At 45.9% G+C, this 72,089-nt stretch overlaps 2 protein-coding genes across 2 annotated transcripts; one reads left to right on the top strand and one right to left on the bottom strand.

Moving 5' to 3' along the window:
• Positions 1 to 34,586: 34,586 nt before the first annotated feature.
• Positions 34,587 to 43,894, top strand: msh6 (mutS homolog 6 (E. coli)). Its single transcript, XM_036547451.1, has 10 exons — positions 34,587 to 34,961; positions 36,208 to 36,410; positions 36,987 to 37,165; positions 38,067 to 40,635; positions 41,782 to 42,065; positions 42,397 to 42,514; positions 42,743 to 42,832; positions 43,031 to 43,185; positions 43,282 to 43,481; positions 43,761 to 43,894. The coding sequence occupies exons 1-10, from the start codon at positions 34,708 to 34,710 to the stop codon at positions 43,840 to 43,842; spliced, it is 4,134 nt and encodes a 1,377-aa protein (XP_036403344.1). The 5' UTR covers positions 34,587 to 34,707; the 3' UTR covers positions 43,843 to 43,894.
• An 872-nt stretch (positions 43,895 to 44,766) lies between these two features.
• On the bottom strand, positions 44,767 to 71,878 carry LOC118790018 (F-box only protein 11-like). Its single transcript, XM_036546810.1, has 22 exons — positions 71,588 to 71,878; positions 54,773 to 54,900; positions 53,755 to 53,836; positions 53,329 to 53,473; positions 52,963 to 53,092; positions 52,508 to 52,591; positions 52,148 to 52,280; positions 51,928 to 52,034; positions 51,652 to 51,763; positions 51,462 to 51,568; positions 50,981 to 51,118; positions 50,344 to 50,561; positions 49,074 to 49,254; positions 48,754 to 48,876; positions 48,515 to 48,600; positions 47,973 to 48,049; positions 47,687 to 47,830; positions 47,196 to 47,306; positions 46,833 to 46,940; positions 46,113 to 46,221; positions 45,912 to 46,010; positions 44,767 to 45,548 (listed from the first exon to the last, which is right to left on the bottom strand). Exons 1-22 carry the CDS (start codon positions 71,673 to 71,675, stop codon positions 45,419 to 45,421), a joined length of 2,640 nt encoding a protein of 879 aa, XP_036402703.1. The 5' UTR covers positions 71,676 to 71,878; the 3' UTR covers positions 44,767 to 45,418.
• Between the last annotated feature and the right edge of the window lie 211 nt (positions 71,879 to 72,089).

Genomic DNA, 72,089 nt, shown 5'->3' with positions numbered 1-72,089 from the left:
ATTGACAGCCAAGGCTATGAAGCCATGGCGGCTGCTGTCCAAGGTGCTGAACTTGGCAGTGCTGATAATTCCCTTCATTCTCAGTTGCTGTTTTTTCCAGTGCTCAAGTTTCACTTATCCTGTCAAGAACTGCGTTTAATACACATTTCACGCATACTAAGTCAGTTCTAGGGGTGTAATGCGTATGATGTGTTGACAATCATTCATTTCCATGAATAATTATTTATTGCTCATACACATCAGCTAAGTTAGAGATAACAAGGCAAAGAAAAGAATTTTTTTCCTCAGCATCAAGCAGCTAGTTTTTCACTACACTGTTTAAAGTTTAAACCTTGCCTCTCTGATGTCAGCAGGGATTATTGAGATGCATCTCAAAAGAGCAAACAGAGATGTTCCCGGTGTCTCGTCTTCGGGGAGAATTTGCATCTTAACTGACTGTGACAGCCGAACTCACCTAGGGGGACTGCAGCGATGCCCGTACACAAAATCAGGGGGAAATATCCGACGCTGAGACTAAAATCTGAATGTTGCCTCTTGCGGGGCCCTTCCTGCTACGTACGCTGCACAATAGAGCACAATGGAGCTTAATATGTGAAGGAGGGCGTCGCACAATGAAAGGTCATGTATTTCCACCACCTACTGCTCCGGTGTCCTTTTGCTGAGAGTGTCCTCTCTGACCCCGGAGCACTGGGATATCGATCCCAAGCTGTGTCGTGTCAAACTCTTTAATAATGGCACCCGTTGCCTCTCTGCTTCGCACTGCACAGCTGCCTATTAGTGTTGGACTACGGGTTATGGCGCTGGAATAGGCTGATTACCGTGTTCAAGGGATGTAGTTTTACATCAGTCACTCCACCTTAGAGAAACTAGGATGTGCTCTGGCCCTTAGAGCCGCCCAGCTTCAATTTTCGAACATCTAAGAGACTGATCCTACACAAAGTCCCATCAGGTCTGTCAAAGCCTTGTGTTTGCAGAAACTGATTGCTTCCCCTTGTTTTTGTCTGTCTGCTTTCATCTCTCTCTGAGGGATTTTCTCTCCAAGGATTCAATTAAATTCATAATCACTTTGCCTGTACAGTCATGAGAGGAACTTTGCAGAACTCTGATTACATTGTTTTAATAGAGAACGAAGGAGATATTGATGCATTTATTTATTTACTTGGACCTTGCTTAAACGCCAAGCGTGACATTGTGACCAAATTTTCTGACCAGGATCAATGCAGGGGTTTCCTTATTTATTCACTAGCAGAGAGATGAACAGGACAAGACTGTGTACTGTATGAACAGGAGTGGCAGTGTAGTGTAGTGGTATGGAGTACGACTCATAAACAAAAAGTTTCCCAATTAGATTCCTTGCTGGGGCACTGCTGTTGTACCCTTGGGCAAAGCACTTAACCCATAACTGCCTCATAAATGGGTAACTTGTAAAAAAAAACTGTAACCTATGAAAGTCACCAAGTGGGTTTCAAACTATGGTGTCACCTTGAAGATACTTGGAATAAGTTGCAATCCCCATGGGTAAACAAATAAAATGAAATGACAAGTAAAGTTATTTAAATGATTAAATCAGAGATCTTAACACTAAACGTGTGTGTAATCACCATGTGAATTACATAGTTGCATGGTTTCTGTAAAATGTGTATTTGTTTTTTAACAATTCAGCTTGATGAGCCTGGACACATTTGAGTGTTACAACTCTTAGATGCATTTACACCTGAAGAGACAGAACAATGTGCATGTATGCATCACCTGGAAAGCAAAAATGACTTTTTCATCAAGGAAAAATAGGCATTCTTCATTCATCCATTTTGCCCAATTTTAATTACAGATGTCTGCCAGTGTTAGAGTTACCTATGTTTCCAGTTTTCTCAGAGAGTTGCAAAAGGAAACAGACCTTTGAGAAGACAGGGAATGTGGTTCTCTCGCTTGCTCCTGTACCCCAGAACATGGCGTTTTTTCAAGAACGAAGTGATCAACACCTGGAGAGGGAGGAAACCGTACAGGGGTTTCGATCACTTCGGGTTTCTAGGAGCATGGTCACTAAGGTCATGCTGTCCTTGCTGTGTCCCCAAGGCGAGACACTGACAAATAAGGCCACTGTAAATTTTATGGCTGCCTTATTTCCAACAATAACACCAAATGGCCTCACAATCTCATAACATACGCAGAAGCCTGAGGGGAAAACAGAGCTGGTGGGTCGTTTATTTGATGGTCTACATCTTTACTGAAACCCTGATTTGTTTCATCGACATTCGGACAGCATTCATTAAGGAACATTAACAAATGAGCATACAGGTGAGTGCAGGTAAAATATAACTGTTCAATGCACAGTAATTGTGCTACTAACAAGGCTCTGCTACTAACAAGAGTGTATATTAGGATGGCAGGTGTGCTGTTTGCCAAAGTTACAGATTGGTGGGCCATATCCCATACTTCCACAGCACAGAGGCGTTTGGCGCTCACTCTTACAAAGCTGAAAATTGAATGAGCTGGCCTGCTTACTCACTTGCTACCTAGGTCTCAAATAATGTTAAAAATGGATACAGCTTTCTAGCTCAAAAGCTTATTGTCAGCTGGCCAGCTACATAATAAATTGTAAATCATATACTGCATCCTGCCCTGATACTCAAAGATCCACTATTTATAGAGACAATTGAGACACCATGACTAAACTGACACTGACAAACAAAAACGCCGTCATTCTATTCTGTTACATCAATTTATATGCGTTGCATCATTCTAACCCATAGGAATGATTTGCACCACCAACAGAAATATACACCTAAAACAAACACTTTTAGCATGCAAGGTACTCATATGTACAAGGCAGTTATTCTGTATAAGTTGTGAAAAAAGGGTTGCAAAAAAGTCCTGCCATTTCATGAGGCCAAGTTACACTAGACAAACTGAACAAGCACTATTCCGAAGCAATGCTGCCCAATGGTTCTTGTAACTTGACCTTCTGTTTCTTTCACCTTACGAATCAAAATATGCCTGCAATCTAATCAAGAGAGACGGTTGGAGGTGCAATGGGAAGAGAGGAAAGGAAAAGTACCAGTATTTACATTGCAAACTCATTGTTCTCCGTCACTTTGATTTGTGATGGGAGCTCCCAGGGGAGGTTTTCTCACAGCAGGTAGCAATTACAGTACATTACATTGTTTATTCGCTTGGCAGACTTCCTGCTTCAGGGCGACTTGGAGCGCTCCCTTTTCCACATTTGTATTATTCATTTATGCTTCAGAATAGCTCACCAAATCAATTCCCCACTCCAGGTTATAAGAAGTCAGACTCGCAACCTTCTGGCAAGCACAGCTCACGACCTCAGTCTTGAGCTCTGCAACTGACCGCCTTGATCTCTATGAGTGTTGTCTTAAATATTGGACCTGATCACTGCTCTGCACTGTAGCTTTGACCACAGCTCTGCACGGTAGCCCTGAACACTGCTCTATACAGCTGCCCTGCCTGTTGCTCCACATGGCTATCCCCTCCATTCTACTCCATGCTTTCACCCTAGCAGACTCCAGCTCTATTAGAAAAGACTGATTCTCCTGCCTCCTCTCCCAAACTACTATGCATGCAATTCCTTCATTTCAACTCTGCATGTCAAGGGGAAAGTACACTTCGGTTATAAAGTTGGAGCCGGCCTTGAGGTGGCAGCAATGACCTCGGCTACCTGACTGCCAAAGAGCGCCTCAGCCAGCCAACCTCATTCTCTGTCCCCCAGATAACCATCAGCTCAGACCGAGCTGGGACAGAGGGGAGAGACCGAAAAGGCCAACAGCTTCGCAACGAGTCCAAGTGACATACAGCAATAATAACACGAGCCAAAACAGTGGGCAGAAAGATCAGAGTTCACCCTGGGCATGCACAGATCACTCTGCTGGGTGGCTGCTGTGTGCGTATGTTCAGGGGCGTGTGGCAGAGAGATCATGTGAAGACATGAATGGGTGCGCACGCAGCTGAGATGGAACGTGTTTTTCGTGTGCATATGAGTGTGCTTTAGGCATGCATTCAGTTCAATCTTCTGGCACTCTAATCCTCTGGGAGCGAAGGACCAAGATGCTGGAATTATTTATTCAGCAGTTTTCCTGATAAGTCCAAAAGGAGTCATAATAAATCTGTCAGCAACAGGATAAATAAGCCCATTCATTTTGTTTTTTTTTTTTTTAAAAAAAAGGACCATTTCCCTCTAAATCACAGCAACACAAGGTCATTTCAAAGGCTTTTATTTTTTCCTCTGTGTTGGACTAACGGATTTGGCAGAATAAAAGGTAAGGGCGATAATAAAAATGGGAAACACTGAAAAATGACAGGCCGTGTAATATAGAGGGCCAAACATAATTACAGCGTAGCGCCTGGCTGAACAGTCTCACGTCCCCCCTGTGAAAAACCTGGCACGTTGCGTGTTCCTTAAGGCGTCAAATTTCATGGTTCATCGGTGAAATCTCGTAGTGCCAACGCCGAAATGAGTTCTCTCCCGTCAGTCCATGCGCATGTATCACAGTCTGACGTTACTGTAGCACTTAATCACTTCAGCCCCTCAGCTGAGACCTCGCACTCTGATTAAATATCTGCTGCAAAAGAGATGTTCCCTGGAAAATCATAAACCCAGGGAAAGTTTTTGGATGGATTTATAGTATTGAGGGTTTGTCGCTGGGCTACATGTCTGTTTGCATTGTGTGCATGCTAAAAATGTAGCATAGAGGGTGAGATCGTTTTCAGCATATATATACTCAGTGCTCAGGGATTTGTTTGGTTTCTGAAGCCTCACCCCCAAATGCCCCCTCTCCTTCTCTCCTGTTCTCCCCTGTCATCCCTTCTTTATCCACCTTTCTCCCTGAACTTTCTATGTTACCTCCCTTTTGGCTCTCCCACCCTCTAGCTACAGTACAGGAGAGACACTCCAATTTAGATGTAAGGCGGAGATAGCATCCAGTTAACATGAGCTCTGTTCTGTGACACAAGTTGTTCTGGGAGGAGCTGAGATTGCGAAAAAAGCCATGCGAGGTGCAGTTGTCACTTGACAAATGTCCTGTAAGAGAACTCCAATTAGAGGCAGACCAGTGCGATCTTGGCAACATTCCCCGGTCCTTACTGCCCATGTTGTAGAAAGGTTACCCGAGCAGCTGGCTGTGCAATGCATAGAGTCATGGTAAAGAATAATGATTTCAGATAGCCCCCTTGCAGGTCCAAATCCCAGATAGGACACCGCTGCTTTACCCTCCAGCATATTACTTCAGTTCACAACCTGCCGTGTGAAACAGAAATTATGGAAGTTGCTTTTTATAGGTAAAATAAATGATGTGATTTTGCTAAACATCAGCTTCAGGAGGGGAGGGGGAGGCAGTTTTTGTGCACCCCGAGCCCACAGGGCTGTGCTGCGTCACGGCAGGAGAGAACTAATAAACACGCAAATGAAAGAGGCAGAACGCAGCAGCTGGTCTATAAATAAAGCGCACCATTCTATGGGAACCTGAGCCGTAATCCTCACTCCTGATCAGTTTAACCAGATCCCGCCGCTTCCAAAACACTACGGCGTGACTGACACAGCAGCTCACTGTTCTCACACTGTGGGTGTTCAACAGACCAGTGCCAAAGAGAGGGAGGAGGAGGGAGAGAAAGAGGGGAGGAAATGGGGGGGGGGGGGGGGGGGGTGGAGGATGGAGAAAAGACAGAGAGAGCGGAGGGTGGGGGGAGAGAAGATGGAGGACAGAGAGACAGAGATAAAGAGGGAGATAAAAGAGGGTGGGAGGATGAAGGGAGAGGTATAGACAGAAAGAGAGAGAGAGAGATTGAGAGAGAGAGAGGGACTGAGAGAGAAAGAGGGGGATAGAGCATGGGAGGATAGAAGAAGAGAGAGGGGGAGAAAGAAAGATAGAGAAAGGGAGAAGGAGAGAGGTTGACAGAAGAGGGGGAGAGGAGTGCGAAAGGGGAAGATTGAAGGGAGAGGGGGAGAGATGGAAAAACAGAAACTGAAAAAGACTGAAAAAGAGGAGGGGAGTGAGAGGCAGAGGAGAAGGGTCATATACAAATATTATTACTTTTATATTACATTACTGCTGATCATTCCTTTGAAAATACCACACTGATTTTGACATCAACACATCTTTTGATTAGAATTTTAGAGAGCTATAGAGTGGCAAAAGAGATGGAAAACAGAGAAATAAAGGAGGAGAGGAAGAGAGAGAGGGAGACAGAGACAGAGAGAGGGAGAAAATGTATGTAGGCAATCTCTGCAGTGCACTGTGATCCGCAGTGTGGAGCAGCTCAACTCACTGCAATACATTTACAAGTCTGTCTCTGCGGTGAAAACACACACACACACACACACACACACACACGCGCCTACACTTACACACACACAAGCTCACACACCCACATGAACAATCACACACGCACACATACTCTCACCTGACATGCTTGGACAGATAAGCATGTGCTTATCTCACACATATATGCTTACACACACATACACACACACACACACAAAGACATACCATACATACTTACTGTTTGTACGGTACTATTAGAGCATGCACATGCACCTGTATACTGTGTGACGAACTGCGCCAGGCCTCCCAGCATCATGCCAGTAAGGCTTTATCTGCAGCAACAGTGAAAGGGACAATATAGCCCTTCACGATGTTACCGTAAGACCTGGGACGCATTGATATGATTAGCCGGTCATTGAGATAAGTGGCACAGTGAATGCAGTGAATGCCCTTATTTTTACCCACAAAAAAAATCAGTCCCGAGGCTCAGGGATGAGACCTGAAAGCACTGAATGTTGCCATGTCAGCACATCACCGGGGAGAGGGAGCCAGAGAAGACTGCCTCACAGAATGATCCGCTGTGAATGCTGCTCGGTCACGACAAGATTCACAGCGCAGGGGAAAGAGCCTCTCTCTCTCCCCCTCTGTTCCTCTCTCTCTCTCTCTCTCTCCCCCTCACTTCCATTCACTTTTCCTCCACTTTCTCTCTGTCTCTGCCTCACTCCCCCCTTTTCTCTCGTTCTCTCCCTGTCTGTCTCACTCTCCCCCAGAATTCAGTTCAATTCAATAATGCTTTGCTAGCAGGAAATATGTTAAGTAAATATTGCCAAGGTGTAGCAGACATTTACAATTAAACCAGTGGACATACACTCAGCAGCTCTCGCTCAGAAATTCTGTAATTCTAAAAATGGGAGCTGCAATACTCATGTTATGAACAATGTTTTAACAAAACTGGTGTAGTAACTCACTGTCCTTCAGGCTATGAACGGCTGAGATACACTGTTGCGCTGTTTTGCAGGTGTGGCTGTTGGCCATTCTCCTGACAGGACATGTAGTTTTTCATTTGTTTGTCTTCCAAATTTGAGTAAGTCTGTTTGAATGCTTTCCTTATCTTTGTGCAAGTGTTTCTTCTGTGCGTCAGTGACTACGCATAAAGTATATTCTTCTCTCTTCTGTTGCTCTCTTTTGCTCATCCCTCCCCTCTGTGTGCTTCTCCTCTGCCCTCTGTTTCTCCCGTCTCGACAAAACCGCACACAGCCTCCAGAAAACAAACTGGTTTTATCCTCCTCCTTCCTCTCGCGTAGACGTTGACCCAGACGGCCTCTCACAGCTGTTCGCACTGCAGAGAATAGTTAGACGGTAGTTTTCAGTAAACTATCCTCTTTCCTCCAGAGAAACATGAACAAGAGAAGCAACACAAACACTTTTTCTCAAGCCTCCCTCACTCTCTCAGTCTCTCTCAGTCTCTGGCCTTCTGCACTGAAAGATTCTCCTAGATTAATGACATTATTTAAGATGCAACACGCATACTTACACAAGCACAAGTGCACATGCACAAAAAGACACGCACACACACACAGCATGGCAGACACACAATCAGAGTGCACAGCCTGGAGCAAGTTAGTAATTTATGGAAGGTCTATAAGGTCCAGCATGCTCAAGGACAATGGCTTTGTAAATTATGCTATAACAACTTCATAAAAGGCCCTGTACTAGACAGACAAAGCAATGTGACATTGATTATAAAGGCCAGAGTTTATTACCTGTGCATGAATTCAGTGTTTCCTGCTTTCACAGGCAAAGCAAGCACTAATTAAGTGTAATTAATCTGCATTTGATTTAAAACACCTGCCTCGCACATCCACTTGTCTCCGGTATTAAATTATTATTAATGATCAGAGAGAAGCCAATGAGCTCCTCTGGGGGTTAACAGGCAGCAGACGGAAACAGACTCACTTTTGTGTGTGTGTGTGTGCTTGTTTGTGTGTACATACTGTGTGTGTGAATGTGTCTGTGTGTGTATACTACGCGTGTGTGCACAGATGTGCTTGCATGTGTCTTTTCCTCACTCATTTCCTCTCTTTCTTTCACACACACACACACACACACACACACACACACACACACACACACAGACAGCAAGAGGATGCTCTTCATTAGATTGCAGAGCAGTTTGTTTTCTGCCTGATCACAGCGCTGGAGAGCAATGTTAAGGGCCGCTGTTTAAGATGTTATCTGATTAGCAACCCTTTCTTCTCTAAAGTGTTTCTCTGTGACCGGATCAAAGTAATCTGCAATCCTCTCATTCACAAAGAAAAGAAGACTATTTAATTACATTCAGCAGGGCAATGAGCCATCGGCCAATCCATGCACATAATCCAACGTCCTACCAAAACGTACCTTCCACCAGTGTGTCTTCCCACGAGTGAGCTTTGGATTTACAAGTATTGAACAAAAGTGGTCCACCCTGTAGCAAAACATTGTCAGCTAAATCGATAGTGTCAATAATGGATACAAGTGAAACATGAGATATTATTATAAGGTTATCTGATATACATTTAACAGCTGTCACAGCAGATACTGCAGGGGGATGTTTCAAAAGAGATGACACATGCCTGAAATTCATGAAATGTAACATGTTTACATTTAAATCCCTAAGTGTAATCGGTATATCTGTAATATATGTCAAAACAAAGAACATACTGGAAAGATATCAATATATCAGATGCCTAAATGTATTTGTGTGCATTGTGTAATGAATGTACAAACATGTATAATGTGTGCATTCACATAAGTAAATAATAGTCTAAGGTAAAAGCATAATATTCCACACATGAAGGTGGTAATACATAAATAAAAGGGTTTTTTGCAGGCTTTGTTTAATCGTTTTTTTTTCCTTGTGTGTGCTCTGTTCTGGTTAAGTTTTTTTTTTTTTTTTGTCATTGCCTCATCCATGGTATCTTACCTGTATCTACATAACACAGGAACAGTGCAAAACAGAACAGAATTGTTCTCTGCAATCTGCGCACACAAAGCCAAAGTCAAAGCAGCTCTCGTTCGACACCGCGAAGACAGATGGTAATCCAGTCGCGGTGAGCTCTGCGGAGACGTCCTCGTACAGATTTCCAATAATGAAAGCGCGCAGGGAAAAAAACGACCCTGTCGTGCGGGAAAGTTATTCGCCCGGTACCCTCCTCCAGGTGATGAATCCTTATCAACCCGCACACTGGCCGCCTTTTAGCGTGCCAATCGAAAACCCAGGGTATAAAGCAAATAAATGATTACCATAAAACATTCCATCGATAGCGCGGCCGTTTTGCCTGAGCGACCAGGTTGGGTGGCGTTTTTTCTCGGGGGGTGTGTGTGTGTGGGGGGGGGGGGGGGATTGGTAGTTGATGCGGTGGTACAGTTGGCCTCGTTGAAAAGATAACTTTTATTCATACATCCCTCCACTGGCCACTGTCACTGCGAGGACAACAGGAATATATTGAAAACAGAAAAGAAGCAAAGCAGAAGAAATTGCTCTGGGTAAAGGCTGCAGCTGAGAGCCGTTTCTCACTAGAGGAGGTGCAGTGTCATTGATCCAGGCCTTGAGGAGGAAAGCTGCATAAGTGAGTCTCATTGGCCATTTGAGTAAGAATGGGGTCTATGGCATTACCTCCACCTCTGGGGACACTCCTCTGAGCTGGTATCCATTAAGAATAGCTTTTTCTTTCTCAGCCATGAGAATCAATGCACATGCATCATTATCCCTGTTGTTCTTTTGTTAATATTACATTTGTGGTGTAGTAGTTATATTGTATTTTACATTTTACCCATGATCTTTATGGGCATGGACTTTTTACTGGAACTAAAAAAAAGGATGAAAGACATGTGTTCAAGAGCCAGGATAGAGCCTACTCATACTGCTAGACAATCTGTAAATGTGCTGCAATTTATTGTATTCGGTTTTTAGTTGTTAGCAAACAGATAGTGATGAGGTAGTAGCAGGATATGGTACCGGGAGGCCTCTGTTGGATGTTCCTGCTGTCTTCAGAGCTGTGGAGACACCTCACCTACAGGCGCATACACAGTTAATGGGGTCTGTGACACAGTCCTTATGCTTTTCATTACCTTCATCAGGCCTGTTATTGCAGCACCAACTGCTGTGCCTCTCAGTAGATACCTATAAGAACACAACTATTGCATGGAGCTACTGCACCTGAAGTCTGCCCACAAATAGGAATGCTGGAAACCTGCCCTCCCAGAAAACAGAGAGAAACTATGGTGTTAACTGTAGCCAGTTTTTGCATATTTCTGTTGAGTACGGTACGCTTCTTTCCTGTTTTCACCTAACTGTGAAACAGGGAACGGTCAATTTAATGTATTTTTAATGGCTGCACCTAATCTAAACACCACTAGTATGGTTGCCAAAACACTTGAAATAGTTGTATATGTCCAAGTTTACGAACAGTTTGTACAATTATGTGGTTAGGTTATATAGTATACAATTTCGTATATACAATAATACAATTTAGTCACTTCTGATAAAGGTGGTATGCCAACAACCTGAGTGGAAATATTATTTCCTTTTTAGTATGTGTATACTTTCTATTAGGTGAATAAAGTAATAATTTATTAGTAACATATTTTAATGTCCTCTAAGTTTATAACAGGCCTGCACCAGTTAAGTATCAATTGTTTTTTAACAGATTACATATTTTAGATTACCAATGTCTGATACAGGACTTGAATGGATGACCTTGCTAACCTGAGCTCCTCCTTCAATAGTGCCCACAGTGTCTAAGGAGGTGACATGATACCCTTACCTCACCTTCCACGTGGGCTGGCAGGCACGCCAGTGTCCTTGGTGCCATTTTGAGGAACACAATCTCCATGACCTGACATACAGTATAATGCACTGGCACCACTGAATCCCAGACTCTCTGGCCGGGCACTGTCACTATAGTGACGGTAGGTGCGGGGACAGGATGAGCAGATGCGGACATCATGACCAACACGGGGAGCAGTCCAGAGCGCAGACCAGTTTCATCATGGTTTGACCCTCCCCTGCCATTAATCAAGCCCAGAATTAAAGAGACAGTCACAAGGCTGTGAAGGAATAATGACATTCTTAAAAGATCCACACTCAAGATTCAATCTTTTTTTTTAGAGATGAGGCTCAGAGAATCAAGTATTTCCGCAGACTGTGGGAACTGGTTTGATTCAGCTGGCAAACACGCACTTAATTCTACAACTCTAACAGTGTTGTGTATGTTAATTAGAGAGGACCTGCCTATCTGCAGAGGAATAGCTCTCTGTCTAGTATCGTGGTATGTCTTCAGCCCTTCTTCTCTGTTCATTCTCAGGGTTTGGTGACATGCATTCAGTTCCCTTACTCCACACACAGATGTTCTGACACCACCTCTATTCTGCATTGTGTTTCCTGGGCCCGTTCCCCTCCGCAATGCTATCTGTAATCAGGCAAAGCCTGTCCTCCTGTGTACTCCTGTCCTGCTGCTCCTCTCCTCCTCTCGTAAACATCCCAGCCGGAGAAGCTTCAGGGACCCAGCTGGCTCGCGTGCCGGAGAGCAGGCAGAGGAGCAGCTTGCGTACCGCGCGGGGGAGTTTCATGTTGTAACGGGGCTCGGGGCTCGGGGCTCAAACTGCACTCGAGAGGCAGAGCGGCGGATCCGTGCCCCCCCTCCCCCTTCCCCCCGTTTCTCGCTCCCCGTGCCCTTTCGCCACCCCGCTGGGGAGGGAATTTAATTGCTACAAGGTAAACGGCTTGACATACCAATCGCACAGGCTCGGCTTTGAATACAGATTCTCCGTATTGCTTTAAGCGCTGGTAGCCTCGGTGTCAGCAGAGGGGGAAGAGCTCCTTCGAGGGAATGAGCGGGCCACATGGTGCGAGCTGCCAAGGGAACCCTCTCCAGCTGTGATGCAAGACAGAGCTCAGCTATACGGGCAGTGACGTCAGCCTGTCAGCAGTGCAGCTTTATGCACATGAATTCTGTGTATACGTTGCGGTTTCTTCACTGTCTTTACCCCAAAAGAGATCAATCACATATAAGTTGAAACAGATTCAAACAAATAAAAAACGTAAACACATACAGATCAACATATTGGAGGAAAAAGGACCAGAACTAAAGAAAGGGTTTTTAAAAGACTAGTGCAGAAAGCTCCTGCTTAAATATGCAACCCTGGCAGTTCGCTGCAGCCCTGCAACTGTTCTCATTCCTCCCATCAGACAGACAATCACGCTGGGCTGTGACTCTGTGCAGCTCTCTTTAGGGTGGCAGGTGAGCTAATCTTCAGGGCAAGCCCGCACATAGCCCTACTCACTTGTCTCTTACCGTCGCCCTCTCGCCCCTCTCCTCTGCTTTCATTAGTCTGATCCTTCAGCACCGAATACCTCCGGCAGTCGACTTCACACTCACTGGGCAGGGGAGAAAACAGAGGCAGCGGGGCAGACTGAGATGTCAAGGCCCTGTGGCCATCAGAGCATGCGTGGGCAAGGCACACAAAGGCCCGTCCGTCTCATCCCTGTCTTCCGAGACAGAATCCAGGGGAAAAAAGGAGCTTCAGGCATCCACATCACTGGCCACGGGGAGACAGAAAGGAGGATCAATGGTTGCTAAACAGCAGGAGAGAGGCTTTTTTAGGCAGTGTGCGTGCTTTCCCATCATCCCTTGCAGTACCTGGGGCTTTATTGTCTTTCGGCAATAGTAGAAAAACAAACACATAGGGGGAATTGCAGAGACTTCTGCAGGGACTTCAGCCGCCACTTCAGATGATCAAACCACTGAACCCTATTAGAATTGAACCACTCTTCCTGTTCAAGAAAGGTTGCTGGAATTGGCCCTCTGCACATTTTTTAGTGTGTGTGTGTGTGTGTGTGTGTGTGTGTGTGTATTCGTCCCCTTGTCTGAGGTCTCTTACATGACCTCCCTTCATTATAAGGGAGTTAGAAATAGATATGACACTTCATTAATGTGTTTCACAAATCTGATACTGATTGATTGAAGAGGAAGATTTTGAGAGAGGGAAGAGAGAGAAATGGGTAGGTTTTGCATCACTGTCCACTCTCTCCTGACTACACCAGCTGGAGGAGGAAAAAAAATCCTTTGATTTTCGGCACCATTGACACTCTCTCATGTTCATAAGTGCTGCAGGATCACTGTCATTAGCTGTCATCAGCAGTAAATCATAAAGCTGGGCCAATTTATAACATCACGAAAGCAGCTCAGCTCAACATGCACATGAACAGAGTAAGGTACATAAAATACACACATAATGATACACTTAATGATACACATGCTAATGATAGACACACACACACCCACACACCCATGTATGCACATTACACTTATTTCAATCCAATATGATCCCCTTTAAACTTTTTTCCCTGAGATTTTATTTAAAGCTTGAGTTATTTTTCTCTTCGTGTACTCAGTTTGTGATTAATCAGTTTAGCTCAATATAGAATCACATATATTTCAGTTAAACTATATTTCTTGTGCACATCCTCTCTCTCTCTCTCTCTCTCTCTCTCTCTCTCTCTCTCTCTCACACACACACACACACACAGACACACTGTCAGAGGATGGTTCCAAGAGACCTTGTGTTTAGTGAAAACCAGTAGGGCTTAAGTAAAAACAATCGATCATGTACACAGAAAACTCACATTCTACAGAATACATGCACTTCAAGGACAAAAGAAATATTACAGTAAATTCAGAGTGTTTTATATGTTGTATTATACAGCTGTCTCATGTTTCAAAATTATGCCCACGCGTTCTACACAGTGGCGCTATCGTTTTTCATCTAAAAAGCTGTTGCAAATGCAGGGTTAAAAGAAATTGTTTCAACACTCAAAATAGATGGCAACTTAGCTGCTACCAGTTTTATGGGTTCCAAAATGCCAAGATAAAAGTTGCAAACAAGAGTACAGAAAGATATCACTGGATTGTCAAAATTATTTTTATAATCATGACTGGTTAATATTCATTCAAGTGATGTGATTCTCTGAAATGAAAATCTTGCATTTTTGACATTTTTTGTCAAAGTGTTTTGTTTTTCTCTGTCCTTCCAGGAGTATGATCTGAATTTTTCTCTTAGATATATTATAAAACATATACTTTGAGTGATATTTACCAATGGCGCCCTTCTCACACAAACCTTGATGTCATCTTTGGAAGAATCATAAACCAAAACTAGTGTTTCATACAGTATATTTAATTCAAAAGTGTTTTGAAACCCAGCCATAACTGACACCCTTTATCTGTGCTGAACGCTTTCATAACACATGCCTGATACATTGAGACATTCTTTTTTAAAAGTATACAGTGAACACAAAAAAAAATGTACAGTCTGATATGGGAAAAATAACTTATTGCTCCGAAGGGATGGAACTTTTGGAGAAAACTTTCATGTTGTACTGAAAAAAGACACCACCACATGTTTTTAATTAATCTTTTATCTCAATAGAAGAGTGAGCCTTTCACAGCACTCCTGTAGAGGCTTCCCAGAGGGAGCTGAAAGAAGACTCATTTCTTCCTCAGAAAGATATCATATTCTGGTCATATAAGAATGATGACCCTCACACGTGTGAACAACCCTTGGCATTTACAGAAAGAGAGATCCCCCCCCCCACAAAAAGAAATGAAAAAAAGTAAAATAATACAAAAAAAATAATCATGACAGTGATGAAAAGTGACAGGAATGTTTACATGAATTTTTATAATATTCGTGCAAGAAAACCAGGGGAGAGAGAGAGACAGAGACAGAGACAGACAGTAAGATACACATAAATATATGCGTGTGTATACAGGGGGTAAACAAAATAATGGGAATATCCAATTAAAAAAAAATACTCCTATTTTGAAGTAACTAAATGGCAATTGAAAAGTCTATAATAATAGACTGTAATCAAATCATCTATAATAAAATTGTCTGTAGCCTACAATAAAAATAGTCTATGATAACTCTACACATGTGTTTCATATAAATTAAGACAAATACTAATTACAAATATGTTTTTGGTGTAAAAAACATTTTAAAATTAACACATTAATATATGAGTTCCTAAATAAACGTGAGAGATGTAACAGATTTTGAGAGACATTCAATAGATGGTGGCCAAATGTGCTGGTGTGTCGGTCACAAAAATGGCAAAATGATTTACTGTGTCAAGGGGAACAGGGTCAAATCATGACAGCATATGCGAAACAAGGAAAACTGCATTAGGAAAGAGGAAAGTGGTCAAAAGTTGAAGCTCTCCAACAGGGATAGATAGACACAAAACAGAATAGTGAACAAAAACTACAAAACAATGGCCTCAAACATTACCACAGAAGTGAATCTATGTGATGGGAATTCTTAACAAAACTGTACATGACAAGCTTCATAAAGCTGATATGTATGGAAGGGCTACCATTCAGAAACCAGACTAATGTGCACAAAACTTGGACTGCTGAGCAGTGAAAGGACTGCTATTAAAGAACAGTCCCAGATCCCTCTAAAAACAATACTTGTATAACAGCATTCTTAGAAGGACTGAGACTATTCTGAAGGCAAAGGGCTGAACAGCTCCTTAGTAGTTAATAAATATTCATATATTGTTTTATGGCATTTCCATTATTTTCAATTCCATAATATTTAATTCTATCCAACATATATGAACAATTTTTAGAACATTTTAAAATGCTGTCCTGATTTATGAACACCAAATTGCACAAACAGTCCAGTTCATTTCAGTGCACTGTCTCAGGCATGCATTTCTCTGGGGAGAGGAACCCAGCCCTCTGGAAAAAGAGAAGACTTAATTGCCAGGGGCAGCAGACGAGAGCGTCAATCGATAACATGCCCAGAGTAAAAACTTGGGCTTGACACTGATGTTGTTGGACAGTAAATTCTTAACCATGTTGTAGGGACTGGCTAAACTCAATTACTGTGTTGGGAGTGACATGATGGATTATGCAACCTGCGACATAGCACAAGCACTGCTCTGTCTCGCTTTCATTGGATCGCTTCCTTTCTCTGTGTCTCTAAAGAAATGGTGTCACGTGCATTCATGACAGCTCTATACAATAACGTAATGGAATGTCGTGTAACTGTTAATCAGGCAGCTGAAGTGGCGGAAGGCCCCAGCTCTTTGATGCAGGGTAAGAACACAATCTGGACAGGAGTCAGTCAACCTTGATCTTGCAATATCTGTCCCCACCACATAGAGTTACGAGCAATAGAAGAATTGCACAGCCTGCAGTTTGGTGAGAGGAGAAATGATATTGGGATCTCACCGAGCATGACAAAAAACGTACCAGGGTTTGAATGGGTGGGCGTGGTGGTTGACAAAGTTGACCAAGTACCCAAAGAGGCTTCTAACATTATAATCCTGAACTAGCCAACCCTAAGGACACGAAACAGACAGAGAGGATTGTGTCACTGTCTCCCTAAAAATAAACAGCTGAATGATGGTATGAAGTTGTCTCATTCTTTTACTTAACTCTGGCAGTCAGTGCCACCTCACGGTGGAACGCAGGCATCGGGGAGTGAGAGTTATTGCAGACTTAATTACAGGTACTGTACCCAGCTCTACAGAGACAAGCACGGCCCCAACCACTGAATGGAAAACACTGTCGAATAATTACAACGGAGCCTTGGAGGGGAAAGGGGTGGGGACGGAGACAAATTGAGAAGGGACAGGGTGAGTTGCAAAGGGTGAGGATTTGCCATGTTTCACAATCACACTTTGAGGCTTGCTGTTTCTCCGCGATGGAGGGGAAATCAAAAAAGCTCTCCATGTTTATGTGCGTGTGTGTGTGCATGTGTGTATGTGTGTGTGTGTGTGTGTGTGTGTGTGTGTGTGTGTGTGTCTGTGTGTGTCAAGCAGAGAGCCTCAGGTAGAAATAAATCTGGGGGAAACATGAGAAACAGTTACCCAGTTATCATGCTGTAATCTATGATTTTATCTAACTTTCTTTCTGTCAGACTTCTGACATTTGAACCAAGAGTAAGTAAAAAAGAAAAAAGATCAGCTGCACAGTGGTTCAGTTGGTAAAGGCACGTGCTCCAAGCACAGGCTGAACCCTGCAGCCCAGATATCACCAGTCTGAGTCCGGGCTGTGCTATGTCATTAGCAGACTGTGACTGGGAGTCCACAGCAGCGGGACATCACTGTAATTGGCTTCGTCTTGCTGGGGTATGGTGATCTTATGTCAGCCTCAGCTTCCTCAGTTTCCTCAGCTCACAACTCTGTCAGCCTGTATGAAGTTACCCGACTCTCATCAGTGACAAATGTACCGCTCTTCCAATAATCATTTGCTTTAATGCAGTAAACTGTGCAGCTTGTAGAGTGAAAGACAATCATTAGCTGCAAGAGCTTACATAATTTTTTTCATATCAGGATGAAAAAAAAGAATGTTCACTTTTGATTTCTGAGCAAGTCTTATAGGGCTTCATTGGATAAAGTTAACTTTATGACACGACAAACTTTGGAAATGTTGTGGATGTTTGTATATTATATTATGGGCATAACACTGGAATGTTAAGTGGCTGATTCTGGTCTCTCCTGCAGCTTGATATATCTATACCAGCTGTGTTAAAACACATCAATGCACCTCCCTATGGCTGATGATAGAGTTACTATCCCAGGGCATGGAGGTTTTAGGATACATCCAAAACACAAAGGAAATGCAAATTATATCAAATTATACTTGTTAATTTAGTTTGGACTGCTAGAAGGACAATTGTGAAGTGGCAAACAATATACAAACAATCTCAATCTTTTTTATTGAGGAATTCGAACGGCTGAGCTGGGAAGTTTGCCAATCAAATAATACCGCTCTGGAGTGCTTCAAGCAAGAGTAATTTCTTATGTAACCGACAAAGCAGTCCCACAAAGACACATCAGCTCACTGAAGCGCAAGAACGTCTCTTAAACTAACAAAGAGTGACACTCCTGCACCACTTAAGAAGCAGTCCTCCTCTCCACCGGGCAATGTTTGGTGTCAGAGGTAGACGGCCTTTCGTCAGAGCAGGGGAGGCGATTGCTGGAAGGTGAGCTAGCAGTGGGGTCAAGTACTGTGGAAGAGAGGAATAAATATATTCGGTGTCGTTCCCTCCCCTGTGTTCTCAGGGCTGTGTTCTCTTATGTCCCTCGCTGTCATCATCAGTGTCAGCCACCTGCTTGCTTAAGTGATATATGTGCGTTAGACACAGCTAAAGGGAGCCTCTTCTGAGCATATCTCTGATGTAGCCTGAAAGACACTTTCCACAGGTATGGCATGATTAGAAGATGCATGGCGTTAGTTCCAGTCACATCTGCAACACACTTGTGCATTAGCCCTCAGTTCCAAATGAGGTCCTCTGACGTACAGTACTTACAGCCCAAACAGATCACACCAAATTACCCTTGAGGCTGTTCTGCAAAGACATCTGATCACAAAACTGTGGTGCCAATCCAACATAAAAAAGTAGAAAAGGTGATTATTAGTAGTAGCTGCATAAGTAGTAGCAATAGCAGTAATAGTGGCTGTAATACTGTTGCTATACTATACTAAGCTGGTAGTATTACAATTTTGCAGTGACCCTACGAGACATGCAATCTATACAATTCAGGATAAAAACAAGTCACTGACTTGTTTTTACCTGATAAAGAAAGAAATCATGGAGGTACTGTTCAGCGTAATCTACTGATACAAGAACATGATGGCCTTGCATTTATCCTAAACTGTCATACTCATACTGTGCGTACTCTGCGTTTGATAAACAATTTATCATTGACAACAAGAAGATGCATGGTTTTTATTACATTGCCGTCTGTGCGCCAGGATTTATTTTAAGTGAACAGACAATCAAACAAAAGTAGAACTGGCATACAACATTATCACTGAGAAAACACTAAAGCAATACGTGCTGGAATAACATGAGCTTTTCACTTGGTGAAAAAATTACCCTGTGCTATCAACGCCTGTTAGAAATATGAACTTTCATCATTCCAGCGTTTGTCATTTGAAACAGTGTTGTCATCATGTACATCACCTTTGGTGGAAGTATGACACAGGTTTCATTTGATTCATAATCTAGAGCAATCTAGAGTCATAATCTGTATCTCATCCATATTTGTAATTCACTTATCCATACATCTATATCGCACTTATTTCACAATGATTACCCCAATCAAGCATTCAAATTGTCACACTGATGCTCCAGTAAGTGTTATTATTTTTGATGCACCAGCAGGACCAATCAAGGCAAATGGGATTTTCCTATGATAGATAATGAGACCTCTCTCTTTCTTCTTCTGTTTCTTCCACTGCAAATCTCTGGAAACTCATAAAACAAAGAGCAGATGACAAGAATGGCAATAAGGACACAGAGTTGTTAGCGCTAATGTGGCGTCTGTGATGAAATAATGCTTGGTAGGCATTTAATAGCTTGCAAAGTTCCATTCTGGTCAACTATTTGGACCCATCTTCCACAGTGGGCAGATTATTGTTAACAAGTTTATATTGGAATGATAGCTCTGTGCAATGGCTTCTGGAATGCAGCATTGTTATTGCAGCAATATTGAACATGTATCACTGCACATAGGTTATTGATAAGCCATTTAGTTAGTTATTCACAGTATACCATTATATTTGGATTTGACATTGTCTTTAGTGCATGGGAGGCAGTTCCATCACATGGAAGAAACCAATGTGCCACACCTGTTGACTGTGCGCATTTATGTATGTGTGTCTCCATAAACCCAATCAGTGCTCACTCACTTGCTTTTGAGAGAGCATATTTTTAAGAGAGCTTGAAGACTGAGAAATCACCGTTCGTGATGGAGTGATTTTAGATTAGCACATTGACCTTTTGGATAAAGTACCCCATTATTAAGTTAGTGAAGAATCTTGCCAGTCACTGTAAAAATTGGGCTGTATCTGCTGTTATTTTTCGTGGAGGAAGATCCCGCATGAGCATGAGAAGCTTTTAATGTGAAACACGTAGCATGATTCCTCCATTATCGCCACATGTTTTCCAGAGGTAAGGGTTCACTCAGGGACAAGTGGCTTTTAATTGCTGCACGGAAAAGAAATTTGTCTGTCTTCGGACAGGAGAGGGAAAGACAGGTAGAGAATAGGAGAGAGAAGGAGAGAGAGGGTGAATCAATTAGGAACCGCATCCCTCAATATCAGTCCTTTAACAGCTGCAGAACGTCTAACTCGCTCCTCTCCCACAGTATTAGGGACAAGGGCTCCGCTACTGACGGGAGAGTGATGCTTCCTGAACACCATAATGGCTGGAGCCAAAATGTGCTGTCAATCACTGTCTTTTTTTTAATGAATACAAAGACTGTGCTCAGCAAAACTGTGTGATTGTTTCAAATCAATGAGTCCCTGATAGCATGATTGCGCCACCCCTTTGGGAGCTCATGAAGTCTCACTCTCCTATCACTTGACTGTAATAATGTTTGTGTGAGAAGAAAACTTACTCGGACCACTGAGGCCGTGATGGCGACGTGGTTGCAATGATGCCCTGAGCACATAACCCAGGGCCCTGCCCATGAGGTACGTCTGGAACCTTATTCAGCGACATCACATTATTTATTGGCTTAGCGGGTCGCCCTCTCCTAGGCGACCCGGTTTTAAATCACACTGACCTTGCACACTCAGCAACCCATTTATAACCCTGAATACTTAATTGAGCAATTAAGGAAAATCACCTAAGTCAGGGGTTTACAGCATCGTCAGGCCTGGGATCCAAACCCACAACCAGTGATGCAGTACTCAACCTTCTGGCCCTGGCATCAGATGCACATCCATTTGGGTTGGCTAAGTCATATACAGCAGGCTTCCATGGACAATATCACCTTCCACACACACACTCACACATTCAAGAAGGAAGCCCTAAGGGTATTTTAGTATAAGCTAATTGGTTCACATCCCAAAACTAGGGCAAGACATTGAAAATCATTCAAAGAGCTCTGCCTTTGTTATTGAAATCCGGCCCATAATGAGTTACACAATTCAGTATCAGTGAGAATGGTTACCCTTTCCCCTTTCCCCCTGAGATCTCTCAGAGGAAAAGAAATCTATCAAACCAGATTGGAGGACGGAAGCTCTTGAGGATGATAATGCCGATTCTGAGAAATGTGCCCTGTTTCCTTGTTTTCGCAGTGTGCAATTTGGCCTTACGTTTTTGGATTTATTGAGCAGAGACATGTCCAGCCTGTGGCGCACAGGGATGCAGAAGGAATGCAGCCACAATGACCTTTCACTCCAAGCCCAGGCTCCTCAGAGGCCTTAGGGCAGCCTGCCAGCGATACATAATGAGAATTTGATTGCAGCATAACAGATAATTAAAAACCTTTTAAAGTTAATGTGCTTACAAAGTAACAATATTCAGCATTAAGCCAGTCATTAACATGATTGTAACACAACAGCAATTATAAAGTTTTTTTTTAGACTTGTTTTTTTTTTTTTCCTTATTACTGTTGATCAGGCATGGTGTATGCAGGCATATAAAACTGAAAAGTGGATATATACTGTGTATTAGAATTGGTAGTGACAGCTTTACATGGAGACAATAATTGCCTAGTTTTGTTCATCCTGAAAGAAAATTGAACATAAATTTCATTTAAAGTGAGCAGGAACTCACTTGGGGCAGGGGGGAAATGTTTGAGTGAGAGAGGGGTCACTGGTTGAGTGTTAACCATTAGCATTAAAGGGGACTGTGGGAATGGGGGTGCAACTGTTATTTGTGATGACAGCAAATATTTGCGCACGCAATATTTTCACCAATTCACTATCTGTTTTTGGAGAACCCTTAACATTGAAATTCTTAATTTGAAGTTGAAATTTTGAAGGAAAACGCTCAGACACTCATGTTCTGCCTCAGCAGGTTGAACTCAGATCCCATGTGTCAGAAACAGCCCTAAACAGTTATAAACAGAATGAAATGCAATGCAAAAATTCTAAATGAAGGAAACAGATGAAGAAGGATTGTATCTGAGGACGGATCACCACTTTACCTTAATGTAATTTAGTTTGGCTCCAATCCTTTTTTGGAGCTTGAAAAAAAATCAAAAACGCAAAAATGATCAAAATATTGAACCCAGGGAAAATGCAAGCCTGCATTTATCAAGCACACTCAGGGAAACTGGCCATTTAAGTCTTATTGACATGAGCCTTTTCTTGTTTTGTTTTGTGTCCTTTTTTGTTCTTTTTAGGTTTCGGAGCATGACTCCAGCTGCCCTTTACATTATTTATAGGCTACACCTTGAAGCCAAGAAACATTGTGACAATAGGACAGAATGACAGAGAAAGAGCTGGTGTGGAGAGTCACTTGGTAAACATTGTCACGTGCTCGTTGATTGGATGATAAGGGCCTACAGAATTCTTACATCGGAATTCAACTGGCTGCACGGCTAATTATTTTTATATTGGAGATTTTTATAAGTCAGTCAGCACCTTCCACGGTAAATCACTAAACCACTAAAGCACAAATGTATATGAATGAATGAGTGGGGATATCTGCGACAGTGCTGGGGGAGGAGAAGTGAAGTTAAACAGAAGCATTAACAACCCCCCCCCCCCCTTATCTATGGGCAGCAATGCTGATGTCTGCACCATAAGATAACAGCATTACAGCCTCAATCCCCTGCTCTGCCCAATGCGGGCTCATATCTCGGTCCCTGGTCACAAACCTGCCATCTCGGGGGACACGCCAGCGCGGCACTAAACCCCCATGACCCCCTAAACTACAGCAGTGATTTCTCCTGCAACAGAGGAACGTGCGACAGGACAGATTCATGGCCCACATTCTCTTTGTTTCACATGACCGTAGGCCAGGTTCACCCCCGTGCCTTTAAGGATACAGCGCTCCCTCTTCACAAGATGGCATTCTGTATGGAGCTGGTTCACGCTACTGTGTCTGTCCATATCACAATCTAGCCAAATATTATGTCTCGCTATACTCTCTATCATGTGACATCTGTACACATATGCAGCAGGCGGTTGTAATATTTTATCTCATATCTGTCATTGATTTGCAACAAAATATAAATGAAATGCCTGAAATTTTGCATTGTCAATGCTATTTTAAGGAAAAAGAAAACTGGAGAGGGTGTTTGGTTCAATGTGTCCAGGACAGATAGTGAAGTAGTCTCGACTGCAAAACATTTCCTCTTCCCTGGGATTATTTAATTTTCACAGAGCAGCCTACATTACCACTAAACAGTGTAATGCCTTGAAAGGGGTCTAGAATTTCTCTATGAAACTTCATCAGCAGTACACCACTTAAACATTGATATGCTTAAGTTATTTAAGATTGGAACTTGACATTGATTTGAAGCCTTCTGAGAATTGTTTGAAAACGAACCCCAAAGAGGTATCAAGTGCAAATGAATGGGCCTTATGACTGGCGTAAATCAATCAGTAATTATCACAGAACACTGCTAAGCACCTTGTGACGCAATATTTATATATCAGTGCATACGCCTTTGTTTGTCTGGCTGACATGAGTGAACAAAAGGTTGGTCACTTATTACGGGTGGACACTCTCTCTGGCTCTCTACCTGAGGCTGTCTTCCAGACATGAAAAATAATTTGTTAAAGTGCAGTTCATTTCCCTGAGGGACAGCCCGCACACGAACACCCTTCACCTGAAAATCAAGGATGCTGCCTGGAGAGAGAGAGAGGGAGAGATCTGAGATTGGAGAAGAGTCTGTATCTCACAAACAAGGGGGGAGAACATCCTGCATCAGTTCCTAGCTGCTGTTATCATACAAAATCTTAATTGCAACACTTTGGAAATACAGCAAACACGATTTATCCACGCTTCGATTTGATTTGAAATAGACATTATCGTGTGTAATGTTGGAGGGAGATGCTACAATAATTGTTTTGGGTTCCACAGGAATTGACATTGTAAGTCATGTGTCCATTTAAAAACATTGAATAAATATGCAATATATGATGTATGTCACAATGATGTATGCACATAACAGGAGTGAGTAAAGTCAATAGGATAAAAAAGGGACCAGCAATATGCAATAAAACAGTATATGCACATATCTGACAAGCTGGTTAGGAGTTATCACAGTCCCATTGATTTGATTTGATTCCCTCTGACTATGATACATAAATAAAACACTACATCTTTTACATCGCAATACATGTATAATGAAAGAACTTGGCTGCTCTTTAGGCCCAGAGAAAAGCAACTTGTGTGTGTGGCAGTCCATTTATTGGTAGATGGTCTTGTATACGGTGACTAACAGGTTAAGTTTACTCCATTTTAATTGGTGGCTACTTACCGGAGCAATTCAGGTCAAGCACCTTGCTCAAGGGTACGACAGCAGCTCCCCCTCCCCTCCACCCTCGGTAAGGTCTCAATTAATACAACCGAAACTTGAGATGCACTCAAAGAGGGATACACAAACTAATTGGGCTATCGCCTATCCCCCCTCCAATTGATTTGCTTTTGGATCCCTGCCATAGACGTCTCACAGGCTTTAGTCTGCCAAGCTTTCATGTGCGATACCCCCCAGACTTTACAATGAAAACTTTCAGAGGAAACTAATGAAAAGGAAGTTAATTGCAGTGCACAGGAAAGAAGGGGATTCAACTTAACGGTTCCACAGGCTGCCAATATATTCACTACAGAAAAAAAAAAAAAGATTTAGGAGAGAAATAGAACCATACCTGCTTCATTACATTCACGGTGCATTTTGAGAATCGATTTACACTGACAAATAGACACGTGTACATGGCTAATTGTCAAACATGTATTGATAAATTCTTAGATATTAGCGATAAGTTCGTTAAGACAAGACTTCAGTTCCTATCGACAGCAATGAAGAAACATCATACACTACACCACAGAATTGACATGGGGATGAGATCCAAACACCATGTGACAGGGGACAGATCTCTGCAAAGTTCAGGGCATAGTTCAGGCGGCCAGCGAAGTTAACAAAAGAGCTGAAATCATATTCAAGTCTAAATGGCTCAGAGACTTGGAGCATGTCCCAGTTTCTGCAGAGCAAATATGCCTGATGCCCAGGTGTCCCTTCTGGACAGCAAGTTGGTCAATAGCAATCTGAAACAAGTCCATACTTAGAGGAAAGGTACTGGATTTGGTTTCACCTGGCTGAAGATTTAGCTGCAGAGCTTGTCCCCAAAATCATCTTTTATTACAGAGATGATGATTCAGTCCATGCAGAGAGATTGATTTGGAGGCATTGCAGTGTGTGAGCCCTACCTTTTAATTCAGAGACATACACTGTAAGTCCTCATTATCAGCAGGCCATGCTTAGTTACCTATGGGGAAAGCAGGAAGAGCCACCGAGGATTCATGCACTGCAGAAACTGACTCCTCTCTAGACAGGGAAACGGGACGGCTAATGCAAGGAGATTACCGAAGGCTTTAGGCATGAAATCCAGCAGGCTTACAGCTTGTTATTTACTTGACAGATGCCATTATCCATAGAGCTTGCTTTTTTATGTTTTACACAAATCCTGGAACACATCATTACAGCTGGATTTCTACTTTCCACTTTCTACCTTAGGTGCCGTTAGGTGCAGCAACAGTGTCTCCCCAGCTATACCTGTTAAGCCATTAGACCACCCAGCTACTCTGACTCCTAAACACTGCTTAACTGTTGCGCTGTACTGTTGCTCTGTAATCTTCCTGCACTACTCTTCTTCTCTGACCACAACACCACACCACTACCGCTGCTCCGTACAGCTGGGAATACGGAGAACTTCAACCTTTTTATAGAACACATACCCTCTATTACAAGAAACAAAGCACTAGATTAGTCATTAATGTCCTGTTCCTAGGGCGAAAAATGATGCAGCTTCATGAACATTTAATAATATTATTCATGCTGTGCCAGGTCTGCAGGGAACATGGCACTGTTGAGGAGCTGTCAGTCACACACAGAAATTCTTCTCCTTACTCGACACAGAAAAAAATCCTCAAGACACGCTGCATGGATACACTCAGCACAGAACCTCAACTTCTTGACTCAGCACTTTCTGCATGCAAGGCACAGTGTGATTTTACAATTGAAAAGAGCCCTGCCTGATTCAGACACTACCAGACATTGCTAGTCCAAAAAATGTGAAGACCATGTTGGCCATTTGGTCACTGGTGTTCTGAGTGAATTGTGCTTTACACCAAAGACGCATAAAAAGATCCTCATTGTCATCATTACAACTAAAGGTGAAAGATGAAGCACTCCAACAGAGGTGGAAAAACAGGTACTGAACCTGCACAGAAAGCACAGCTCTTGCAGCAGTATTGCAACGAAATTTAACAGTGGTGTACGTCTGAATACATAATTATAAAATCATTTAGCCTTGGCTGTCGGCTACACCCTTGGACAGGATGTGAATGGCGTCTTGTGTACAAGGGTACTAGTCGCGGAGCAAGATAAATCAGATTCCGTGGATCATATTCAAATGGTGAACAACTGAAAGTACAATGCATTCTGAGCACGCAGCCTGTATCTTGACACAAAGGCCATGTTTGTTGAACACAGCTCTGTGCAACTGCCAGGCAACTGAAGGTAAAATTAATCTGATCAGGCTATGTACGGAGTGGCTGTCCCACAGCTTTGAATCCTTATTAGTTTCTTTATCAGGGGTGCTTAATTCCTCTCTCCTACAATAAGAGCCTCAGAAAAAGTCCCAACTACAATTACAGCACTGCATCTGTAGCTCACTCTCTCATTAGATGTTTGTCTTTGAGAAAAGGACACAGGATGGCGGGGGTGGGAGAAAGAATGAAGGGGGTGGGGAGAGAGAGAGAGGAGGGAGGGAACTTAGAGGGAACAGCGGGTTTGAGACTCTCTATCACAGTAATCCACTTAGCTGGTATGGTAATAAAATTATTGCTAATAATGAAATTATGCACAAGTATGCATAATGAAAAGTATGATTAATAAAAAGAAACTGAAAAAAGCTGCACAACAAACATACATTGGATTGCATGCTGGAGACTGAGAGCCAGACCGTGCTGACAGGTGGACAGACGGACGGTGAAGACTCCTGATGAAGTGAAAATGAAACCAGGCCAGGGAAGGCAGTATGATGCGGTCGTTGAGGAAATGGGACCGTACCAGAGGCCTGCCGATGTGCTTCCAGACGGGGCACCACTGTCACACCCTAGAGCGAGATGCTAAACCCCAATCGCTTCGGTAAATATCCAGCTGCATGAATGTTTAATGTGTAGAAACTGTAAGCAGCGTAAGTCACCCTGGATGAGGGTGTGTGTGCAGCTAATGAATAATGGAATGGCTTAGGGATGCAGAGAGGGGGGGGACACAGAAATTCTTGTATGGGAGAAGGTGCAGTAGGATAGGGAGAGATGTATGTACCTGCAAACGCAGGTAAAACACCAGGTACAGGGCTCTGTGCAGTGGATAACCAGCTTGACATGACTCGGGCCTGCAAGGTGACAGTCCCAAGTCCAACCCAATTACACTACAGAGATATCCCAGTTTCCTTCAGCCGTTCTGTGGCAGTGCAATTTTACAAGACAGAGCAAGGGAGAAGAGAAGAGAGAAAGAGAGGGAAGGGGAACAAGAGTGTGTTTTGGCTTTGATCAGGTGTAGGGCAATCAAGGGTACAGGTGGGAAAGCATACAAATGCAATTCACTCACACACACACATACATACATATATATATGTATATACGCTTGTCTGTCAGACATGTGGTACTTTCTTTGAGCTCTGCAACTTCGCAGCTGTTTTTGCCAAGGTCATAAATCGAAATGAGGGACGGGGCGTCTTGTGTTCCTGGTGCCACTGTTTGCCGGAGGACAGAGGCAGAGGCCCTGTGCAGATGAATGAGAAGGGACAGGCGAGATTGTTATTTCAAGTGACTCAAATTCATCCCCCGCTTTTTGGCAACAGTGTCTGTGTTTCTGGCAGCTGAGAGGAAGGCATTAAGCTGCAGTAAATTAAACCTTAATGCTGTTGAACAAATATACTTCAAACAGACGAATGGCAACACATTGTGTCGTCAAATTAAACATGTCCCTGTACTGTGGTCTAATGGAATTACCAATGCAGCAACAGAGTTATTATCAACGACCACCTCAGTGGGCTTGTGGTTAGGATGTCTATGCTGATCCCAGAGGGTTAGCAGGTTCAATCCACACCTGAGTCATGACAAAGCCTTTAAAATGCTACCACTTAGCTCTATGCTTGGCACTCAGCATTTAAAGAGCCAGAGTATGGTACAACATAGTAATCAGTTCAAAAAGTCAGCCAGTTCTGCAGACCTGAACCTGACTCTCTCCTGTCTATTTCAGAAAGCACTTTCTCCTAACCCCTGCATGCTCTCCTCTCCCTCCCCCAAGCTGCATTCTAGTATTGAGTGTAAGCCCAAACACATGTGTCCTCTGAGCCTCAGTGACCTGACTTTTCTCTACATTTTCAGTCCCAAACACTCTCTCTGCTGTCCTACCAGTATCCCTGTCTGTCTCCTGGCCCCCCTGCACTCTGGCATCCGGCCTTTACACACTACCTCCATCCCATGGGGACCTAGCCTATAGCCCTATGGCTTCGTGCAGGCCTTCAGAGCTTCATGTGTGGCTCCAAAAGTGAATGACTGGGAGGCAGTGCAACAAAGTGGTAAGATGCAGGGATTGTAGTCAAAAGGTTGCCGGTTCAATTCCCCCCCGGGGTACTGCTGCTGTTCCTTTGGGCAAGGTATTTAACTCACAGTTGTCTCAGCAGATATTCAGCTGTATAAATGGTAAAAAACTGTACCTTATGTAAGTTGCTCTGGATAAGAGCATCTGCCAAAAATGTATAAATAATGTAATGTAAAGGAAAAACATGCATTATAAATTGGATTAATGCTATGATAGAAATGTTGTTGTTGGATCCTGCAAAATATGTAAAATGCTGTGACAGCAGGGAGAAACATGAAGTAGCAAGGAGTGCTCAAGTTACCCCTGCCATCCCACCAGAAGCATTAAACTAGTGGAACTGAAACAAATGTTAGGCAATGTGCCCATTCAATCACTCACCCAGTCCAAACATTCCCCCTCATGTTGAGTATAAAATAAAACAGATTTCACTTGCAAATGAATACATGTGCATTATGGAAACATTTTACATTTTTTGGTATGATAAATGAAGTGGGCATTAAATTTTTGAAAACATTTTTACTGTGACCTTTTGACAATGACACCGGTAAATTCTGGCTCCCTCTCTGGGTCAGGTTGGCCACCCCTGATCTGTCCCATATGCTTCTGCTTCCAAATGCTTTATCTGTGGCAAAGGCAGTAACAACAGACGTACTGAGGAAACACAGCATTCCCTGCCAACTGGATACCGGTGGGCCAAAGCATTAGCCAGGCTTCACTTTATTTTGCTGTTACTGTTGTTTATGGTTTTGGTGCTGGCGACCGGGGGTATCCGTGAGCGAGGATGGGTGTCTCCAAGAGCTCTCTGACCAGGAACGGCGCGGCACTAAAAATCTGCGTTTCAGGTGTAGTGGCCCAAAAAATTGGGAAAAAGCCTTTTTTTGATTGTAAAACACTTGTATGTTGGTTGCATATCCATTTTTATTAACACCAAATGCTAAAATGTACTGCTAAATGTTAGTCTGGTTAACTAACAAATGAGGAAATACGCATGAAAGATTTACACTCTGTTAGTCTATTAGTATCGTGCCGCACATGCCGTTTTCTAAACGTGTTACTGCAGGTGCAGACTAAGTGATAGAAGATGTATTTATGTCACCTGAAACTCTCTGAGCAAACTCTCAAGTCACACAAAAACTAAAAACGGTTCATTTCACATGCAAATCAACCTGGTCCATGTCCTCCTCAGCTGCAATAGTACCTGTGTCAGACCCCACCATTCACCAAGTATCACCACTCTGCTGCTCATCACTGTTCTTCTTCGTTCTTCTCCTGAAGTGCCCTGTCTGAGGTTAGCTGACCAGCATCCTCCTGGCTGTTATCTGGCCCCTGACCTCCTGGTTGATTCACCTGGAGTAGCAGCCTCAGCTGAATTCATGCGAGTTTGAATTTGGGGCAAAACATATCTGTAATTTGTACACATTGACATGCCATATTTGTCATTCTCCGATACAGCATGCAAACCTGAACCAACTTTGATAACGTGGTAATACACAATGGCCACAAAAGAATAGAAGAAAATGGCCAGGTTGGGGGAGGGGGCCAGTCCAGATTGCACTGAGGGCTAAGCAACTAGTGCAGTGACATCAGAGTTTAAAAACAAAATGAAGGGGCATTAAACATAGGGGCCGGTGTGTGTTTCTTCTGGCTCACGCTGAGGTTTTTTTAGCAGTTTACTGACCCACAAATGGATCAGTCCACTGGGAATTTCCCCGGTGCTTCCGATGGCCGATCCGGGTCTGACTCAAAAGCACGAAGGTCCGCAAGCTCTTGTTGACTTAATGGTGGAACAGGAAGAAAGAGAGACGACTGTCGATTCGGTTCGTTGGTCTACCTGAAGAGTGCTTAAACAGTATCGATCTCTGAGACAGACACAGCTGCCACAAAGCCCCCGGCTAATTCAAGTCATGATAAATTGAAGCCAGATTTCAACTTTCAAACACTTTTACTGTGCATCTGACAGGGAGCGAGAGAATTTCCGATTGATAGATGCGTGATTGCCAGGGGCCAGTCCACACAACATCCCCGTCCCAGCATGCACACACACCCCATCCTGTTCTGCCTCCAGCCTTTCCCACAATTCCCTCGCTTTACTCCTACACCATATTTTATCCCTGAAGCTCCATTATTGGTTCCTCTAAAAGCTCCCTACTATCCACTCACATCAAAGGTTTACAGACTTATGACACATCCTGTGGAGCCCCTGAGCAAAACACTAAACTGCATTCAAAAGCAGTTTTGTAATAATTAAAGGCATACTATCTTTTGAATCAATTCTTTTCCTTGATCGAATCAATTCTGTTATTTCCTTACAAAACTGCACACATTCCAAAAATGGTAATGTGTGAACTTTTCAGGATGTTTTTTATGCCACCATCAACCAAAGAAAAACAAATTGAATTACAGTGCACAAGAAGAAAACCACATACAGTCAGGTGGGAATAATCAAGACGCATATCTAGAATCCCACCATTTAAACAGCATTAGAAAAAAGCACATAGCCTGAGAGGAATTGGGGTACACATTCCAGACAGGATAACTGTCTGATCTGAATTCAGCGCATAACAGCAGGCATGAAAACTGTGAGCAGAAAACAAGCACCGAAGGCCTAATTAAGGGCTGGTGCTAATGAGAGAAAAGTGAAGTGTGGCGGGTTGACTCAGCAAAGAAATGTGGGACAGCTGAGTCAACTGATACCGGGAGCACATTTATTAGAAGGACAAACTTATCTGTCTAACCCTTCTCTCAGGGTCTTTAACTCTCCCCTTGGCACTCTCTCCATCCAAATAGTGCTCACTACCACTTCCTTAAAAGAGTGTTGTCATGGTGCCAGGACACACTATCATCCCAGAGCTCCCAATTTAAACATTACAGCTCTGGTCTAGACGGAACACACTGCATAATTATGTTTGTATAAATAGAGCACTTATATTTCATGATTCATTCTGCAGAAAGTGACAATGATTCAGCAAATCTTTTTTTCAGCTAATTTTATATAAAATATTACATTTATTTAAATACATGGGAAGGCAGTAAGAGTCTCAAACATATTTCTGCAGAGATACAGTGTTTAGTGCCTTTTTGTTTGATCACAGCCTCTTAATTACAAAATTGGATCCGTTATTAAGTGCAATTAGCCCTAATGAATGTGCACTCAGGCTGCCTTTGCCAGGCACATAGGGTTCTGTTCCGTGTGTGTGTGTATGTGTGTTTGTGTGTGAGGGTGAGGGTTGGCATACCATATACCGTATACCATGTTACTAGCACATAAACCATTGAGACAGACACACACACACACAAGCATGCACACACATACACGCTCACACCCATACACAAGCGGGCACACAACACCACTGAGGCTCTCTCCTTCACCCGGTGCTGCCTCTGCTCGAACGCACGCCATTCTCCCCAGCAGTCTGTGATCTGCTCTGCGATCTCCCTGCGGCTCTGTGCACAAGTCGAAGGAGGAGAAAAGGAACTCCAGCACTCATGGCCGCTGCACCGTGCACCACAGTAAACAACAGCATTCGCCTAAAAATAGGAGCTCCCTTAATTATTCTGAGGGCGGGCCGAGGAGCAACAGGAAGACAGGAGGAGCCACAGTGGGAGCAGAAGAAACGAGACCGAGAACAAAGAGGCGGTTGACTTCTGTGCTCGCGTGGGTGGAGGGGTTGGTGCGGATCAGAAGAACCCTGACCTTCTGAGGTGATGGCTCCACCTGCGCGTGTGGAGTCAGAGCACTCAAGGAGTAAAGACTGCTCCCTTTGTCCACCAGGGATCTTGAAAGAAACAAATTGTTGGGTTTGCATCACCGGCTGATTTACAGAATACATAAAGGACAAAAAGCAAACAATCAACCCATGCACAGAGAAGCCACTCCAGGCAGATCAAAGAATGGGACACATCATATATACTGTAATGTCTGTAAATGCATTGCAATATGTAGGGATTTATAGGATATAGCAATAGATGCTGCAGTACTACGCAGAATTCCAGAGTTACACCAGGCAGAAGGTTGAAGTCGAGTCAGGCCACACAATCTGTGGGGAATCAAAAAGGTTTGAATCCCAGATGGAGAGGCAGTGCTGCTGCTGACAAACCAGCAGAGTAAGAATTTCAAAATATAGACAGATACAGTCCTTGTCTGTAGGACCTCTCTCACAGAACTTCCTCTGGTACAGGCTATTTAATATTCAAAAGAGCCCAGTGTCTTATATGAGAATTAACATGTTCAGTCTGTAGCGCTATGGGGCTATTTTATAAGGCAGCAGATTACATGCTTCAGGCATCCCTGAGGCAACAGGAGTTACTGGCCCAGATTCAGCCTTACCACAATGTACTTTGCCCTTATCTTTGAGTAATGAAATGATTTCCTTTTTTACTGACACAATATTTAATAGTTTGTTGGTTTTAAAGACAGAAAACTTCACAATGCTCTTTAAGCGATTTAAAAAGCATAATACTTGCTTCATTTCATTGTTTTTAGTTAATGACAAAGCACATTACTGTGATATTAAATCAGAGCCACTAATTCAATGCGGACAGTAAGGGATGAAGTATTTCACTGGATGTGTTTTATATGCGCAGGATGGCACTGTTTTGGGGGTCTAGCGATGACGTTCATGCCATTTAATTGCATGTTAAAATTCTAGTCTTAACTGCAACATGTGGTGATTAAATCACACTGTGTGAAAAGTAATTCTTCATGTCAGTAATTTGAATTAGTATTTCAAAGAACTGTATTCTTGACGTCAATAACGGTTTTCTTGATATTAATAACGGAATTGAGGACACCATAAATGGAATGTCAGATGGTACGGTAGGTAATAGAATTCCATGCTGTTACGATTTCATCATTGACATTGAAAAATCTAGCACCACCCCGTAAAATCTGAATGAAAAGTAATAATAATAATAATGTGCAAGAATATAATTGTTTCTATGTATAAAGAAAACTAATTATCGAATGGAATTTAACCGGCTTTTCAATCTCAATCTCTACAATTGTAAGATGTGAAAACGGAATCAAGTATCGGTGAAATTGCATTGTAGATATCAATAATTACATTTACATATGTTGCAGGTTGCAACTACTTATGCTGGAGATATATATTTTTGCACGACTTGCCACAGCATTTCACTTGCGCCATCTAGAGGTACAGGATCAAGGAACGACTATATTACTGCCAAGATAATGGATACAATCAAGATACATAACTACAATTTTGTTTCTGGGCTTAAAAAAAAGTAAACCACACCTCGAGTTTGTCTGGGACTCATGGGGCAACGCCTCTACTTCAGTTCCTCAAAATTAAAACCACAAAAGTTACTTCTGAATCAATCGCCCCACTTCAAGTTGAGATTTTGCATAAAAAATAACTACATATGATTGTGCATTTCTTTTCACAGGAACCCAACCAAATCGACCAAACCACCTGCCAAAAACATTACGGCGCAGTCTCACTTTCATATTGTATTCGTAGCTTTAAAAATACACCATACAAAAACTGATTTTGGTTATAAAAAAAAGCCGCGCACAAATTATTGGCTGCGCACGCATTGTTTTGCCACCGCCCACATTTGTTTCACGCAAAACACAAAGCGCGGCTCCCCATTGGCTGCGTACCCCGAGAGCCCCTCCCTCTGTGAACCTTTACCTCGTGGTCCTTTCCCGCGAGCGCCAATACGCACTTCCACGGGTCTCTCTGTCGGACCGCAGGGAGAGGAGGATGTGAAGCGAGGGGAAAAAAAGGATTTCATACGAAAGAATAAATCGAATAAGCTAAAGTAACAATGTCTAAGCAAAGCACTATTTTTAACTTTTTCACCAAGTCGCCGCCGCTCACCGCCAAAGCCAAACCTGCACCTTCTCCCACCGAGGCGGACCTGCCGTCCTCGGTGCGCAAATCGAACACTTCCCCTAAAGAAGAGGCGAAGCAGGCGGCGTCCCAGAGCACTAAAAAGACCCCGGCGAAACCGAGCAAAACTCCTGCTAAAGGAGGCATCAGCAAACTTTTTGGAGACAAAGCATCCTCCGTGAAAGAGAGGTAAGTTGGGTGAGGCCTGTCTTCTGATAAGAAGATTATCGCTACCTAGCTAGCTAACGCATGCTAAGGGAAAAATGCAAGAGTTAAAGTAATGCAGAAGGTAATCATCTGTGAGGCCGGATTGTAATAAAATAGCAACCATTTTATTGTGGAGATTAGCTTGCGGTTGTAATACTTAGCTGCCTCATCAACCTACACTTTTGCTAACTCTGTTTGTTGGCTAGTCGAGAAATATGTGCAGACTTTTCGGGGATGCCAACGTTTGTGCTATGCTCAGTTACATTCCCCTTAGGGGGAGGATCGTGATCTGAAGGTGGCGGGAGAAAATGTAATATTACACCTCATGCCAGCATTGGAAATCACGGCTCTGCGTGAGATAAGCAAGCTGTAGGCGACTGTGTGGGTCATCCAGTAACTAGTTAAGTACCATGGTTTGCTGGTGAACATACTACTTTCGTTGTTTGTTGGCTACTTAGCTAAGTTAGTAGTGATTGTGTGTGTCCACATGCTTCCTGCCGCTCCTTGTCCCACAATCCACGAAGTTAGCTAATTCCTTTGTGATCCCGTGATCACCCTGTCTTGGTTTCGGCTAACGTTAGCTTTTAAGCTATCAGCTCTACTCTACCAATTTCGTCTCATGAGGGCCTCAGTATATGACCGAGTAGCCAGACTAGCTTTTTAGTGGGGATATAAAACAAAAAAGTTGTATTCACTGGAGCTATTGCTGCTAACATCGAGAAATAATTATGTCTTGCTTTCATTGTTGACAGATGGATGCACAAGTAAATGTACTGTATTTGACTTATTTTGCCTGAGGGAGTAGTTTGCGACTGATGTTACAGTGCAGCTTGAAACAGCCCCAGGCTGTACAGAATTATGCAGCGTATTGCTGATCAGTTTTGAAACCGAGTGATATATCAGACATCACTTGTCAACTGTGCTGTGTACTCAGTGCGATGGGGGAGGTGAACTTCTGAAAGTTTCATGTCTTAGAGCTTCTGAACCTCAGCCCGGCCCATGCACTAAAATAACCATTTGCACAGACCGCAATGTAGCCAACGTTTTCGGTCTTCCAACTCATGATATTGATGGATACATATGGAAACAGATCTGGTCATTTGGTCATCCACAGTATGCATTGGCTGTAGAAAGGGGGAATGCGTATAATGTGGTATTACGAGTGCACATAATACACCTGCCTCCATTTTCCGAGTACATGCACTAAGTTCCCTCCCGCCTCTCTCAGCCCGCCATGCACATTCAGCGCGGGCGCTCTGGTGTGGGCGAAACTGGAAGGGCACCCCTGGTGGCCGTGCATGGTAGTGCCCCAGCCGCTGACCGGGCAGCAGATGAGGGGCCGTGGGAGGGACCAGCGCCTGCACGTCCACTTTTTCGACGAGCCGCCGACCCGGGGCTGGGTCAGCGTCAAATACGTCCGGGAGTACCAAGGTGAGCTGGCGAGGGGAAACTCCAGGGCTTACTCCCCTGTGCCACAAAGCCAGCCCTTGTTCAGGGTTATCTGTCTGACTCATATTCTGTGTGTTATCATTTTTACAGCAGGGTGATTACAGAAGCAAATTGGCTTCTTGATTGGATTTGAATCTGAAACCCACTGCAAGCATTCCCCACACTGCCCACTTAATCATGAAGAGTTTGTTAGCCTGCAGTTGGACATTGCTCGTGAGGTAGCTTTTAAAAATGCAAATGTTTTTGCCCATTTAGCATTTAGCTGGCCCACTGAAAGGTCTTATGAATGGAAGGAATGCAGCATCATTTATCTGTCCACACATGAACCTTTGCTCTCATATATTTATATATTCTGGAGATGGAGAAGACCTTTCAAATAATTTCACAGCATGAAATATTATTTGCCTTGTTTGAGTCACAAACTGGTGTACATGCCATAGCAAAGCATTTCCCACGGTGAATTCTAGAATGTCCTGGGCAGGGGAGCTGGGTCTGGAACTTGGCTGTGACTGTGATCTCCCACATGCCGTTGCCCTGATTCCTTTGCTCCGCCCCCAGGCTCAAACAGCAGTGATGCGAAGACTGGGGGCGTGTTCTTCAGCGGGAAGCCCGTGATTCGCCGGGCCATGGAGCTGGCAGACCGTGTCCTGCCTGACAGCCCCGAGAAGAGGCTGCAGATGCCTCTCTGCACAGATCCCTCTGAGGATGAGGAAAACGACGAAGAGGAAGAGATGGAGGCGAGTGCTCTGTCTGTTAGGGCAGTGTTACCTGTGCATCATCAAGCAGATTGAGTGGTTTTAAGGCCTGTACATACTGACTCATTTCAAACATTAGAAATGCTCGGCATGACCCACAACACCCCTCCAGTTGCAGTCATATGCAATGACCCGTGTAGGCATAGACAGGAGACGTGAGGGTAATTCTGCATATGTAAAGCCACATTGACCCGTGACTGTGGGTAGATGTCCCCGCTGGGCTAGCTAGCTGTCAATACAGCAGTTTTATAATCTTATTTTCCTATCACCTACACCAGGAATATTTCCTTGTTTGTCAGTAAAGACAGAATATTTATGAGTACAGCTATGAAGCTGAAGTTTCCTGGAGAGTCGAGGCTGCAAGGTTTGTTGTGCCTGCTCTGTTTTTAAAGCACCTGCATACCAGCTTTCCTGAACAGGTTGAGTCAGCTTCATTGACTACAGAAATAAAAAATAAATCCAAATTAGGCTTGTTGAGTATTTGACATTGTGATGGCACTGTGATGGCATGAAACCTGATCATGTATGCTAAAGCAAGAAACGTTTGGAGTTGGTTTTTGGTTCAAGCATAATGCACATGATGATATTTCATATTCATGAAACGGCTTGAAACTTATTATTTACTGAATGCAGCAGCTTTAAAATGGCATGCTAAACTTAGTGTTTGTATTTGTAAAATTGAATTTAACAACTAGATTATGTAACTAGAAATCCTCAATTACTGAAAAATTAATCTAAAAAATATCTAGCATAGTACATCTGGAGGTAATTTTTTTGGTGACTGTAGAAGTATAAATTATGAAAAGTAGAACCCTTAGAACTCACATTATTAAAAATATCCCTAAAATATTTATAAAGCTGTTTGTCTGCCTTCTTTGTACAGGTTGATAAGTCAACGGTTACTGATGAAGAGGAGGAGGAGCAGGATGAAGAAGTGAAGGCAAAGCCAACTCGTCGTTCAACCAGGGCCAGGGGTGAGGAGGGACAGAAACCAAAAAGACGGCGTATTGTGGTGGCGTCGGACAGCGAGGGGTCGGACGAGGAATTCAAACCAGAGCAGGCAGGGGGCAGCAGCGAGGAGGATGAGGAGGGCGTGAGCAGCGGGGTGGACGAGGGAGAGGAGGAGAGCGAGCCGGAGGAGTCCGAGCCAGACAGCCCCGTGAAGCCCGTCAAACGCAAGCGCCCGGCGGAAAAACCGGCCAAGACGAAGGCTTCTGTCCCCGCCGAGCCTCCCAAAAGAGCGCCCGCCGCACTCTCCACGGTGACCGCCGAAACCAAGTCCCGGCTGTCGGCTTTCTCCGCCCCGGACAGCTTCGAGAGCCAGGCGAACGGCGCCGGCGGGGGGGCGGGTGAAGGGACCACCGTCTGGGACCACGAGAAGCTGGAGTGGCTGCAGGAAGGCAGGAGGAGGGACGCGAAGAGGCGCCGCCCGACAGATGAGGACTACGACCCCAACACGCTGTACATCCCCGAGGACTTCCTGAACAAGACCACGCCTGGCATGCGGCGCTGGTGGCAGCTCAAGTCTGAGATGATGGACACGGTCATCTTCTACAAGGTGGGCAAGTTCTACGAGCTCTACCACATGGACGCTGTGACCGGGGTCAGCGAGCTGGGCTTGAGCTTCATGCGGGGCACCTGGGCGCACTCCGGGTTCCCGGAGATCGGCTTCGCCCGCTTCTCGGACGTCTTGGTGCAGAAGGGCTTCAAGGTGGCCCGCGTGGAGCAGACGGAGACGCCCGAGATGATGGAGGCCCGCTGCAAGACCATGCTGCGGCCCACCAAGTTCGACCGCGTGGTGCGCCGGGAGGTGTGCCGCATCATCACCCGGGGCACGCAGACCTACAGCGTGCTGGACGGTGCCCCGTCGGAGACGCAGAGCAAGTACCTGCTGAGCGTGAAAGAGAGGGCGGAGGACGAGGGCTCGGGCGGCCGGCGCGCCTACGGAGTGAGCTTCGTGGACACGTCGGTGGGCCGCTTCCACCTGGGCCAGTTCCAGGACGACCGGCACTGCTCTCGCTTCCGCACGCTGGTGGCGCACTTCCCCCCGGCCCAGGTGCTCTTCGAGAGGGGCAACCTGTCCGCCGAGAGCCGCAAGATCCTCAAGGCCTCGCTGTCCTCGGCCTTGCAGGAGGCGCTAGCCCCGGGGGCGCAGTTCTGGGACGCCGCCAAGACCCTGAAGGTGCTGGCCGAGGAGGACTACTTCAAAGAGAGCGAGGCGAAGGACGGCGAGGCCCTCCCGGCCACGCTCAAGGCCATGACCTCGGAGAGCGACTCGCTGGGCCTGACCCCCGGCGAGGGCTATGAGCTCGCCCTCTCCGCCCTGGGCGGGTGCATCTTCTACCTGAAGAAGTGCCTCGTGGACCAGGAGCTGCTCTCCATGGCCAACTTCGAGGAGTACGTCCCGGTGGACGTGGAGATGGAGCAGTCCGGGGGCTCAGCCAGCTTCTTCGCCCAGACCCGCCAGCGCATGGTCCTGGATGGGGTGACCCTGGCCAACCTGGAGGTCCTGCAGAACAGCTCGACGGGGGGCGCGGAGGGCACCCTGCTGGAGCGCCTGGACACCTGCTGCACCCCCTTTGGCAAGAGGCTCCTGAAGCAGTGGCTGTGCGCCCCGCTCTGCAACCCCAACTCCATCGCGGACCGGCTGGACGCCGTGGAGGACCTGATGGCTGCCCCGGCCCAGGCCAGCGAGGTCACGGAGCTGCTGAAGAAGCTGCCGGACCTGGAGAGGCTCCTGAGCAAGATCCACAGCATGGGGACCCCGCTGAAGGGCAAGGGCCAGGGCCACCCCGACAGCAGGGCCGTCCTGTACGAGGAGGTCACCTACAGCAAGCGCAAGATCGCCGACTTCCTCTCCGCCCTGGAGGGCTTCAAGACCATGCAGCAGATCGTGTCCGCCCTGGAGCCGGCGGCGGACGGGTTCCGCTCCAAGCTCCTCCGGCAGGTGGCGGTCCAGAAGGCGGAGGGCAACGAGGGTCTTTTCCCGGACCTGTCCGGGGAGCTCCAGCGCTGGGACACGGCCTTCGACCACCAGAAAGCCCGCACCACCGGCGTCATCACCCCCAAGAGCGGCTTCGACCCCGAGTACGACCAGGCGCTGGCGGGGATCAAGGACTGCGAGCGCGGCCTGCAGGAGTACCTGGACCGGCAGAAGAAGCGGCTGGGCTGCAAGAGCCTGGCGTACTGGGGCACGGGCCGGAACCGCTACCAGATGGAGGTGCCCGACAGCGTGTCGGACCGCAGCGTCCCGGAGGAGTACGAGGTGAAGTCCACCAAGAAGGGCTGGAAGCGCTACCAGACGCGGGAGATCGAGGGGCTCTTCTCGGACCTGCAGGGCTGGGAGGAGAAGCGGGACTCCGCGCTCAAGGACTGCATGCGGAGGCTCTTCTACAACTTCGACAAGAACTACAGAGACTGGCAGACCGCAGTGGAGTGCATGGCCGTGCTGGGTGAGAGCAGATGCGTCACTGCTTGGCTGCACACACTCCTCACAAACCTGCACCCACAAACACTGTCTAACATAGCTGCACACAAGTTCTTAAGGTGAGAGTAAAGGCATATGAGTGAAGAGAGCATTTAGAAGCATAACCATAGCTTCACCAGGAATATGTCTACTTTGCAGAGTTAACTGTTTGTAACTTGTAAAAGCAAGCTGCACAAAACAAGCACCGAGTTTGCTTCTTTGATTGTCAGTTCCTCTTGATGCAGTTGCTCTGCAGCTGATAAAGGCATCTTTGTTTATTTCGAAACCCTCCCCTTTAAGTGTTCAAGCTTGCAAATACATTAGGTGCACCCTTCTCTGATGCGTGTCCGAATAACCATTTGTCCTAATAATAAAACTAGCACCAAAAGTAAATAGTTTTAAGACTGGTGTTTTGGGGAGATGCAACTGATGTACGGAACTTGATGTTCCAGCAAGTGTTTGTTTTGTTCTTGACCTTTAAGCACCATTTGAATTTGTCTTCCGGAGCTGTGTTTTTTTTTTTTTTAAACTTTCCTTAGATAGATAAATTCATGTTTTTCATTAGAAAACCTTCCAGAATAATGGAGTGAGGCAGTACTATAGTAGCCCTCCCCCGTAACGGTTTGCACTCGGTGCACCTCCTCGCTGCAGCGGGGCTTCCTCCATGATCGTTAGCCCAGATTTGACAGTTTTTCGCAGGGCGATCCACGGTCCCCGCAGTGCGTTAGCAGCTCTCCGGAGAGACGGAACATTGCGCTTTAATTATTGATCGCGCCGAGCAGACAGGAGGCATTGGAATACTAAGCACTGCGAGAGCTCAGCCCCAGCGCAAGCAGCTGTCACAGTCAGGGGGTCTGCAGTGAATTCAGTTAACCCATTTCAGATCGGGGGATTGATGCAGCTGCTGGCTGGTGAAACCTAGAATGAAAAATGCAGACTTTCGCACAGTTCTGTGTGTTCGTTAACCCTCACCAGTTAGATAACCGCTGCCTCGTTCCCTGAATCTTAGTGATCATCCCTTATCTGACTTGTGCTGTTGACAAATAGAAGGCAGTGTTTCTGCAGCTGTTTTCACAAAGCTTGGAGGAAGTGGCATGACTGTGCTGTGGCCTCTCCCCCCCACCCCCTGCAGATGTGCTGCTGTGCCTGGCGCAGTACAGCCAGGGCGGGGACGGAGCCATGACCCGGCCCGAGGTGGTCCTCCCGGAAGACGGCCCGCGGTCCCAGCCCTTCCTGGACCTCAGGGGCTCGCGCCACCCCTGCGTCACCAAAACCTTCTTCGGCGACGACTTCATTCCCAACGACGTCTTCATCGGCTGCGCCGGCGGCGAGGAAGGCAGCGAGGAGGAGGGGCGGGCGACCTGCGTGCTCGTCACCGGGCCCAACATGGGCGGCAAGTCCACCCTCATGAGACAGGTGGGTGTGCGAGCGGTGCGATCGAGGGGGAAGGGGGGGGGGGGCTTATTTCAGAACCCGGAGCGCTCTGCAGTCGTGGTTTCCCTCACGCCCCATCTCTGAAGATGCTGTTGTACAGAGCTGCTGTCTGCACCTTGCATCTCGCAGGAAGGATGTGGCTGTAGCTCGTCCCCATTTGAATAAATGCCCCAGAAACCACCGGCGGTGTCTTAAATTCGGCACCGCAGGTGCACGAAGCGAGCCTGCAGCGAGCCCTGCGCTGTGTCTGCGTGCAGCGGATGCTTGATTGGCCCTGCGCTGTCAGCCTCGCAGCTATGCATTCTCTCTGCAGTGCGGGCTGGTGGTGATCCTGGCCCAGCTGGGCTGCTACGTGCCGGCGGAGAGCCTGCGCATGACCCCGGTGGACCGGGTCTTCACCAGGCTGGGGGCGTCGGACCGCATCATGACCGGTGAGTCTGGTGGCGCCCCAACCCCATGGTATCTCTGTTCTGGAGGTCATGCAAATACCAACTCCTTCGACTTTGTGCAAACTATGCCAGTTCTAAGCACTGACAGTTATCACACAAATTCATAGGGGGTCCCACTGTGCAGCACAGACTACTTAAAGTAGGTACTTGCTGTACTTTTTTTGATTGCCTGCATTTGGCACCTGTGCTCACACCTTGTCTCTGTTCTAGGGGAGAGCACCTTCTATGTGGAGCTGAGTGAGACAGCGAGTATTCTTCACCATGGGACCAGCCATTCCCTCGTGCTCCTGGATGAACTGGGTAATGTTTTTAAACCTGTTAACCTCTGGACATATAACTCAGTTTTCTCATGTTTGGGACCAATCAATAGAAATTCACAAAGTGTGTGTTTTGAAGGTAGGGTGCGGTACTCTAGGAAGGACAGATGTAAAGTTTCGATGCCAATGCATGCCCTACTTGTCCCAACCTGACCCTCCCTCTCTCTCCCTCGCCTGGAAGGAAGGGGCACGGCCACGTACGATGGCACGGCCATCGCAAGCGCGGTGGTGAGGGAGCTGGCCGAGAGGATCCGCTGCCGCACCCTCTTCTCCACCCACTACCACTCCCTGGTGGAGGACCACGCCCGGGACCCTGCCGTCAGGCTGGGACACATGGTGAGGCTCTTCGCTGTGCGGCTCCCTATGGGCCTGACCTCCTGTGCGTATTCTGCGCCCGTGTGACCTAGCTGAGGCCTGTGTGTTCACCCATAGGCGTGCATGGTGGAGAACGAGTGCGAGGACCCCAGTCAGGAGACGATCACGTTCCTTTACAAGTTCATACGGGGAGCGTGCCCCAAGAGCTACGGGTTCAACGCTGCCCGCCTGGCCAGCATCCCAGAGGAGGTCATCCAGTCAGGACACAAGAAGGCCAGAGAATTCGAGAGGAGCACCGTCACCCTGCGGGTCTTCAGGTGCGGCCATTTTCGGGTCCACCGGTGGGGCTTGTGTTAAAATAAATTCATGCCTTAAGCCAAATGATGGGCATTATCAGTGGAGAGTTTGGATGCAGTTTTGCAGCGTGACCAACACTGAACCAGAGGTAGATCTTTAAGTGTCTGGTCTCCTGGTGGGACAGGGTGAAAACACTCCACTGTACATTCATTTAATAGAGTAGTGGTGTGTTGCACTTGTACATTATCATGCAGATTTACATGTGCGATTTTGCTAAAGCTCAGTGTTTCTCTTTACAGACAGCTCTGTTCATTCGCTGAAGATCCCAGAGCCGATGGTGAACGCTTCGCCTCGTTGGTCCACATGATTGGCCAACTGTAATGCAGACCAGTTCTTCATCTCCCACCGACACCCCTCCCCCCTTTTTTCTTGTCAGTCACAAAAGCTTTCTTCACTACTCAAATGATCTAATAAAGTTTATTTTTAAAAATGACCAGTTTCCTTTTTCTAGGAAATTAAACCCTTTTTAATTCATACTAGCATCTACATAATGGTTATTGAATACTCCACAATATATTAAGTCTAGATGTTATGGTACATGCATACAATTCAGGCTGTATGAGAACCCACAGTCACCAATACACATGGATGAAAAAAGCTATGAAACTGTATACAGCTGTGTAGATACTTGTCTCAGCTTCAATATAGCAAGAAGCTTACTTTATACCATCTCCAGCAATGTTTTTTTTTTTTAAAGACAACACAAGAAGCGGCCGCACCACCCAGAAGATTCTGAGCATATGAGCCTGCTGTGAGCACAGTGCTTTCACGAGACCGATTTTGGCCTTTGAGTTCCCTTCTGTATTTGTCTTAAGTGGCAAAGACTACATAAAAAAAATCCTTAAAGTGTGTGTATCCAGATTAATGCAGTTGGCAACCACTTGATCCTGCCCACCCCCTGTAGACATAGGCACAGCTAAAGGACTGCTGCCCAAAGGATTCTACACAACCAGTCTCGTGAAAGCATTTTTCAACCCAATTTTTTTTCCTCTGACTCTTCCCATTTTAAATTGCTGGAGGAATTTTTAGTGTTTCTGTTTTCCAAACTTTTCATTTTTTTGTTATTCTCTTTCACAGAAAGAACTTAGATACTGGGACATGAGTACAATTACAGCAAGTCTAGGGTGTGCTAACCAGAAAAAAATTAATATATATCATAAAATAAAAGACATTCAAGTACAGTAAGATTTTTGCTTGAAAATACAAAACTACATGAGATAGCATCAAAATCAAAATTTCTCAATCAATAACATGTTTAAAAAAAAAAAAAAAAGCCGAAGTGCTAGGTCACATTTTTTTCTTTACCATACATATATACCAGCCGACGGTTGCCAGGGTAGGCGTGGCTCTGCTTCCTGTACAGAAGACGCCTCAAAGGGAGGGGGGACTATGGCTCCACACTCGTCTGTATAAAACTGCAGTATGACTTTTCCACTTCGGTTCTCCCCCCCTCAGCAGGGCCCGTGGGCCTTGGGGGAGGGGTTGAGGCAGTCTCGTTTTGCCTTAAATGAAACACGCTGCCACCCTCCCTCCAATCCCCTGAATTCTGAGTCAACACACTTGTCTGCCGTCCGACACCTTTTTTTGTATTCCATCTTCAAAACGCCGCAAGGAGGGGGAAGAAAAAAGGAAAAAAAAAAGCGCCACGTCCACAGACAGCAGAATAATGTTTTTCTTTTAAATATATAAACCTCTCCATTCAGAACTTGGGCAGCTTGTGTTATCAGTTTTTTTTATTTTATTTTATCAAGTTTCTTTCTTTTTTTTTTTAATCTTGTTACTTCTCCACACTGATTTATTTTACACATGGAGTCTCTCTGGGTTAAGAGTGGCAGAAGCTCTTGATTTCAGGGGCAAGATAACGGGCTAGGGGGAGGTGGGTGGGGGGTGGGGCAGCTCAGTTGTGCTGCAATGTGTTGGACTCTATAGGGGGTGCGGAGTCATACAGAGTGTCCGTGTCGTGCGTCGGCTCTCCGGCGAGCGTGCACGGGTTCGACAAGGTCCCAGCACCACAGTCGCAGAAAAACCTGGAGTGGGGGAGGAGGAGAGATGGATTACTTCTACGTTACAGAACTGAGCCAACGGATCTGCTCAACTCATCCCCAGTTTTCACCTGGGCACCCAAGACAAATGCATACAAGGGTACATATCTCCATCTAAGCCTATTTAAAGCAGGTGAAACCAAGTTAGCAAGATGTCCTCACAAGGTTGCGGCAAGGGTAACATCAAAGAAATGTGAGATCACGCCCTCTGAAGCCCTGTCAACACACACACACACACACTGCAGCGACAGTGAGAGGGATGTGAAAACGCTGGCGTCGCGGCTCCTGGGAGGAGCGGCGGGCACCTGCCAGACAGGCACCACACACGTGAGGACAAAGCGTACTGACCTATCGTGCCTAATAAACTCTACGTCGTGCCCTTGATGGCACTTCTTGATGCAGTTGACGCAGATGGCGTTGCGGTCCGTCGTGTTGCAGGTGTGACACCTGTAGAGGAGAGGAGGGGAGGGGAGGGTTGTTAGGTCAGTCGAGAGGCTCCGTTTGTTCAGAAAGACTTGCTCTGTAAAAGGTATGAAAGCTGGTGGTTACCTGTAAAAGTCGTGCATTGGGTAGCTGGTGTAACTGGAGATCTTGTACAGGCACTGCCCTCTGCTCACCGCTTTCTCGATGGCGTCCTGATTGTTCATGATTTTGTTATCTGCAGGGAGGCACAAGCGGGACGGGTGAGGGGGGGGGGGGGGGGGGGCTGCTGTCCGCAGAGCGCCGTGCAGAGGTGGTACGTCTGAACACTGATCACGACCCCCACCATCTGGTCATATTGCAGCATGACGTTTCAACCCGATAACTGGGTGGAGCTTCCGTGCGCTGTCAATCACCAATTCCTATGAACCGACCAAAAGACTGCTCACCATGTAAGGATGCTACAATCAGTTCAAACAAAGTTCTTAATTGGACATAGCAGCTCTGGCCATTTTGAGGTTTGTGAAGCCTCAGACTCCTGTCACTGAGCAGTCGCTCATCTCCAAACATTACGCTCTAAGGTAGGTCAATTGTTCTTTGCCAAATCCTTATTGTGTTCATTCCACCTTTTTGTCATTCTGCTCTTGGTTACATTTGACAGCCGAGTTCTGTCCCCGACTCACAGCTAGACGGGTGACGAGGGTGTCAGGATCGCTGGGGCTGCTGTACCATACGGCACATCTCTGTGGTGCAGCCTGGCCATCTCATTTCTAATTCCACCACCTGGCACAAGCATACCGTTACTGGAACACATGCGGAGATGTGGTCCCTCCTTCCCGCTGTCTTTACCTTTCATTGTAACGTTAACTCCAGACGCCAGGAACAGTCCTCCGAAGCGGTTGTTGAAAATCTGATTGCCTTCTAGTGTCGCCGTGGCGTGATTCGTAATCTCAATACCTGACGGGGAAGAACCAACACTCTCATCAGCACAACACCCCTTTATAACGAAATATTACGGGGACATTTCTTCATCAGTGTAGCTGTACTCTCGATTCGGAACTAGGGGACTGTTTGTGAGGTTCACTGGCATAGAGAACTTGCTGTTAATGATCTATAAAGAAGAAATGGAAAAAAGGAAAATGGGGATTGCGTTAACAGCAGCACGCTCTGTGCAGCTGTATTCAGATAAGGAGTACTCGGCGTGCTGCCCACCTGCGGCAAAGCCGTCAAATATCCTGTTCTTGCGCAGGATAGGATGGCTGTTGGTGCTGATCAGTACCCCCGCCTGGGCGTTCCTGAAGATGTCATTCTCCTCAAGCAGTCCTGCAGACAGACATACAGACAGACAAAAAGGTAATTACATCTCTGCACCAGGAGAGGGCGCACTGGTCAACAAGTACAACCTATGTGTACAGAGAAAAAAAGGTGCAGTCTGAATGGACGTTAGTGACCCCATATGCACTCATCCACACTGAGATAGAAGTGAGACTTGTTTTTGACGGGGGCAAGACTATTTACAGGAAATTGACAGCTTACACACAACTAAAAGCCAGTTTCCATGTGCGTGAGAGGCATTAACAAAAGCACTGCACTTGTTAAACATCCTTATCAGTGTGGTGCATTAAGCAGCTGCCCGGACAGGGACAGGCTGGCAGCACAGTGTACACACAGCCGCGGCTCGCTGAACGGCGCGTCACCCGTACCTCTGCCTCCGTTGAATATGCAGATCCCGCCGTCCCGCCCGTCGTGGATCTTATTCCTTCGGAGCGTGGGGTTGCTGTCCGTTTTGATCCACACCCCCGCCATGGCGTTGTCGAAGATCTCGTTGTCCTCGATGAACCCCAACCCTGCGGAGGAGGAGAGAGCGGTTCCCCAGATCAGCTGAGACAGCAGCCTCAGTCAATGAACAAGAAACTTTCCGACAAGGATCAGCTCTTCTGTACGAGATGGCAAATGAAATGGGTCAATTTCAGAACCGTAGTTTCTTACCGGAATTGTAAACTAAGATTCCGCCGTTCTGACCTCCCCAGATCTTGTTCCGCCTGATTTTGGGGTTGCTGCCAGTTCTGTGTGGAGAGGGGGGGCATTAGCCATCTGCGAGAGGCGCTGATGCACATCCTTGGTTTACACAACAATGCAGAGAAACGCACTGATCTCCAACACAGGCCAAGAGCACAGCAGGGACAGATTTTGTCAACACAGCGGTGGTTACAGGTGCGCTGTGCTCCACATCTGTTGTATTAAAGCACACACAGCTGGAGTAGGCTGACACTCCATCCCCACAGCCTACCACTCCCTGCAAAGCTCCTTCCAGATGGCATTTTAACTTGGACGGACATGGTGCAATGGGGGTGAATCTCGCATGTGGGCTGATTTGTTAGGTTAACAGACAGCTTTGCCCTGGGTGGCTCACACAGCTTTACATGTTGCCCGTTCATGCAGATGGACATTCACCAACATAATTCAGGTTAAACTACAGGGCCCCCACTTGCAGACTCAGATCCTTACCCGCTACTCATCCTGTCACTCACCTGATCTGAACCCCGGAGTACATGTGGTTGTAGATGTCGTTATCCTCCAGCACTCCATGCCCGTTGTCATAGAAATACACCCCCACCTGGATGCAAAAAAAAAAAACAACAAACTGATCAATTCCTCTGCACATCAAGAGCAGAGCACACCTCTCGTAACAGAGGAATGGATGCTTGTTTTGGGTTTCTTCAGAGAGGCTGCAGTGAACAGAGGGTGCTGGGACCCCTCCCCTCCATACCTGTTTCCCGCTGTGTATCCGGTTTCTCCGCAGCACGGGCGTGCTCCCCGTCGTCACCCACACGCCCGCCAGGGTGTTGCTGTACACCTCGTTCTCCTCGATCACGCCCTGCCCCTTTTCGTGCTGGGACACAAGGAAAAACACTGATGAGACCCAGACTGATCAGACTGCTGCGCCACACAAAATAACCTCTCGCTACAGAGCAATCAAAGCCAGGCCAGGGTTTCCCAGAAGTCCTTTCTCCTCCTGGTCATTGCTGCCTGTTGCAGGAACTAACATGCGTGTGTGTGTGTACACACGTGTGTCATTGGTCCACTCACCACGTAGATGCCCCCGTGCTGCCCGTCGTGGATCTTGTTGTGCCGGACGATGGGGCAGCTGTTTGTCCGGATCTGGATCCCCGCCAGGGCGTTGCCGTAGATGTCGTTTCCTTCTATAAGGCCTCGCCCGTCGCCAAATATGTAAACACCGCCTTGGTTACCGTTGTAGATGGCATTGCTCCTACAATTAGCAAATATGTCAAATTAAATTATGACATCCCTGTTTATGCACAAACATGCATCCCACACAGCTATTCCATCAAGTTAAGGCAAACATGACACTTTATAGCCATCAGCACCCCGACGTTACAGCATTCAGCTCAGTTACATAACATCATATTACCTTTGCTTGGCAGATGATATCTGCGTGGCATCTGCCAGCTTTTGGCTTATTTATGCCTTATATTGTTAGTGTGCCACTGTCTGTGCTATTGCTTATGTAATTGTGTTTTGGAATAAAACAAAAAAATTATACACACACACACACACACTATATTGTTAAAGACATGCTGTCTGCGCAATTGCTTACATAATCTTGTGTGAGATATGTGCTATATTGTTAATGGTGCACTATCTGCACTACTGCCTATATAATGGCAACTGGAACAGAGAATTTATTTGTTTTTTGTAACTGATAGTCTGAGTTACTTTTCTATGCTTTTTTTCCCCATTTTGGGACAGAATTTGCATTTATGAGTGCCTTGAATTGTCTTATGTCATGGACATCGGCACCTCCTGAACAACCATTGACATTGGGCAGCCCCATAAATACAGTACCACTAAAGACACTAAGCTTTGTGAGGCATGTATGGCATGTGTGATTTTCTTTTCATCAAGGATACACATTGCTTATTGCAGCCATTTTACATCACATTTCTTTGGCAGGATACAGTTTTTTTTTTGTCCTGCGTTATTTTACTCTGGTTGAGGTGTGGTACCACCACATACTTTTATCCATAAAGACTTGCATAGCTTACAGGTTTTACATTCTATCCATTGATAGAGCTGGATATTTGCCAAGGCAGTCTGGCTGAAGCACTTTGCTTAAGCATACAACAGCATTCTTGCCCCTGGGAATAGAACTGCAACCTTTGGTTACAAGCCCTGCTCCTTTCTACTACACCACACCGCTGCCCCAAATACGTTAACAAGTTCAGACTTTTTAGGTCAGCCCCTCCAAACCAGGAAGGAGAACTGTGCTGGCCCTGTTCTGCCCGATCCCAATCCCAGCCCCAGCCAAGCAGAGGACCATCAGGGACTCGACGCTGACCTGATAGTGGGGTCGCTGTTGGAGGTGATCCACACGCCGGCAAAGTTGTTTGCATAGATCTTGTTCTCGATAAATTGGCCCCGTCCCTTCTCGTGCACGTAGATTCCCCCCGTCTGGCCGTGGTGGATCTCGCAGCGCACCACCGTGGGGTTGGCGTACGCTTTCACCTCGAAGCCCGCTATCCGGTTCCTGTGGATGTTGCAGCTCTCGAAGTAGCCCTGCAGGGGGAGACAGAGAGCTACGTAAAGCAACCCTCCACTGCTGAAGCCCAAGCCACTGCTCCCTTCCACCCAACATTAAGTGCTGGAGAAAGCTCAACAGCAAAACGGATGTGCACAAATTTACATGTTATATAATAATAAAAGTATGATTAACAGCCCAAAGGAGAGAGACTAGGGGAGAGCCTCGCGGATCCAGTGAGTCAGTGACAGGATGACAGATGCATGTTTAAGAAGCAGCAGCCGACTTACTGCCGCGGCAGGATTAAGAAGCTGCTGCCATCGACACCCACAGAGCTGCGGGGGGAGATTTCCACTCCATTTCCACCTGTCCTGTTAACAACAGGCCCCCTGTCTGCCCCCTCCCCGCCCACACACAAGGCCAAATGGCTGGAAGGACGAGGGGCTCTTTGGGTTACCATGCCGTGGTCGAAGGTGAACACGCCCACGTCTCTGCCGTGGTGGATGTGGTTCCGCCTGATGATCGGGTTGCCGTGGTTTTTCACCCAGATCCCGGCCAGCGCGTTGTTGGAGATCTCGTTGTCTTCGTAGATGCCCTGCATAAAAGGGAACGGTCATCAGGAGCATTGAAAAGGCATTAAAATTGACTGCACGCAACTGGGAAAATCTCTGAAGGAGGACTGCTTCATAGATCATAGTTCACCACAACCCCCTACTGTTCATTACAAGGTTTTACAACTCTGGCATGTGCTAAATGGCTTATATGGTTGCTATAAGACATGATAACTGAATTATGGTATTAGATACCTTAAAGCAAGTAATGATGTGTTTAGTGACACTAATATTAACACATAGACATTAACCTGTATTGTAGCACAAGGACCTCGGTCTTGGGTTAATCATCTGCACTTGGTGCTAGACGCTGTGGGGGGGTCTTACCTGTGCGTGATCAGTGATGTACAACCCCACATTCTCACAGTCACTGATGTTGCAGTGCTTGATAGTAGGGCATGCCCCCTGGCCACTCACACAGACGGCGGAACCCACTGCAACAGAAGAGAACATGGGAATGTTTAAACACTACAATACCCAGAATCCTCCACCCACAATGAATGAATGCCACGTTTACCTGTGCAGGTGCTGCGGATGACGCAGTGGTCGATGATGGGACTGCAGTTAACGGTGATCTCCAGGCAGTGGTGGGCGTTGTGGTGCTGGGCCGACTTATCGTCTGGGTTGAACTGCAGCAGATGGATACACATAACAGGAATAATGAATAAAGGAAGAAGGATATAACGGGCAACATCAGCATTGTGTGGGATGGTAAAACCGAAAGAAGTCTGAACTTTTAAGCATGACAGAAGCTCAGCTCAGGGTCTGAGCAGGAATGGGTAAGGAAACCTACCCTTATGGTCATGTAGCCCACATAGGCGTCCTCTGACCCTTCCATGAACACAAACGTGGAGTCTCTGGTGTTCTCGATGATCACTTTGTCCGCTACTTTCCCGGGCGCTGCGAAAGTACCACATGCGGCAACGTTAAAAAAGAGGGAAGATAAACCGGGGCTGCAATGGTAGCGTAGCGTAGGGGAAAAAGGCAGCTAGAAGGCTTCCCGGAGCACGCACCTGCGCCGATCATGGTGATGGGAGACTCGATGTAGATCCACTCATCCGTGTAGATGGACGAGTGGATGAATATCAGGCCGTCGAAGTGGGCCTCCTGTACCCCGCCAAGGGCATCCTCGATGGTGTCGTAGTACTGCGGGATGAGCGGACACAAGGGCGTGAGGGGGACCAGAGAAACCCGTGCAGCTTTCAAAAAAGCGCTCCGATTCTAATGAAGCCTTTTGGCATGTACAGCGGACATCATTTCATACGAGCAAACTGCAAAACCACCACCATGCTGCCACGTTCTACACAGACAGGAAGGTGACCAGAGTCTTTAAGACTTTAAGGAGTGAAATGAAGAGGAAAAGGGTCTCTTACCAGCATGTTTTCTCTCCCTTTGTATCTGGCTGGATTACTGTAGAAATGTTCTGCAAAGCCTGGTTTTACATGTGCTCCTTTGTACTGCAAACAGAACAATAAACAATCAATGTACTTTTACAGCAACAAACCACAATGAACATTACAGTACATCCAGTGCTCTGACCAGTGAACTCAGGCAAAATCTGGTCCTTAAAGCAGCTGTGATATACGAGTGGCTGAAGGTTAGTTTGTTGGGACTGGATATGCTTTATGTATTTGCTGGATTGAGCTGTGGAGTCAGAAAAGACATGCACACACCGGGAACTGAAAGCTTGCAAGAACGTCTCTAGGTTGTGGTTGAGTTATGGGGCCAGGAGAGATATATGTACCAGCTGCTGAAAGATCTGGGCCTCATTTAAATTCTGGTTACATTCTGCTCGGGTAATGGTTTGGGTTAGGGAAGACGCACTTACCAGTTGTTGAAAGCTCTCCTTCCAGGGGTTTGGCTGCTCGTACTCCTCGGGGTTGATCTGGTAGAATTTGCCGGGCTCAGGGTGCATCATGGGACGTGTGTATTCAAACACCTCCATATACAGCCTCTTCCTGCAAAGCCCAGACAGCACACAGCTCAGGTCACCGCCAGGTCACGCGTAACTCTCTAAGAAGGAGCGGGGGCTGAAAGGGGGGTGGGGTTCCCACTCCCAGAGTCCCTTTAAAGGACTCTTAATCTCAGTGACCTAATCTGGAGGGATTAGGAATAAGTGGAATACAGCAGAGTTGGCACACTTAATCTGGGCGGATTAGCTATAGTGTGTAAAATAAGCAGCGTGGCCTCTCACCAGAGGATGGGGTCGTTGGCGAGCTCGCTGAAGCGCTTGCATACGCAGGCAGCCCGACACAGGTCCTGCTCCAGCAGGTAGGAGAAGATCTTCAGGACCACTTCATCTGGAAGCTTCTCCTGGAGGTACTGTTCGGCAGGGGCGGCTGGTCGAGGGATCAAAAGCAAACTCTTAGGGCATGTTCTTCCTCCTCAACATCATCATCATTTCCACCACTTTCATGATCATTACTATAACGGTGTCATCATTTCACTTTTGCATTTGTCCTTACTGTGTTTGCCATGTAGTCCTTTGTGGCTAACGTGTGGCTAACACTTATCAGGAGTTTGTCTGTAGTTCATGTTTAACCTCCCTTCAGGCCGGTCAATGTCCTACTCAGACCTCACACTTCCCTATTAGAGGTGTGCCCGCAGTGTCTCCACTCACCTGGTAGGTCTGGTGACTTTCCCGATACTCTTGCACGTTTGGCGCGGTGGCCGAAGTTTTCTGTGTTTGAGGTGGAAGCACCCTGCAAAGGAAAATTAAAATTAAATGACTGTTCTCAAGGTACCGCGATAAACATTACAAAATTGTGTTAGAAATAATCCACTCCCCTGTAACACAAAAATGTCACTGTGCCTCTAACTCGATCGTAATCTTGCAGATTTGCAAGTTTCAAAATTGCCATTTTGAAAATTGCCTGGGTCCCTTTCCAGCAATCACATATCCTCAGAAGGCGTTTTTGCAAAGTTGCAGAAACGACAGAGCTGCCACAACAACAGAGCAATGTTGAGAAAACGTTGTGTGCTGGCTGGCTTCCAGCTCACTCCCATGGGGGGGGAACACGCATGTATTAGAAATGAGTCATGCATGTGAAACTGCACATGCCAAGCCCGGGACAGCCTTTACACAGAAGCGCTCAAGCGGCAACTCCACACCTGTGGGATGACATCACTGCTAATGCCCACATCTGGGTTTAAAAGGACACCTGAGGAACACAAGGCATTTTTTTTGGTGACTCCCTAGGGCAAAATTTAAGGCGGTCTCTTCAAATCCCTTGATATGAATATTTCAGCACATTTTAATAAACTAAATCTGCCTTTAATAATTGAACCCTATATTTAATGAATGGAGAGAGACATAACTTATGCAGTGTGCTAGATTAAAAAAAGATCAATCTTGGGTTTTGGGTTCTGAGGGAGAGTATACTGCATAACACGCTTCTGATGTAAACAGTTGATTTGTAGAGCAGACACATCTATACAGTCCATCAGCAAAACACGCATGCACACATGTAATGTGTGTACATGTAACATGCACTTTCACTGTCTCTTGCGCGTGCGCATGCGCGCGCGCACACACACACACACACACACACACACACACACACACACACACACACACACACACACACACACACACACAGCAACGCCCCCCCCCAAGACCCTGCTGGCTCCAGGCGTACCTCCATGCTGGTCTTTGCTGGACACGCGGTTCTCTTGGGCAACAGGGACTTCCTGCGGAGTTGGTACGGACTGTTCTGGGCTCCTGGACCAGATTCTTCTGCGACCATATCTGCAGGAACGTCCTCATCTGGAGAAAGACAGAAAGAGAGAAATGCCGGAGGCGGTCAGTGAAAGAGCGCTCCATGCCACAAGTAAAAATAAAGAGATTGAGTAGACTGGAATAATTGAGTAGACTGCCATTGACTGGAACACGAAAACATGTGAGGCCATTCCGTGGCCTTGACACGGGCCTTTACCCTTTAAACGTTCGTGGAAGGCAGCAGGGATTTCTCGGAGCGCGAGAGCAAACCGCTCGGGCCTTTTGATTTACACCTGCCGGCTCCTCGCATTCCGCCCGGCTGCCTGGAGGCTCTGACAGCGGCGCCTTTGTGCGGGAGCGGCGAGTTCACACACCTGGCAACCGCGGCTCTGCCGTCAGCTCGCACACGCTTACATACGAGACCCATTAACGGCTACCTCTGTTAACCGGGACACTCTCAGACAGAGCGTTATTAAAACCTGTGATTGCTACATTTTTTTAAGAAAGAGAGGTTTAAAGACAAGGATGGGATCCAGTCAAGTCCTGAGGGTTCTGTCTACCTTTTAATTGTGGACCAATTTACACCTGGAATACCGGGTGACCTGACTTCCTTTTCAAATTATGACCTCAATAAAACAGTTAAAGGGCTGAATCATAACAGGAAGACTCAACAGCCTTGGAGGACCGGAGCATCTCATGTCTGGTTTAAGGTCACAGTCACCCAAAATGCATTGGGTCTAACGGCTCTGAAAGGACACAGAAAGGCTGCTATGATACCAGTTTATACACTCATAGAAATCCGATAAAGACTACTAAAATCTCTGTAAGGAACAGAGCTACATGAGGTCTAAGCACATGCAGATCAACTGCTTCCTGCTGGAAGTTTTATGGAGCCATTTTTGAAAGTTACTTAGGCTGGTTTAAAATGGATGGAGGACTGAAGCTGTGTACAGTAAGGCAGACTCAGGAATTCCGAGGTGAAACCTAACCCTCTGGGCAGAACCCAGGCTGATTCTGACAGGTAACAACACATTCTTGCTCTCAAAGAGGAGCCTCTCTAGGAATGTCGGAAAAACAACTGGCCACACGCAGTTTACTTTGCTTGCTGAACACACTCCCTCACACCTTGCTCTCAAACACTGCACAGGTATACAACAAGCACACCCTCATACACAAACACATGCACACACCAGCCTGACTGCGTTACTGTGATAGCCTCATTACAGCCAGCTTCTATATGCCCCTTCTACTTGAGCCGGACAGAGTCATGTTAGGAGCCAGACAAATGTGAAAACATGGGAGCTTATGTTATGTATGATTACGTTCCTGATTACAGTTGCTGGTCCTATGACCCCACTCATAAAAGCAGCTATATGAGAGGTCTTGACAGAGGTCGCAAAGGCAAAACCTTCCAATCCCTACCTGAACCCTACATGCACAGCACTACGGATCACCTAGACCACTGATAACCTCGGTGTCACAAGGTCCCAATGTGTCCATCCATGTAGTGTGGGGTCTGTTTAGGCCACACAAATGTGAGCTTCAGCCAGTGTGACGCAGCCAGGATATATATTTATCCGTCCCCCTGACCACAACCAATAGCCAATGACCCAGTTTTCATTCTACAGGTGACCACACAGACAATAATATAACCTCCTAACAGCCTACCAGCAGTAACAGAAAGCCTGCAGTCTCTCTGCAAAGCCTCTTCGGTGCACCATGTTCTGGCACGCACTTCACTTCACCTGTGCATTTTCCTCTGCTTTCAAATTTGTATTCCATTCATTTGCAAAGCAGACAAGCACCTCATCTCACCCTGACTGAACAATAACTAAAGCCTTGGTACACAGCAAGGCTTATGGGGCCCGGCGGTTAAACATCACACAGCTCCGAGTAAGCACAGATCACACAGGTTTCTCATTTAATAATGGATGTCAAAAGGGGGTGATCTCTCACAAACGAGACGCTGGGCGGCGGAGGAAATGTACTGCTACCCTGACAGAGGTCCTGAGCCTCTCGCTCTCCAAAGCAAACACCGGCGTTCATGTATCGATGGCAATCTCCCCCCGCCAGGCCCGATATAGCCGCGAGGCTGACCCAATCCTTCACGCTTCTTGGCGTGGTTCGCACCCATGCGTCCGCTGGCTGCCTGCAGAGACTACACAGGAATCCACGCTGCAGGCCGACGCGGTGAACCGAAAGACGCAACCAGCCACACCCACGAGAAATGACCGAAAGGACTGACAGGGTGTTTTAACACGCTGGCCTCCGGCACAGCTCTGGCGGGGAAAGGGAGGGGGAAAGGGAAAGGGGAGGAAAAAAAAAAAAAAAACACGCACACACAAATCACAACACCCAGAACTACCCTCTAACACCCGCCTTCCCCGGCCGAACCAAGACACGCTCACCTCCAGCTTTCAGCCTTTCGCACCTACCCCTCCCTCGCTCAGGCTCCTTTAAGTGGGAGGGGGAGTGACATCATTCATGTGTTACAGTTCAGTGACTACAAGCTTTGTTATAAGTACACGTTGTTACGAACAATATTTGGGCTGCTTGAGCGGGTTTAATTTTTTGGCGGTCGCGTCAAGGGTCAAGCCCACACGAGAGATTCTCAGCAGAGCTGGTCAGAGCATAGGGGTGGAGGCGGCTGTGCTGCAGCCTCCCAGCATGCTTTCCAGTCAGATCTGTCATCGTGCTTGACGTCAGACTCGCTGGAGAGGGCTGTGTGAAGCCGTCCTACCTCTCTCTCTCTATCTCTCTCTCTCTCTCTCTCATTTCTCGCGCTTGTGTACAGAGTAATTCTCCCTTTGACGTCTTTTACCGCTGTGTCCTCCCTCTTTCCGCACAGCCACAGAGGTGAGAGCAGCTCACACCACAGCGGAGGAGGAGCAGCAGCTGAACAGCCTGTCTGCAGCTGCAGCACCTCTGGCACAGCTGCTCCTCGCAACGGGCCGGCATCGAGGAAGCACCCAGGAGACCGGACACCGCCATCCTTAACACCCTCATCCACAATCCACAGCAGGGTTAACCCATATCAGCGGGAAGCCACGATTAACTGATGATTCACTGACATTTATTAATGTCAACTTTTTTTTTTTTTGTTTTTGTATAGTGTCAGACAAAATGTTTGACAGTGTTTTTTGAAATATTCACATTTCACGTTGTTCTCTGTGGGGAAATGGGCATTTGTGTTGTTCCCCGCCCTGGATTTCTGTTTGATTATAATCTGTTTCATTATCATCAAACAGAAACAGGTGCTCATCCAAGAAGGTAAAACTGTCACACTGTTAAATAAGTCAGAAACTCACACAGAGGGGGTGTTGGCTACATACAGACCATTGATAAAGTAATTAACTTCAGCAAAACAGAAGAAGCAGCTGCAAAGACAGAAAATAATAAACTCACAAATTCACTGCTTTCATAATGTAATCTTAATATTTTATTCACTGAGAGACAGTGTGGTGGACAAGGGATTTGCACATGTTGTTGAATTCTCGGAATGAGCCGTGATAACAGAACATTGGACTATTGCATTAATTAACAGGGACATATATAGCCTGCAACCCTGCCAAAAGAAAAATTCATTCCAGCCTACTGAATTAACTAGCTGAGGTTAACCATTTGACCTCTGGGCCATATTTGCATACGGGTGGGCATACCATACCAGGATTACATTGTGTATGAGCACTTTTGTCTGACGTTTAAATACGATCTCAGGAAGCACCCGGGATTGCAGGTCTTGTGGGCCATCTGTCCAATCAGACTGCGCAGAGGAGCTTACGCAGAATAGAGGATGGAAAATGGACCAGATGTTCCGACTGAATGACAGAGCCTTGCAATGATGACCCTGTGCCATCTTTTGATTTCAAACGTGGGTATTCCTTTCATAGTGCCCTTGCTGGAGATGAAGATCTGACAGATCTGCTGGGCTACTTTTTGCCTCACAAAGTAATTCACTTGATCTGTGATGATGTGCTGGGCATCTGACTACATTTCCCAGCGGATTACCCAACTACCTAATCAAACCACTCACTTCTAATTTCCCGGTCAACCATTAGTCTGTGAAATTTCAAATATTTTGGAAAGAACCATGGGCCCGTGAGGAGAGATGGCATGAGTTCAGCAGATCGATTCTGAGCAAATGACCAACACTGAGTCTAAGAGCACAGACCGAGATAACAAAGACAGTGAGTAAACAGACCTCAGTGTACCTACTATGAAAAAGCAAATTAATTCTCCAGAACTGTTAGGGTAAACAAAAAGTGAAGCTTCTCCCTTTCTTCTCCTGATGGCTGCTATCATGTTACACTGAGGATCAAACATGACTGGTGGGGTGTTTATTTTGCTGTAAAGCAGGAAGTTCGATGTGCTCTGCTTACGGACAGGAGCATGGTCTCCAGGAGCTCCTGTTCCTTCCCATTTCCCCAGCTCTGAGCACAACTGGCCAGACCCACGGAAAGCCCAGCAGGTTCATCTCAGTGCAGACTGGTAGCAGTGGCGTGGAAAACCTCACCTCACAATGCCCGCTTTGGAGCCATGATAACATTAACGGGTCCCCAGGGCTTCTCGCCGGACGGACGTTTCTTGATCCACACAACCAAAATTTATACGCTTTCAGTCGCGTCTTCCCCCTTGATATTATCAACTGCGAATGAACGGATCTCAAATTTATCCAACTCCAAGCAGGTAACCATGCTGAACAACAACGGTGAGGTTAAAGACCGATCATTAAAAATAAATGTGTGTTCTACTCAATCTCTTATTTTTACTTGTGGGCCTCGTATCGTCGCCGCCCTCTTTTCACTCCGCCGTGAAGCTTGGGTTGGTTACAAAGGGAGGACAGATCACGCGGACAGCTCTGCTGGAACGAGCAACAGCCGCAGCTCCCCTGGGCCTCCCCTGACCACACCAAGAAGTGTGTAACTGCTGGGGTTTTTATCAGCAGGATCTGAGAACAGAGCTGCGCCCAGCACAGCACTCCTGCTGCGGCTGCAGTCTCACCCTCAGTTCCCCTTTGCAAGCTCTGTCTGCTGCGACTGAGGCCAAAATCATGGGGTCAACACACACACACACACACACACACACACACACGCGCGTGCATACACATACACATGCAGTTACACCCACCACATGCAGTTACACCCACACGTTCCCCCTAACCACTGTGCATGGACTAGGGAGACTTGGTGATGCTATTTGATAGATTTTTAAATGGTCAGCCTTGACTCTGTCTGAGATGTAATTACTGGAATCGAGTTCTGCGTGAGCACCTGGTTAATCAGCAACACGGTGAGACCTGGCGCAGCGGGCATTCATGTGTGACAATAACAACCCATTCACGGACAATAAGAGCTCCAGACCCGTAAAACCTTAACCCTTACCCATAAAGCACCAGTTGTGAGGGCGCATAAGGCCTGTAATGTTTCCAATCAGCAATAAACGGGCCGCGGTTAGCCCCTCCCAGCTTTCCTCTGTCATTTCAAATCGAAATCGACAAGTGTCTGGTGCTTCTGGGCGGAAGGAACCAGAGAGCCGCCAACAACATGGACAAGAGACAAGAGACAAGACTGAGCTCTGCCTTAGGCTCTGCTGTGGAGAACCACTGCTATTTTACCAGCTAACAGCACAGTGCACTTTGCTCAAATGTCCAAACAGACAAGGCTTTACATATCCATGGCCACAATGTCCACCAATAGAGGAGGAGATCCTACAGACTCTGATTGGAGGGCTCTACTGCTCTGTAATTGATTCTACTGACCAATTGCAGAGCAGTAGAGCCCTCCAGTCTGAACATCCACAAACGCAAAATTTCTCCAATTTCACAACCGCAGATCCATTACAAAGTGGAAATCTTTTTTAATTAAGAAGCATTCATAAGTTAAGGAATGGAGGGTAGGATGAGGGCAGAATTATTTTGTTCATTTACATTACAAGGCTATAACATTGAAAAATTACAAAATCGCTTGATAAATCAAAGAAATTAATGCGTCCACTGTCCAACACCCACTCTTCTGTTGCACGCTCCATTTTAACCAACTGGCATGTCATGAAATAAAGGGTTGCTGACATTATACAACAGAACTGAAAACATGCTCATTCAATAAAAGCGTTACGTTTTACTTGGTCTTAATGGACACATAAATAAAATATGCGTATCACAGAATACCAATATGAATTCTACATCGCCCACTGCCATGCCAAAGGCGATACTTTCGCAATAACTTCAGTTTACCTTTGGGTATGAGGGAGCTCATTCTGGCTGTGTTTGCAGACTCCAGCAACTGAGACCAAGGCAGCCCCAGCGAGGAGCTTCAGTAATGCTGCCTGTTGCTCTGGTAGCAGGGGGCTCTCCCAGGCTACTGGGCCTGTAACCACTACAAACACTGTGTGCGCCTGGCCAACTGCTGCAACACAACAGCATCCGGGCGCGGATGCACACAAACAAAAGCCCAGAGAAGCAACGGACATCACACCGTCCACGCGCGCGCACACACACACACACACACACACACACACACACACACACACACACACACACACACACACACATACACACAAACGTACAGATAACAGCCGCTTCTGTATCAGATAAACACACATACAACTAACAGACACCAAAAGCCAACCTTAAAGCTGCATCAGAGAAAAAGACAGCGGCATCACGTCCTTCACATATGCACACATTACACTACACTACACTACATTACATGCATTTGGCAAAAGCTCTAAACCAGAGCGACTTGTAGCGCCATAACTGTATCCATTCAAGTTAAATGAGCAAGTGTCAGACCAGGCTAACAACATTCCCTGAACAGTGAGTGTGAGTGTAACACCACTCAAGCCCTACCACAAGTTAACTCGTGCATCCTGACTACACACGCAAATGTGTGCAAACGCTAACTGCATCCAGACCTGTGTGCACACCTTTCCTCGTCCAGCTTGGGAGCCACACACTCCCAAGCAAGAGTGTGAGCGTGCCACCTCCTCTGCTGTAATGGACACCCACAGCAGAGACCATTTCTAATTAATGCCGCATCTGTCCGCTGCCATTGTCCCTTACGGCCCCCGTCTCCGAGGAGACGGGAGTAAACACAGAGCCGTCCGCCCGGCGGGCGGTCAGAACCCCGTGCGCACGCGCCGCGTTTCGCAGGGTCACTGCATTTCGAGTTCTGACGGGTGCGAGGACTTGCCCTCCCGGATACGAACTGTGCTTTGTGGAAAAATATCCATTAGGTCCTAACTGTTACTCTGGAAAGGGGACTTTTGCACTCTTGTGCACTGAAAAGTCATCAGAGCACAAGCATTTATATAAAAGCAAAAAAGACGGGAGGGGAAAGATGAGGATATAAAGGAGGAAGACAGGGGGATGAGGCGGTGTTTAATTAAGCCAGTCAAACAGACAGCCTGGCCTCCATTGTTCTTCTACAGTAGGTGGCTAACCAATGAGTAGACCAATGGTGTTAAACACTGGTACGCTGTTACCACATACAACAGCAAGGAAAGGGGAGGGGCCAGGAAGGGACAGGAACGATTGATTTTATCAAACAGGAAACCAGCCACGGCTGCCCTCTTGGCCGCAAACGGAGCTGCTCCAACAACACTCTGCACACCTCCAGCCACGACACCCTGTATTGTGGCACTGAGGCGGCGTCCCACGAGCTGATGATGTACGACCTACGCAGCTATCAATACTCCAAAATGGGAATCGTGGGATTGAGGCAGCTTTTCGCAGGGGACTATCCGCGGAGCCAATGGCTGCGCTGCCTGCAAAAATAAATAAATAAGGACCTTTACTCGTGCTGCTGCTCGGTTAATTTAATCAAAGCCGACTTCGAACCCGGAGCTAATGGAGTCCCAGGGAAACAAACGACCTTATTAGCCTGCGAGAGTGGCACTTCCATTCACAGCGGAAGCTCGTTCCAGGCTGCTCGGCGCTAATGCCACTTTCTCAATCAACCTTGCGGCTCAGCGGTCAGCTCTCACAAAAGGAGCCGAGTCACAGGGACGATGCTCCGAGACGCCCGACAGCCACTCCGCCAGCTGCCTGTCCCTGTGCAGGAAAGTATCGCGGCGATACGGAGTGACCGTGCCAAATCCACGTCACTCGCTGAGGGCAAATGTGACATGGATGCCAGCGTTTGGCCGGGCTTCACTTTGCACAGTTGAGTGGTATTACTACTGCTAAGCAGCAACACCCCACTTCAAGATGGATGAGTACTCATAGCTGGAGAATGTCTTATTCATACTGAGAAACACAATCATTTCGACAACACATTAATAATTATGCTAAATCAGAAATGATGACCCTTAAATGTTTTTCTTCACATTTTTAAAGATGACCCTGTGTCGGCAAGCCTGCAAGTGGAGTATACAGACCCTAATCCCACTGTTACAATGATATACTGGTCCAAAAGCCATCAAAAGCACGGGGAGGCAGGAGCAGTGGACAAAGAGAGAGTGTAATAAAGGCAAAAACAACAGACAGACAGAGAGGACACTTGACACTTGCAAGAGATGGGGAGACATATACGGCAAGGAGAGAGAGGAATAGCCAAAAGAGAGAGAGAGAGAGAGAGAGAGAACGAGGATTCAAGCACATTTATGTCATGCTGCAATTGTAGTTCCTCTTGCCCTCCAGCAACATGTCAACCTCTCAGAGAGTCTGAGTGTGGTGGCAATTGGTGACCTTCGCCAGAGCAACTTCACAGCACGAGGGCCGACGTTCACGCAAAGGCCCCCACTGCCACTACTCTTACTCTCTATTCCTCTTCATCTTTTTTGTGTTTAATTAACAAGCACAAAAAAAATTGGTGTAGAACAGCCTGTTTTTCAGGCTGTGTCTAGCTCCACTTGCTTCACAACAAGCGAGCCGTCTGAACAATCGCCCACTGTGGGGTCAAACTCCGGAGATCTGCGGTGAGAAGCTGAAAAAACTCCCACGTCGCCGGCCCGACCCTCGTCTCCTGTCACTTCAGTAAAGACGCGTTGCGTAATCACTCACCCCCGCCTCCCCTGTGCTTTAGATTTCAGGGGAGGCATCTCTCTCCCTCTCTCCCTTTCTCACTCTCCCTCTCTCCCTCAGAGCTGCAGATGCTAGCAAACCGTTTTTTCCTTAGGTGGTTGCAGGAGACCACTGGGTAAAGTGGTCTTGACCTGGTTTCTCTGCCAAGAGCTCTGGATGATCCAGCCTCACTGCCCCCGCTGGAGGAAGGGCGCACGCAGGCCGACGCCCACCTCTCGGTCTGACGCGGTCAGAGGCGGTCGCAGGAGAAAGCCGCCCCCATCCCCCCCAAGTCGCGGACGGACTGCGATCGCGTTGAGCCGGCAGCGGGGTTTAACGGCCGGCTTTGGCCGATCCCAGGCTCGTCTGATGTGGCTGGTGCAAAGGGGTTCACAGTGCTATCGGGCGGTCATGAACTGACATCACATGATTGCATCGGACGGGGGACACCGAACCAGGAACAGTGCATGTGATGGAGTGTGTGTCTGCGTTCCAGCATTTTTAGTAATGTTATTTGAACATTACAACAATATTTTAGTGAACAGAAACAACTGATGCTCAGATGAAAATTTTGTCCTTTTAAATGATGGCCGGGGTTAATATTTACCATCACTGCAGAACTGTATCCTGGAATCATGTAAGCTGCATATACAACCTAACACCCTTCCCAAATTTTGTGTCTTAAAAATGATCAGCCTACTTATTTAACAGTAATATTTTAATGGATTTGAATATTCTTAATTTCTCACTAAACACAAGCATGTAGTAATGCATTTCCTCTAAATAAGGGCCATCTCTTGCTGTTCACAATGGGCTGAATGAATGGCAACCCCATTATTTCAATATAACTATATGAATAAATGACAATTTAGTCACATATTACAGCATGACAAACAGAACATTTACGCAGCTAAAATTTGATAACCCAATTAGTGTTCTTTAGAATAATTACAAGCTGCAAGGCATTTTCTTGTCCATCCAAAAAAAAGACTGTCTTTTTTTAGTCCAAGCTTCCAAAATTCAGTAAACAATAAGCATCTGTCTGTAAATGGAACCTCAAAAGATGAAGTCATCACTTGAAATTTCAGGTTCCATATTCAATTATAATACAACTCAGCATGCTGGCTAGGTATATACACATACCTGCACAACCATACAAAAACACTTGGTTATAGGGTAGTTTGTTTAATATTGTTTACAAACTTTTTAATAGCTTGATAATACCATGTTCTATTTACCTTTGATTGCAGTGTGTCAGTGTGCAGAACACATTAATCAGAAATATTCTGATACATCTGTGTGGCACTAATGCAGTCTTAAGATGTTGTTTCCATTGTCTAAGACAAAGTTATTTGCTTTCATGTTTTACTTTTAACTAATTACAAGCTATCTATCTGGTCCAGCCAGACCCACCTTCTTCCCCTTCCCCTTACCTCTTCATGTTTATGATTAACAGATCTGAAAAGACTGGATAGGTGTAAGCAATAAGGGAGAAATGCCAGCTATCTTAGCAGACGGCTAGGAGGCCCTATTACCATTTTACTGCCATCTATCCAATCCTTTCACAGCTGTGGGCCTATGGAAAGGGTCTAGGGGGAGGTGCTGGGTTGGACCCATGTTACCAACCACCTTGGCTCATTTTGGATGGTTGTTCTGTCTCTTCCTTATGACACCGGTGGTGTTTTACGGGGTTTACTACAGCGGTCGTAAATTTATTGTGGTATTTGTACTCCACAGCCCTGGCGCACCTGCAGTCCTGGGCTCAGTTATATGCAAACTGGCACCCTTCACTGCACAACCTCTGCCAATTTTCATATCTCTCCTACGATATCAGACCGGACAGGAATTCGGACATTTATGAACTATTAGCCATTAGTCCTTCAATCACTCAGAGCCATCTTCATCAGGACAGCTGATGAATTGACCTGCAACTGCACACCAATCAATCAATTACATCAAGCCTCCAACTACAAAATATCATCTACCAAGAAAGAATGTATTCTATTCATCACAATTCCGCACTTTCCAAATTAGAATACATTAACCTTTTAGCTATAATCATGATTATATTTGGACCTCAACATACGTGGTGCACATTCATTAACTGTGTGACAACATTTCCTGACAGCTTCTGCCTCAGTCTGCTTGCTGCTACAAGATTGTTTCATTCAAGTAAATGCCAGGAAACAAAATGGGTGAAGGCTTCATTTGCTCTGTAAACCAGAGGACACCAAGCACATCTATGTCTGAAAATTGCAAGTGAGACATACACAACCATGAACCAATCAACAACTGGGCCTGTTCCAGCCACTGGGAGGTAGCGGGGGGGTTTGTTTAGTCTGGTCAGGAGTCTCTCACCCAATATCTCCCATGATCAAAAGATGGATAATACATCGCTCGTTCATTACCCTGCTAAACCAGGCATTTCCCGGATCAGTCAATTACACTACAAAGAATGCCTGTCCATTTCAGCAACACCCATACAAACAGCCAGAGGGGGCAAACAATGATGTGGGGGGGTGAAGTGCGACATCTGCAAACGCAAGGGGTGGCATCTGAATTAATTAAAAGGAATCCAAAACCCAAGTCTAACTATACAGGCGAGCATCCATTTAACACTGAACACCAAGCAACACAGGCTATGTAACTGGGCCTGGCTCTTTGACACTCAGTGTAAGATTAAATACAAAGCCGTGTTAATGTTACACAAAGGGCCTGCAAAAACACTGAAGGTGATCTCAAGAGGTGTCTGTACTACACAGCACCGTCTCTGCAGAGCTTGGAGTCTTCCGCCATCATGGCTGCACTGATTATAGAGACAGCCATACAGACATGCACAACACCTTGCCCTTTACGCCATGTGTGTACATCTGGTACCAGAGTAGTGGTCTGCATGGCAACAGAAGAATACACTATGCAAATAAGAGCAAACGTGTCAGTGTGTCATGTGTGTTTCACTGACAAAGGAGAGAAGCTCTGCAGCTCAAGCGGAAAGGGCAGCTTTCCCCCGCTTCACAAGATAAACCACGACCTTTACCATTAAGATCCACACTCGCCTTCAAGTCATTAATCATTATTCTAATTAAGCAACCTGTTTGCGTTAATAGGTTTACCTTTTCCTTTATGGATATTTACATACAGTTTCCAGATAACAAACACACAATTGAATCCTTACACAGCATTACAGATTTGTCTTCTCTGATGTGGGTAAAACCTATGAAACAAACTAAGCATGGACACATCAGTTAGCCGCAGATTGGTTTCGGCAAACCCTGACCCAATAAAGCTAATTTACAATCAATGCCTTGGGCAATCGGTCAGTATTGACTGGCTGCACAACCGGCTGCGAGTCTGCGACAGGGTATGCTCAGAAAACAGCCTCAAGGCTCAGGACCTGCGATCGTGTCTTCCTCCGTGTGCCTGGCACTGTCCTCGCTGATACACCAAAACTGTCCACACAGAGACTAATTTACCACGGTGGTGGGCAACTCTGGAGCTTCTAAATGTATAAACGAAATGTTACTCTGCCATTAAAATGTTTATCAGGCATTCCTTTGAGTTATGTTTTCTGGCATACATTCAAACAAATGAAGGGATATGGAGGGGGTTGAACTGTTCAGTTCCATGTAAGATCTCTACAAACAAACACTGAATAGCTGAGATATACTCAAAAGGTACAACATTCCATGAAGGTACTGACAGAAGATGAAGTTCTTGAAAAGTACTAGTATAATCCACATCTTGAGCTCCAGCTATGAATTCCATAAATCACACACCTTTGCAAAAAAAAAAAAAAGTAGCGCCGATTAAACTCATGCGTGATCTATGGTATACCTCAGCTGAATCCAATCCAAAACGGTTCAGCTGGGCATGAAGGGGTCATACATCCATCCTGAGGAGAACGCTAAACTCACCACAGAATATGGAGCTTATCGTGTCCACGTCAGGTCTTCCTAGCTGCAGGTGGATCCTAGCGTGGGCTTCCCAAATGTGATCAGCCTATTTTCACCAATATAAACTACCAAATACACTCATTCACACCAGTCAAATATGGATTTCCCCAGAGCTATAACATCCCACATGATTATAGGCCATATACTGGAGATATGACAACAACAACACTCTTCCAGTGCACTGAAGCTTTCAAATTTAATTTAATCCGCAGCAAACAGTCGAAAAATACCATGAAACATCTGGTCTCTCTTTATAAGGTTGCTAAAATTGCCACTTTGCCAATAGCTCTACTTAGCTGTTGAAATCCAGCCTATGCCCTTTGTATGCCTAAAAATTGCAAACATTACTCCAACACCAAGACAATATTTTCTTTTTTTCATTCTGTCAAGTGAATATAAGCATTTAATTCAGCTTAACTGACTAAATAACTTTCTCCAGCAGACTGTCTTTACAAAACAGAATTGCCTCTACCGGGTACACTAAGGGTTACGTTACATAAAATAAAACAAAGATCGCTAACACTTGGACATACTACCAACACACTCTGTACAAAGAAGGGCACTCCACCACATCCACTAGAGGGCAGGGGTGTGGACACTTCCACAAGGTTCTCCTCAAAAAAATCAGCCACACACTCTGAAAGAATCCATGCTAGCTGCCAGCTATCGACAAACAGATCACAGCAAGTGCCGTTTCCAAACCTTTCATCTTTTCTCTACCAAGACTGTTGTGGCATGGCTTTCTCTAGAAGAAATCACCAACTTTTCCATTCCTGCCACCCAATGGAGCGTAGAGAACTAGCTATTGCATGCAGTTACAATTTTCAGATGCGAATTTAAATACATACACAGTAACTCCCTGTGGCGGCACACAGTACCAACATACAGGACACGTGCTCTGGGTATGTAGTCAGTTCAATGGTCACCGATAACACCATTATGTTTTGGCATCCACTTGCCTTAGTTCATATATTTCTCAAGGGTGGCCATTTCAATACTGCTGATGGCTTTTGTCTTTTTAATTAATTTCTTAAACTTACACTGAATTTGAACCAATGACCATTTGGTAAATAATAGGCTGTAGCTCTAACAACCACTCCAGTCCTGACCGGTCCCACCCTGCTCCCCGAAACACATCTCCCGTAAGGACCAATGGATTGACCTAAATACTGCTTGCATAGTTCAATGTCACTCAGAGCAAAAACTTTGACAAAGCAAGTGCTTCCTACTGGACATGCTTCCATAACACTATGCACCTTACACTTCAGACACAGATGTGAAGTGTGAATGCACTTCATCCGGATATACCCAAAGTGCTCCACCACCATCTCATCTCACATAGAACGGGGCTGCCTGGACCTTCCACCAACCAGCTCGCCACAAAGCAATCGTGTCATACAGCAACCACAGCCCTGAACACTGGTCTGTGACACTCCAGGAAATACAGGTGACCTGAGCACCCTGCTGCACCTCCTATAAAGGGCACAGTATTACTTACACATAGAATCCAAGGATTCAACCAGAAGTTGCCATTACACAACACTGACAAGCCAAACTGGCCTTCTAGGGATTGTTTTTTGCAGGCCTTAAGACGTCATGTAATCTAAATACATTTATTTCCCCCGAGTATCTCATTACACAAAGGATGGTTTGAGAACTATCATGGTACTACCTGCAAGTAACCTGTGCGGGGGACGCTCTGCAGACGTTCAGCTGAGCATTTCTGCCCTTTCACCTTCTTAACATGATACCTTTGACAGTGCAAGCCAGATAAACAAACCTGATAGATGGAAATATTGACTTAAACGGACTTGGGGGAGAGAAAACACTTTGGACATTTTGCCAGTCTTTTTAAACTCAGTTTTACGGGCAAAGTTACACGGATGTAATTTAATTTAGGACATCTGCATGTTCTAGAATATTTCAAAGAATCGACTATTATCTCTGTTAGCTAGCTTTGGCTGAAATATTGTGTTTCAGCCAGTTAATTTGATTGTGAAAAAATGTGTTTTTAGCTAGCTAGATACATGACCAGTTTACTTAAAAACAAAAATTAACGTTAGTGACAACGGTGTGTTCGACCAAAAACAACAAAGTACTGCGAAGACAAAATTACCTAAAACACAAAGTTTGGCTAACGTTAGGGAACGATGTTAACGCCAAGGAACCTGCAACCCGTTTTATGTTTTACACTATGACCAATATTTTAGCATATCGTAACTAAGGAGTAGCTAGTTCCACACACCCATGTTATTTAACATTAAAAGGCTTTCAAACCTTATATCTATGTAGCTATGTAGCAAGCTAGTAACAATTACCCATGTACGCTGGGTAGCGTTAGCGAAAACCAAAGCTAATGGTTAGCTATTACCAACTAGCTAACAAGGTACATGCCTAACGTAGCATGTGCATAACACTGGCCAATTATCCTGCTGACAAGACGTTTATGCCAGCTAGTTAGCTTGCTTATCCAAGTTAAAGCTAAGGCTATTTTAGCGTGTAGTTAACGCTACCTACACTCAAAATCTGAATGGCCCTGCTGCCGACTGCCTGTCTAGGTAGATCTACCTAACGTTATACCTGTCAATCTACCTTTACAAAGACTGAAAAGGGGTAAATTAAGAATGACTAGTTTCCCTGGTAATAAAAAAACAGCTAGCTAGTTAGCTAGCTCCACCAATAACACCTCGCTACTAGCCATATGAGTTAGACTAGCTAGCCATCTAATTAGGTAACATGAGCTAGCTCTCATAAGCCCTACCGTAATACGCTACTTTTAAACAGACATTATGTTTACCTTTGAAGTGCTTGTTAGCTAGCGATATTTGATCGTATTTTACATGCTAGGTGCTCTAAGACAATGGAGCCAGATTGATCATCGCAGATGCCGATCGCCTCGTAGACGAAGGCCTGGTGATTTACGATCACACGAAGATCTTGTCATACTTTCCCTACGCGCATAAAAACAACACATACTGAACAAGTACGAACACTCTGGCTATGTAGTCTGGTTAGCTATAATCCGACGCATCCATTGGTCACTGCGTAGCTAGCGAGCTGTATACAAGTTTCGATTGCTAGCTAAATAGGTCCCCCATGGCTAAAGCAAAAAAGCTCAACTGCGTAGCAAACCCACTCACTACGTAAGCTCGCCAGCTAGCGAAATTGTACACTTCGAAGTGAATTAGCTAGTTAACGTTAGCTACTCCGGTTAGTTGGCAAGCCTCCAAAAGACAAATTATTGCTAGCTAAAGACTGCCATGTTAATTAGCCAGCTAACCATCTAGCCAACATTTACTACTACTCCCCGAAAATGGCAGCCCCGTGGGGGAAGCAAAAAATAAAGCTAGCTAATGTTAGCGCAAACACTAGCCAGCAGGGTACAGCTACTGGCTTTTCCCTTGGATGTAAACGGCAGGTAACAAGCACTCGCCAGTCACTGCTTTTACGACGGAAATGTGTTTATTTGACGAATGATCATGCGTGATCATAGAGGTCCGCAGCTAATGTCCCGACAACGACCCCCAAACCGTCCACAGATCAGCAGGGATTAGGGGCAAGTCAAGCCAAACAAAGCGCGGCCTGGGTTACTGGCTACTTAAGGAGAAGCCTCGACGTTTCCTAGCCAGCACATTAAAACCTGGCTGCAGGGCCCTTCGGTCCGCACGCCGCAAACAAGGGCGAAAAAGTAAGCGAAGAAGTCAGCGGGTCGCAACGCCACGGACTCGTTAAAAACACAATCTTGCATCGGGAATATTTAGGAATGACAATTCGTAGCTACCTCTTTCCTGGTTGTTCCTTTCCGGCTGCACCGGGCGCGGCCTCGACACTCGCCTGGGTCTTCTGTTGGTGGCTCTGACGGAGTTCATTTGGGGAGTTTATTTTCTAAAAGGAAAATTCGAACCCTTTCCCTCCAATTTAGATGTAGTTTTTTAACATACAAACCTTAATTAAATTCCCATTAGTACTCAGAGGTGAACACCCTACCTATGGCGACTGTGAATGATATTTTTAGGTGTTGTTTCTGTTTTCTTACTGTTCCCCCCCGTACTCCTCTCTCTCTTTGCTCCGTTTCTCTCTAGCAGGAGGAGCCATTTACTCACTGGGACACACACAGAAAAAAAAAGTCACACGGGAAGACCCTTCCGCCAATCGTGTACCGCGGCTCATGCTTTTCATTTGAGGCCGCCAATAGGAGCGCTCGTCTCAAAACGAATAGCAAGATTCTGATGTAGAAGCCGGAGAGTGGAAACATTAAATGCAACACACACATACAAAACGTA

Source organism: Megalops cyprinoides, chromosome 15 (genome assembly GCF_013368585.1).
Source record: "Megalops cyprinoides isolate fMegCyp1 chromosome 15, fMegCyp1.pri, whole genome shotgun sequence".
Taxonomy (NCBI): Eukaryota; Metazoa; Chordata; class Actinopteri; order Elopiformes; family Megalopidae; genus Megalops; species Megalops cyprinoides.
This window is presented reverse-complemented; position numbering and strand designations above follow the sequence as displayed.

Bases quoted from the DNA above. Each gene is read 5' to 3' on its own strand.
- LOC118790018 (XM_036546810.1), bottom strand. From the start codon at position 71,675: ATGAACTCCGTCAGAGCCACCAACAGAAGACCCAGGCGAGTGTCGAGG. The intron at 48,877-49,073 runs GTGAGTGGACCA...CTTGTGTCCCAG, and splicing joins AGCACGGGGGCATCTACGTG to CACGAAAAGGGGCAGGGCGT. The intron at 47,307-47,686 runs GTACGGGTGACG...GTCTGTCTGCAG, and splicing joins CATATTCAACGGAGGCAGAG to GACTGCTTGAGGAGAATGAC.
- msh6 (XM_036547451.1), top strand. From the start codon at position 34,708: ATGTCTAAGCAAAGCACTATTTTTAACTTTTTCACCAAGTCGCCGCCG. The intron at 36,411-36,986 runs GTGAGCTGGCGA...CTCCGCCCCCAG, and splicing joins ATACGTCCGGGAGTACCAAG to GCTCAAACAGCAGTGATGCG. The intron at 42,833-43,030 runs GTAATGTTTTTA...CTCGCCTGGAAG, and splicing joins CGTGCTCCTGGATGAACTGG to GAAGGGGCACGGCCACGTAC.